Source organism: Lepidothrix coronata, unplaced genomic scaffold, assembly GCF_001604755.1.
Source record: "Lepidothrix coronata isolate B3197 unplaced genomic scaffold, Lepidothrix_coronata-1.0 Scaffold1, whole genome shotgun sequence".
NCBI classification, from domain to species: domain Eukaryota; kingdom Metazoa; phylum Chordata; class Aves; order Passeriformes; family Pipridae; genus Lepidothrix; species Lepidothrix coronata.
Window position 1 is genome coordinate 9,004,857 of NW_016690181.1, and position 72,089 is coordinate 9,076,945.

At 37.3% G+C, this 72,089-nt stretch overlaps 2 protein-coding genes across 8 annotated transcripts; one reads left to right on the forward strand and one right to left on the reverse strand.

The window, feature by feature from the left end:
- Nucleotides 1-1,450: 1,450 nt before the first annotated feature.
- Nucleotides 1,451-38,128, reverse strand: PDHX (pyruvate dehydrogenase complex component X). 6 transcript variants are annotated; one of them, XM_017809539.1, is made up of 11 exons: nucleotides 37,970-38,128; nucleotides 31,126-31,209; nucleotides 26,356-26,456; nucleotides 22,765-22,970; nucleotides 21,247-21,345; nucleotides 16,522-16,690; nucleotides 14,356-14,503; nucleotides 11,475-11,533; nucleotides 7,703-7,861; nucleotides 5,420-5,484; nucleotides 1,451-3,453 (listed from the first exon to the last, which is right to left on the reverse strand). In XM_017809539.1, exons 1-11 carry the CDS (start codon nucleotides 38,103-38,105, stop codon nucleotides 3,189-3,191), a joined length of 1,491 nt encoding a protein of 496 aa, XP_017665028.1. In that variant the 5' UTR covers nucleotides 38,106-38,128; the 3' UTR covers nucleotides 1,451-3,188. The 6 variants fall into 6 exon arrangements, with proteins under 6 accessions (XP_017665028.1, XP_017665018.1, XP_017665054.1 ...); XM_017809529.1 differs by lacking the exon at nucleotides 37,970-38,128 and adding an exon at nucleotides 37,640-37,790; XM_017809565.1 differs by lacking the exon at nucleotides 37,970-38,128 and adding an exon at nucleotides 37,331-37,352.
- On the forward strand, nucleotides 38,027-55,925 carry APIP (APAF1 interacting protein). Of its 2 annotated transcripts, none has more exons than XM_017809577.1 (8): nucleotides 38,027-38,133; nucleotides 43,173-43,273; nucleotides 46,238-46,286; nucleotides 47,621-47,738; nucleotides 48,797-48,932; nucleotides 51,477-51,644; nucleotides 52,166-52,288; nucleotides 53,553-55,925. In XM_017809577.1, exons 1-7 carry the CDS (start codon nucleotides 38,104-38,106, stop codon nucleotides 52,263-52,265), a joined length of 702 nt encoding a protein of 233 aa, XP_017665066.1. In that variant the 5' UTR covers nucleotides 38,027-38,103; the 3' UTR covers nucleotides 52,266-52,288; nucleotides 53,553-55,925. The 2 variants fall into 2 exon arrangements, with proteins under 2 accessions (XP_017665066.1, XP_017665074.1); XM_017809585.1 differs by lacking the exon at nucleotides 38,027-38,133 and adding an exon at nucleotides 38,568-38,692.
- The last annotated feature ends 16,164 nt before the right edge of the window (nucleotides 55,926-72,089 follow it).

Here is a 72,089-nt window from a genome sequence, read left to right on the forward strand (position 1 = left end):
ACAGCATGAATCATTTTCCTTACTACAGGTACTGAACAAACAGAAAAGTCTGTCATTTTCCAGCTCGTTATTTCTCATAATGACACAAATGTTTAACTTGCCAGGTAGGACCACTATTGTGGAGCGAGGGAAGAACAATACAGTCATTGTATCGGAATAATTATCTACTATGATACTTTAAGTTCAAGCAAAATTGACATAAAAGGGAAGGAGTACAAACTGAATTCAAGCAAACAGTGATGGTTTTACACTGACACAGGTTAGGCAGATTTTGTAAAGTAACTGTGCAAAGTAGCCAGTCAAGCTCCCAGTAACTGATTTTCACCCCAGTTTAATCAACACACGTGATTTTACCCAAATCCTAGGTTTCTGTGTTTCTTGGAACACTTACAGATTAGCATGTTTCTACACATCTCTGCCAGGCTACCATGAACATCCTCCTGCTTTACTCAAGCAGGACTACAAAGAAAAAAATCCCCAGAGGTTATAAGTTTAAAACTTACACTTAACTAAGAACATGCTGAAAGGTACTTTCAGCTGATTGGATTTTTTTTTTTTTTTGTTTACTCTCTTATGGACACAATTGCCATACTGACTTAAGAGGAATCTGCTCTCTATGCCTTCAACATTTTAAGGACAAATGGAACAGAACATCATTGAATGAGTCAGCAGTGTGTCCTGGCAGCCAAAAGGGTCAGCTGTATCCTGCAGGATACAGTATCAAGCAGGAAGATAAGTTATAGAAATTTTATTTCATAAGAATATATTGCAGGAAAAAAAAATCCCCAAAAGTCAAATATTCTGACAGTGTAATTAGGGATTAAAGTGTGACACAGAGTTCAAGATTTGTCAGCAACGACAAAATCCAAAATAGCTACCCTTTATTTTTTTCTAATCATGCGTCCTGCAAAGGAAAATGATATAAAGACAGTAAGTACCCTAAAGGCATACATTTCCAGCAGATATTAGTATACTCCTTAGGTTTTTTTCTAAATTACTCAAGAAAGCAGATGTCTTCATCGTATTTTTAGCTTAGCTTAGCCTGACAGGAGACATTTGAAAGAATAAAACATAAAAAGCTATATTTTTCATCTCTGAAATTTTTACTTTGAGGCAAATTTGGTTCAAAAGTAAGCATAACCACCACATATGATTCACTTTCCAGGACATTTTACCCCAAGTCACCAGGAAGATACTGAACGTTTAATTTTCATCTGCATGGGTATATATTTGTTGTCTTACTTCTGTTTAAATGGAAGATGTTATCAAACAGTAATCTTACTCTGAATTAACAAGACCTGACTGCTATCACATGTCTGAATTCCATACATTTCCTTCACAGGCTGATGACTGACGAGTCATATCCATTTCAACTGACAATGCTGGCAAGCAAGCAGGTGTAAAGAAACTGGAATTCAAGCCTGTATTAGCCCTCCTGAGATCTGCCCAGTTCAAAAGTTACAAAGGTTTATTTAACCTGCAGAAGAGGCTGCATTGTCTACAGGGAAAGCACAATGGATGTCTGAGCACCCACACAAATGAGACAGGACACACACGGCACACTTACATACAACAGCGCCTTCCAGTGGCTCCAAAAGCAGAAGTAAAACACTGACTCCCACTATGTGAACACACACATGTAAAACTACAGCTGCAAACATCAGCCACACAGCCCTTAACTGTGGGAGCAGGACATACAGTGCTGGGGAGCACACAGCACCACTAGAGCACCATGTACAAAAATGAAAAGCAGTATATCAGGTTTTAAGTTTGTCTCCAAAATCCCTTGGGCAGAGCAGATTTAGTTATGCAAATAATGAGAGCTTCTTGTACAGTAAGGAAAACATATGAATTGGGGTTTTTTCCCCAAAGTAATATGGGATTGACAAAAAGCTTTGGAAAAATTAACAGTTAATCATTTCAAATTGCAAATTAATCCTCAGCACCCAATCTTTAATATAGTTTATCAGTGATTAACTCCTGGAAATACAGAATGGGTATGTCTGTTTCTGCACAGTAAACTAGATCTGGTAATCAAAATCTCTCCCGACTGTCAGATTAATAATCTATGAAATTTACAATATCAGAACAAGCTAAAGAAAGTAAGCTCATTTAGCAAAAACTCTCAATGCAGTATTAAATACAAATTTTGTCTTGCAATTAGCTTTTTACTTGTTGAGCTGCTGCCATAATTAAGTCCTACAAATCATTAAAAAAAAGTACTTGCACAAACCAGAATAAGACAAACTCCCATAATTCTACTGACAATTTATATTCTCATGAGGTCCTGTAAACACAGTTATTTAATAACAAATACATACAATACGTAGTTCCATATTTACATATAACAAAAATAGCAATTGACTTCTGTTAATTTAAACTTCAGGTCACTGCACTTGAGCCTCTGAGTTACAATTCAATACACACTGATGATGAAACACTTTCTACTTTTATCTATATCCAAAACATGCAAAGAACAGCATTAATCAGCAAATATTCACTGTGCAAAATCTGACCTTTCATACTGGGACCTCCATGAGAACACTGCTGGCACAATTAACTTGTGTTTTTTTCAATAATTAGAGGGGGCTTCTAAGAAAGATGGGAACAAACTTTTAGCAGGACCTGTTACAATAGGACAAAGGGTAATGGTTTTAAACTGAAAAAGGGTAGATTCAAACTAGATATAAGGAAGAACATTTTTGCAATGAGGGTGGTGAAACACGGGTTGTCCAGAGAGGTGGTAGATGCCCTATCCCTGGAAACATTCAAGGTCAGTTGGACAGGGCTCTGAAGATATCTCTGCTCATTGCAGGGGAAGGTGGATTAGATGACCCTTAAAAGTCTCTTCTGACCCAAATTATTCTATTATTTCCTTTTAAATTCCATAAAGTTTTATTGAGTTTTTCTTTACAGACGAGATTGACTTTCCTATGCAAACATGTGCCATTGGTACTAAAAGTTTAAAGAAATGTAGTAAGTTAACTTTAAAGTCTTTTAGCTTTACAGTATAAAACCCGGTCATTACAGAAGACTAAAAGCATGAAACTTAAGTGTTTCACATTAATTCATAATTTAAATATTTTTAACTGTCCATTTCCAGCTATTTACTCCTCTATACAGAAAAACAACCCTAAGTATATAATTGTTATCTATGCTGTCAAAACAGGAAGCAATCTTCACCAAGTTCAACATAAGGCAAGTCGTATTGGATTCTCTATGTTGGCTTTCAAGGTCTCCAGAAACTTGGAAGCCAGTTCATCATCCACCACTCGACCATCACTTGAAAGAGTCACTGTCATGCGCTGATGCTGTTCAAGTTTCTCATTCCCTTCTTCATCTTCCACAATCCTGAGCTCTGGTCTTGCTCGGCCCACAGCTAGGATGCAGGCCTGAGGAGGGTTTATGACTGCAGTGAAACCACTGATGCCAAACATGCCCAGATTGGAGATACTGAATGAAAGAGAAAAGAGTTATCAGTAACATCAGAAATTGCATATTCCCTAGAAGAAATAATCTATATTCAATGAGTACTATGATCTAAATCTCTTCTAAGGCAAAACTCATTAAGTTAAAAATAGATCTGAACTGTTTTCAGTTGAGCACGTTTAGACTCTTCTGAAGAGTTTGGGATTTTTGCAATTAAAAATAATGCACCTTTTTAAAAGTCCTATTTCTTTACAGTGATATATTCTTACACAGCACACACTAAAGGCAGAAAGGCCAGCAAAGCGATGACTTTAAATACACTTTGCCTATCCCCGTTCCAAGTCAAATGTCTTCTAGACTGAATCTCACAACTTCAAGTTAGAATGGCTGCTGATATCGACCAGGTGACACAATTTGGGCATCTAGGTATCACTCAGGCACTGGAAAACATCATTGTGCCTTTCTCCACTGAACATTTCTGTCTGTGTCACCAACTGTGAAATGGTATATAAGGAAAGGCTTGGACTCTTTTGTGACAGATTGTCAGTTGAGAAAGCTGACACACCATTTCCTCCTTTGGGTTATAATTATGGCAAAGAGTGGAAAAACAATTAAACTGTAAAGAATCATAGAATAGTTTGGGTTTGAAGGGACATTTAAAGGTCATCTAGCCCAGCTTCTCCTGCAATGAGCAGGAACATCCTCAACTAGATCAAGTTGCTCAGAGTCCCCTCCAACCTGACCTTGAATGTTTCTAGGATGGGGCATCTATCACCTCTCTGGGCAACCTGTGTGTGACAAGTTGTGACCCTCACGGGACCAGTGCTGTGTAATGTCTTCATCAGTGACACAGATGGCAGGATAGAGTGCACTCTCAGCAAATTTGAAGATGACACCAAGCTGAGTGGTGTGGTTGACAAACCTGAGGGATAGGATGTCATTCAGAGGGACCTGGACAAGCTCAAGAACTGGGCTCATGGGAATCTCATAAGGTTCAACAAGGTCAAGTGCTAAGTGCTGCACCTGACTCATAGTAACCCCTGATATCAATACAGGCTGGGGGGTGAACTGATCAAGAGGAGCCCTGAAGAGATGAACTTGGGAGTGCTGGTGGATAAAAAGCTGGTCATGAGGCAGCAGTGCATGCTCACAGCTCAGGAGGCAAACCGTATCCTGGGCTGCACCAAAAGCACTGTGACCAGCAGGTCAAGGGACGTAATTCTGCCCCTCTGCTCTGGTGAGACCCCACCTGGAATACTGCATCCACTTCTGGAATCACAGAACCAGGTTGGAAAAGACTTTTAGGATCAAGTCCAACCATCAACTGGCAGCACCACCATGCTTGCCACTAAAACATGTCCCTAAGTGCCATATGGACATGCTTTTTGAACACTTCGAGGGATGGTGACTAAACCACTTCCCTGGGTAGCCTGTTCCAACACTTGACAATCCATTTCATGAAGAAACTTTTCCTAATATCCAATATAAATTACTCCTGGTGCAACTTCAGGCCATTTCCTCACTTGAGGCCATTTTCCTCACCCGTCACCTCACTGCAACCTCCTTTCAGGTAATTGTACAGAGTGATAAGGTTCCCCCTGAGCCTTCTTTTCTCCAAGCTGAAGAACCCCAGCTTCTCCAGCTGCTCCTTGCAAGACTTGTGTTTTGGACCTTTCATCAGCATTCTTGCCCTTCTCTGGACTTGCTCCAGCACCTCAGTGTCTTTCTTGGGGGAAGTGGCCAAAATTGAACACAATACTTAAGCTGCAGCATCACCAGCGTCAAGTGCAAATGAAATTAATCCGAACCAAGATAATCGCTTCACCCTGATACAAGACAGTGTATGTTTGGCCCTCAGAATCATCAAATGAACTTTCATCCTACGTGAAGGAAGACTTTAAAAGCAATGCATTAAAACACAGTGGAACAGTGAGGATAAAACAGTTCTGAACCCATGCTGCATGTATTAAATGCTGCTAGAGAGTTTTACCTGAAAGATCCTCCCTGGTACTCTTCTGGTAACAGTTTTCCATCTCTAGCCTTCTTTGCTAGAGCCTAAGGAAAATGAAAGAAGAAAAAGAGGCAGAGAAAAAAAAATAGCATGTTGTAATAGACAAATTCTTTTTACTTCAGTAAGACATTTTAAGTACCATACAGACATTAAAAAGTCATCTGCTTTTGGATTTAGGGAAGCACCTCAGTAACACTGTTGTATCTGTAATAATATGGCAAAGAGACTAGCACACAAAACGTATTTTCCCAACCGTACTGGCTGTTCAATAAAAGCTGTTCTCTCATCTTACAAAAAAAAAATGTCGCTCCAATTTTCAAAATGGAACCACCATTCTCCCTAGTGTTTTCAGATTATCCAGCAAAATACTGATGAGACAAAATCACAATATTCCTCTTAACAGACTTGTTTACAGAAACTGACATGTACCATTTCAGAACTTTCTACCACAATGAAAGAATGTACTTCTTCCAGCTAAGTATTCAACTACCTTTTGAAGGTGCCTTTAAGACCACCCTTTCTGTGATCCCTATTTAATTTGTGAGACTTCTAAATGCAACTGAAGAAATGTTCAAATACAGCCCAAGAAGTTCATACTATGTTCTAAGATAATACCAGAGTTTTACAAAACTTTAAAATTCATAATAAAGGTGTCCAAGTTACAAGGACACATTGCATTATATTTTAGGTTTTTACTCATCTCTGAATAATTAGTGAACCAGAAGACAATAGCCATGGGAATAACATACACACAACACGGTCAATATAAGCGTAATGCATTTGTGCAATTGCATTACTTGAATGATGAAAATATGGTACAAAGATGTACATGAACTGGAAAGAAGTTAAAATTACCATGCAGCAGAAGAGGACATATAAGCAATTACACAAAGGAAGTGACTGCCAAACTGTCAGGGAGACTGACAGAGAAGCAGCTGCAGTTTTAGTTTGTGCCTCCCCCATGTGCATGCCAGCTACGTATTTATTTCACTAATTCAGTGAAGAAGTGAAAAGCAGAACTGTGTTAGTGTGGACATCCACAATCTATGTAGCCCAGTGTCTTTTACAGTGAGTAGTGTGACTTATGTTACACATGTTCCATTTGAAACGGAAGGATAATGCTCATTTTATCATGGCCATATTAAACATGATGCAAGATTGCATTTCCATCATGAGAACTACAGGACACTGTGATTTACGATAGGAGAGGTTTTCAATATTGCACAGTATTACAGGTATTGGGAATGATAAGGAAAACATGACATACTTTACTTCTTATAACGCTTTTCTTATCATTCTATCACTACTCTCAGAACAATCTCAGCCGACTGTCCTCTGCTGGCTATTATATTAGTGTAAGAAATTGTTTTTACAACACATTCAACATAAAGTAAGCAATATGGACTGGAAAAATGTTAAAAACATGCAATTATAAATGTTTTGTGGTATGACACACCTCTTTCTGCTACACACAGACTAATATGATTTCTGTAGTTTTGGTAAGAATTTACACAGCGCAGTGGTGTCTAGTCTGGGGACAGTTTTATGACCTTGCAGCAGTTTTATGCCCATTGCATTCCTCAGATGCTGTAGGCCTTTGATTAGCACTCATTATGTGGCAGAAAAAGGCTTGTGTTGGGGCATTTCATCATTCATTGTACTTTTGCCTGTCACAAAATACTCCTTCTCTGTCTGGCAGCAATGGCCACAGATCACTCTAACTGGCACCTGGCCTAGGCAAAATACTGCTCATTAGTCTGAGGAGTTTAATGTTATCTATAGGATGACATCCTCAACTGAATCGCATATTGAAAAAATGCAGACAGAAATAGGTTCCATAATATAATTGTAAAGAGAGTAACACAGATACAAGCAAATTTCTGGGAAAGGGAGGGGAAAGAAACACCAAAAAACCAAAATTACAAACCCAAAGACCAGAAATACTACTGAAATTAACATTATCTAGCTTTAATGAGGATTATACAAACACAATTACATAAAATTACAAAAGTCTGTACAGGTTTATTTTTCAAGCAGCCTAGCCATCATTCAACTGAATAACATGATGACTAACTTACTGTTAATTAAAAATGGAGTTGCAAAATTAGGAATAAAATTACTTGAAGTATAAGTAATGCTGACACTGCTTTAGACCCACTGCCTTTGCTATTACTGATGTGTATCTGGGTCACGCTACATTTTCTGCTACAAAAAACAGTGTAGCTACTCTATTCCTCAGCCTACTGCACATTTAAGACCTACCTTTGCAGAGGCAGCAATTTCTTGTATTCCCTTGGCAGCAACATCTTTTATGATTGGTGTAATGAGACCTCGGTCTGTTGCCACGGCAATAGATATGTCAATGGACTGCAGCTGCCTGCAGCCTTCTCCATCCCAGGTTACATTCACATCTGGCATTTGCTAAAAGGCAGACAGGGAATAAAAAAAAAAGAGACAGCTTTTCAAAGAACAACGGTGTAATCAGCTGTAAGAAAAAGGGTATTATGGCACACAGTTATGTTCAGGCATTCACCAAATTAATTAGCTTGCCCTTATTTTATTTAAATGTACCTTGTCAAAAAGCACGAATGTATGCTCCAGAAACTGAAAATGGCAGAAATGGCCAGAAATTAACGAAAAAAAATTTAAAAAACCCTACAAATTCCTTCATTGATACCACCCTATGGTTTCCCAGCATGTAAAGCTTCAAAGCAGTGAAATTATACAAAATAAATCAAATTATGTTGAATCAAAAGCATGGAAGTGGCCATCCTACTATACCCAAGTGTTGTTTTCCACTTGTGTCTCAAGCATGACTCTCAACAAAACAAGCTACAGATAGAATATGCTGCAGGTACACGCACTGTTATTCAGATAAGGTTCTCCTAAAATGCATCCAACTTTTTTTTGTGTGGAATCAATTAAAATTAAGATGTTTACTGATAATTTCCATGAGTTCTTTGAGTTTATCATGTAAAGCTGAAACAGCTCAGGGGAAAAAATATCCCAACATATTTGGGATATTACCTGAAGCCTCAGGTAAACTGGTCATAGATACTGTGAAGGAATTATTTCTAATAAATCCAAGATTAGTATTTAATGACCTTAATGAAATTACGAATTTGGAAGTTGACTTCCTAGTGAAGAAGGTATTCCATAAAAAAGTATGAGAGGGACATATTATCAAAAGTAACTCTACTATCTATCTCTATCAAAACTAACTCCACTACCTATCTCTGTTTATCTAAATTAACTGCACTCCTAGAAGAAGCGGTGTGACAGTACCTTCCATTCCTATTCTTCAACACGAGAATGTATAGTTAAAAAAAAAAAAAAGTATTAGTACTACTCTTTGGAAGCTGAATAAACTTCATAAGTCCCACAGTACACACACTTGTAAGATGCCCTCAAGTAGGTGCTGTACAACTATGACTATCTATATAAGGTATTCAAAAGAGATGCTAGGGACAAAGAATTTGTCACTTCAGCAATGGAAGACTTACTTTTAAAAGACAGCTGCTATAGGAGCTGTTATTACTAAGCCCAACCACTTGAGGATATCAGCCTGGAAGCTTTAGCTCCTTCCTCCATCCTTACTTATGCCTCCTTGTTCCAGAAAGACAGAATTACTCTAATGGGTTATCATCTGGTGGGCCCACTGGCACATTTAGAAAATTCTGTTTGTCAAATGGCAAGACCGAGCCAAACCACAGAACTCATAATTGGACTTGTGATCCTACAGGTGTGAGGGAGAAGCTTGCCATGTTAAAGAACTGATGTAAGCAGTATCTTGATGTGTTTGCCAACCAATTATGAACTCTCAAGCCAGCTGCAGTTGGCTCATTAAAGCTAGGAGAGCATATTTTTCATTGTTCAGGAAGAAAATACTAATAAAATATGGATTGAACAGTGCCCAGAAAAGAGTTGATAAAGCTGCCTTGAATTTAAACTTGCAAATGCATTTACACCACCAAATTTCAGGGTAGGGAGGTGCAGATGGAAGTGAGTTTTCTTTTTTTAAACAAGTAGCCCACATCTTTTTCTGAAATGATGACAGAAAATAGCTGAGACATGAGCTTGATCATGAACTTGCTTCCTGATATACTGAGTTAAATCTGTTTGGGTTTTTTAAAGTTATTATTTTAATAGTCAAACAAATGCTAGCATGGATTTGTGACAAAGCAATAGAATAGAAGAATTAATTGATTACTTCCATATCGACACAATATTAATGTCCCCTAAAAAACAATCTAACAACCCACTCAGAAAACAAAACACATAACCTAATATTTCATTCCTCTTGCTCTCTGCCTCCTGTTCCTTTCACCTGTTCTCTGGTGCACAAATCTGTCATCCCATGCTCACACTTAGCAGTTCACAGTAAATTCTGGATGCCACCATTTTCATGTAAGGTTTCACTGGGCCACAAAAAGAAGCTTCTTGCTATGTACACATCTAACAAACAGCACACATTTAGCCCCTCCTTCTGTTTCTGGTGTTGATTAACTTGTGGAGTTTTTTTCTAGGCTAGCTAACGCCCAGAATTTCTCTCAGGCACTTACTTATGAAACTGCCTAGTATTCTGTATATTTTCTGTCCAGATTCCAATTATGCATTAATCTATAGCTCTTACTATTATATATTACTATTTAGAACAGGTTTGACTAGAAATTTGTCAAGTCCATTCAAGTCCAGCACTCTCTCCTAATTCCATACATCCATGAGAACAGGAATAGTTCCCCAACTTAAACGTAAATTCCTCCCTCAGCTTTTAAATAGTTAAAATAGTAGCTTTCGGAAACGGCTGCTCAAATGATGCACTGATATCAGAAAAGTCTAGCTTTTCTAGGCATTTATCATATAGCTAGAAGGTGTCATCACTGTGGATTTAAGAAGGTATAGGAAACAAATCCATGGCAATACCAAACTGCTTCAAAACCTGCATTTCTTCCTTGTAACACATTAGTACGTTGCCCTGATGACAAGCGCAAACTCCACAGGACAGTTTTAAGGATCAAGTGTGTGTCCCCCTTAATTATCTTTCTACATTCCAGCTATTAGTGATGACTAAAAGACACTATTTCCTCCTGAATCTTCCTGGCTTTCAGGCTGGTCAAAGCTCCCCTCTATGACTTAATTTTAAAATAAGTGCAAACTGAATTAAAACTAAACCCCCTTCAAACACCTTCCACACATAAGTGAAACCATAATAGTTCTTTCTTTTCATAAGTTTGGTAATAAGATTAATTTTACATTATGTTTTCTAATTGATTATATTTGAGACAACCTGGACTAACAGGAAGTTGTTCCAAAGCATGGGAGTTCCCCTAAAGAAGTATCTCTGTAACATTTTAGTTTCAAGAAATCTAAGTGGTACTGGGAATTCTTTCCAAGCAGAGCAACAGACACGAACTGGAAGGCAATGTATCCAGGTCTACACAGAGAACACACAAATAGCTTATGGTTACTTAATGCCTCTGTAGCTTGGCATGGATTATGGAGATACTAATGAAATTTAAATTTTAACTTCAGGATGTATAACAATAATTTAATTTTTCCATTGACAAAGGGAACAACGACAAGTCTTGGCAATGAGGAAAGACTGGTTGCCTGAAGAACTTTTATTTCAAAGCAGGTGTCACTGAATATGCCATCAGAATACATCTGAGGTATGCACAAGATTGGCATAAGACTTAGATAAATTTTTTTTTTATAACTGTAAGAGAAATAAGATGCAACAAAGAATAGAAGACTTGACCATTGCTTTAGTCTGCTGACAAAGCAACTACTATTATCTGCAGCTGTTAACTATAGTATGTGGACCCTTACTATGAAGTTCTCATTTTTTTCAGTTGACAGCAAAGACAGTGCAGAGAATTTTATCTGGAGACCTAAAAAACCTGACAATAAGCAATACAGAATTACCAACTTCACTATGATCACATTCATATCTCCACAGAGGCTCACAAAATACTTTTGTCTCCTTGGCAGTTGACTATCAAAAATATATTTTAAAAGTCAATTATTTGCTTACCTTCAGAGTAACTGCAGTTGCCTTGATAATAAAATCATTCACAGATACTTTAATGTCATCTGCAAAAAGAAAAGGAAAAAAAAAAGACAACAATTATTGCTCCTAAGATTTGTTTATCAGTATTTGTGTGATGACAAGATTCCAGCAATTCAGTAGATTTACTTCTTTGAATCACTGCCAGAAAGTCACTCATCTTCAAACTACAATCATAAAAGCAAGAAAACTTTTCTCCCCTTGGGACAAAAAGAGTATCTTCAAGAATGTATTCAGTCTTTAGAACTGATCTTTGGGTTTTTTTAGAAAAAGAAGTATAGCAGATAGATTGGAGAAAAACCACCCCACTGTTTCTTCACTTTATAAAATAATGGGCCTTTAGACTTTTTTTTACCCAAGCCACACACTTAGTACCAGTCTATGAGGTGCATGTCTGCATGTCTCCTTCAGCAAACAGAACTTCACTACTTGCTTATACACCCTAAACATTGTGGAAAATGAGATTTCTGAAGTTAGACTGAATGATGAAAGAAAATTAAATGCACTAAGTGGCAGAGTGTGTGCCTGCAATAGTACCCAAACTTTGTAGGCATTGAGAAGTTCTGTAAACAAATAAATTCTCATTTCACCAGCATAATTAGCTAAACCTATCAAAAGAAAAAGTAATCAATATTTTCCCAATTTGATTTGAAAAGGGACATCTCCTCTAAGAGCATGAAGATTAATTAAAAAAGCTATTCTTAATTAATTCGGCTGCAACTGATAAAGTAGACATCAGCTTATCTCAACTGGTTTCCAGCAGATAAAAGGCAAGAGATTTCATTTTAGGCAGAGGTCAACTCAATAAACAATATTTTTAACCTCTGACACGTGAAGAAAATGATTATTTTTGAAGAATAGTTCACATTTTATAGAAATTTAAGATGAGAAGAATCCCTTGCAGATATTGCAATCATAACACATTATCTTGACTGACTTATCAAGTTCTGCCTTAAAATCAGAGAGATTTCCTGAGAAGGCTGCTCTTCCTGGACAGCTGCAGACAAACTTCATTTCTTAATGTATTAGAATTAGAGCTCCATGAACAAGAAGCAAATTGCAGCCAGGCATTGCCCCCACCTTGTCTCCCTTCCCCTCAGCTACTGCTTCTTATTTTGCAGTTATCACCTCAATTATGTTTGTATTAACTGTTTTACAGGTCTGATGTCAAAACGTATCCATGGATCGGGAGAGCTTAAAATAACTCAAGTTTTGGCATCAGAGGGAATGAAGATACTAGAGAGGCAAAAACAAACAGTGCATTTTTGCAACAGTTTAATCCAGCTTTTCTGTGAAGAAAAATTATCTCCAAAAAAATCTGTAGCCTCTGCAAGTAGTTTAGGAGATAAGCGAAGGTGCGTCACGGTTTAATCCCAGGTGGCAACTAAGCACCAGGCAGCTGCTCGCTCACTTCCCCACGGCGGAAGGCGGGAGAAAATCAGAAGAGTAAAAGGGAGAGCTTTCCTAAAGGGTTTCCACAGGTTTTGGTTTAGTATCTTCAAGAACCATTAAATTAGAGCCACTTCCTGTAGACAGTATTAAATTCAGTATATTGACCAAATATTTTTAAATATAATAAAAATCATTTAAATTCAGAAGATTATGATGTAAAGTAAAGAACTTTCATTCAGGATTTTTACCCAACTAAATACAAGTTCTAAACCAAAAAGACACTAAGGAAAACCCACTTCTGTGATATTTTGCATGCAAATAAAGTAACTGCCCAAAGAGTGTTCTCTTGAAAAATTATTCTCTTTATTTTTTTTAAATTCATGTCATACATACTTTGCTGAACTGAGATTTGGGAAAGAAGATTCTAGTCTGTAAAGTTAATGTTGAAACTATTAAAGCATCCTATTTCATGGTACATGCAATTTTAGTAATTGCTGATTTTAGTAAAAACAAAAACATTTTTAGGCAAAAGAAAGTAATTTTTTTATTTTATCTTGAGCTTTAAGAACTTTCTCTAAGTAGGTCACTTCAGTGAACAGGAGTTGAGATAAAAAGGGAAAATTTAACTTCCTGATCTTACACATAAGCATTTCTGTATAAATAAGACACACTGGACACATGAAAATTGGAATTTACACACACACATATATATTGACATGTACAGTTTTTAATCTAATTCTCAGTGTATATTTAAAATAATTCAGTTTTCTGTGGGACAGATTTCTATTCTAATAGTTTAACATAAGCTTTAAGCATGTATATAAATTTCAGTGAAAGAGATAACTCTGCTTCCTTCACACTAACACCATTACTTTGCCTTCTAGAAGAATTTACCAAGCATTGGTTGGCATGTACTAAAACTCACTTTCTTTGCTCACCATGGATAAAGTCATTCTCACTCATAATTTGAGAAGGATGCATTAGCTTTCCTTTCCCAGTTAGTTCCACAAAGAGGTCAGCAAAACTAAATTTTGTTATTGCACCTAGAAGTACAGAGCATGAACGTATTTTAATTTGAAGCTTCCCTTATTATCTTTCACATGAATAAATTGAGATTTTTAACCATTAAGAAGTAAATATTGCTGGATCTGGATAGAAGGAAACAAAAACCTACTGGACAGTGTTTAGTCCTGTGCCAAACTGCAGATGTCTACAGAGTGTTGTGTTAGTTGGCAAAGTAACACCTCTGTCTTCCTATATCTTATCCTAAAAGTTGTCCAGTTCAATAATCATAGGGAACTACAGCTTGACTCCAACATATAGAACACTGAAAAAAATTATTTGAATGCACAGTCGTCACCTATGCAAAAATCTACACCTCCTGGGGAAGTTTATGCAAACAAAACAAACTATTCATTAGTAGCACATGTTACAGTGAATCAGTTAAACCACTAACCTTTGGCCAATTGTTTTCTTAATTTCAAAACAGCATCAATGTTACAGTCAGCAGCAGCATATGCATGAGGTATCGTAGTTTTAGACTCTGTTAATCTCTTAGCAATAACTCTTCGGATGTTGCTAGCTGGGATTTCTGTGAATGTGCCCTGAAAGAAATCATATGCTGGATATTAATTATCACGAGAGCAAACATACTTCCCCTCTGCTGAAACAGTATCCAGCATTTATGTGTTACCATCAGTGACTCCTGCTCACTTAAAATATCCCCTAAGTATTCAAAAGCAATACATTCCAACTACTGAAATTAATATGATTAAGACCATTGAGTGTTCTAGTCTGTTCCTCCTAAGTGGGATCAACATAACAGATTTTACACAATAGTTTCATTTTACAGTATAGAATGAATCCTCTTTCAAAACAACAAAAAAAAACCAAAAATCCAAATGTTGAGGCATTACTTTTCAACCAGAGTATATAATCACTATTCTATCTGCCCAGAATTGGCATATTGCTCAGTTTCTATTTGGTTTCACTTAAAACATAATAGAATATTTCCTCAGTAAGCTACTGCTGTTTCAGTTCCGTGAGTGGTTCCTTAAGACAGGCTTTACTGTATCTTTTTTGTTATTCTTCTTTCTCTTTCCCGATATATTCAGTAATGTTTCAATAGCCAGCTTCTTCACAGAAGCAAGTCAACTTGCAAGAAATCTCTTGAAATACCAGTGACTACAAAAAGCAAGACAATAAGTGATTCTGTAAAACATTATTTTGTGTACCCAATCTTTAACACATATCACCTGAACATACAAGGAGCCATAGAATCCTAAGTGCATACTGAATAGTACTTAACACACAACAAACTGCAATATGTATGTTCCGGTGCAATCATGGAAATGTTTTATTCTGTACTGGAAAAATATCTAAGTTTGAGCTTCTGTGTTCATTGTTTGGTTCTTTGTACAGTGCAAAAAAAGGCAACATTTTCTGAATATTATGAATTGTAGGTACATTGTAAACTTCAGCCTAAGAAGATACATCAAATCTAGTTCTAGAGCCAGAAAATTTTCACAAAAGCTTTTCCATTTCTACTAATGTCTGTTTCAGCAAGTCCAGAGAAGAGCAACAAGGCTGGTGAAGGGACTTGAGCACAAGTCCTATGAGGAGAGGTTGAGGGAGTTGGGGTTTTTTAGCCTGGAGAAGAGGAGGCTCAGGGGAGACCTCATCACTCTCTACAACTCCCTGACAGGAGGTTGTAGCCTGGTGGGGGTTGGTCTCTTCTCCCAGGCAACTATCAGTAAGACAAGAGGGCACGGTCTTAAGCTCTGCCAGGGGAGGTTTAGGTTAGATATTAGGAAATTCTTTACAGAAAGGGTAATCAGGCATTGGAATGGGCTGCCCAGGGAAGTGGTGGATTCTTCATCCCTGGAGGTTTTCAAGATGAGACTGGATGTGGCACTTAGTGCCATGGTCTAGTAACCACAGTGGTAGTGGATCAAGGGTTGGACTTCATGATCTCAGAGGTCCCTTCCAACACAGCTGATTCTATGATTTATTCCTAAAAATAATTTCTGGTATTTCTAACACTTCAATTTAACATAGAAACTGTATTTAGGTGCTAAAGTTTGCAAAATCACTCTTCAAAGCAATCACTAAGCCCTTTCCTTGCTCACTTCTTGACAACTCATCAATGGGCATTTACATCTTGCAGGAAAGCAAATGAATGAAGTACAGTAAAAATAAATTATGATTCTAGTTTCCCCAAGTTTGGAAATACACATTCACATACTGATCCTGTAGTGATTGAGGGAAAGAGAATATTGTTGATTTCCAAAGTAGTGGCATCTTGTTTGGGGACTGAAATAAAACTGCTGCCTCTCTGACTTTTCCATTTCCAAGGCCTGCAGTGTAAGTTTTTCCATGGCTTCAATTTGCAAGCTACACAAAGCACTATGCAGGCCATAATTTCATGAATTTCACAGTTTGAATTACACTGCTTTAGGATCCCTGAAAATTACTAACAACTGCACATGACTGGGCTTTCTAAGGCCATCTGAGTGGCCTTAGTTTCCTCCCTCTCTTCAGTTCTAGAAATCTCATAGAGTTACTTAAGCAGCCATTGCACTATTCAGCTGTAGGAATGCTGAAATCTTAACAGGAGTGTTACCAGAGCAGCAGGTTGTCCTGGCGTGGAAACTGGTGGAACCGCTGGCCTTGGATAAGCAGCTGGCGAAGCAGAAGGCACTGCAGCAGGTTGGAGAGGAGCTGGAGAAACCATAGGTTTCAGTTCAGTGGGTTTACCCTTCTGCTTCTCTTGCAGAAGTTTGAGAGCATCCCTGGTGATTAAACACAGTGAAATACTGACAACAAAGAAACTATTTAATAAGTCCCTAAGTATTACTATTCCATCACTTATTCTAACTAATTAGCCACTTCTGTACATTTAAATTTCTGTTGCCAAACCAAACATTAAGAAGGTGATTATTATTAAATGATATTCAATTTATGTTATTTTTGTAGTATCTTCTTAGTATATTCTATGAATAAAAGGGTTTGAATATGCAGTAACAGAAAACATTTGTGTTAGAGAAGCACAACAATCATCATTAGTAACTGTGAGCGTACAATGTGATTTGTGAATTGGGCTAACAATTCTTCTAAATAAGATGGTACACTTATTCAGGCTATAAAGTCTCAAGTAAAAGCTGTTTCATCTGTTATATTAGTAATAATATGAATTTAATGTAATTACTTAGTGCTAATTGAAAATTAAGTAATAAATTTAATCAGTCATTTCTCTGTGCCCTTCTGCCATACAGTCAAGTACAGATGGCAAACAGGTCCATACTCTGTAAGCCAAGTGAAAGACAGCACCACACTAGAGAAAAAAGCCAAAACCTGGGTAACATCTAAACAGTCTCAGCCGTGGTTGGACCTTGCCTACTCTATTCTCCCAGGATTTCATAGCTACCACCTCAACATTTCTCTCTTTTGGGCACATTATGACAGACATGAGTAACTCCCATCTTAAACCATGATACTTCATCTACTGCTGGTACACTGTATTTATAAAGCAGCATGCTCCATAAATTGGCAGAGAAAATTAAAAACAAATTAAAAATCAGACTCTTTACAACCCTATCATGGTTTTGAAACACAAGCCACAAATACTAAATAAAGCTGTCTAATTTCAGTGGATCACTGTTTGAGTGAGAGTATTCTTGAGTGACAGCCAAGAGTTTGTTATTAAATTTATTCATTAAATTAAATATAGAAGAACAAAATCTCAGAACATTATGCGTTCTTAGTTCTTCTTAAAAAGTAGCACTCCAGCACCAAGAACCGAAAACCAAAATGCTCTGTATGTTCTGCATACTGCATTTTATCAATTGCTGACTTGCTTCAATTTACTTTTAGCTCAACAAATGATTTTTTGATTCAGCAAACAATATTAAAAATAAAAACTGAGCTCAAGATATAATTTGACATAATTAAAAGTTGTTAGTTGTTTTCCCACATTAACATGCCAGCCAAAATTTGCTTTAAAATTAAGTGTTTAGTATTTAACACCACCTCTATATCAGGGAAAAAAATTATTCTATGGAATCTAAAAATCATTCCCTACCATTATAATTTGAAACAAAAAGAAGTAACTGCGTGACATAATGCAACTTTTTTAGTTAACATATTAGAAGCTACCAAAAATTACTTAAGGGTTTTAACTTGACAGTCATAAGAGAGACCATCTGGTTTTGATGGCTTTTACTGTGTTAACTGAAAAATGTATTGCCAAAATTGAGCTTATTTTTAGAAGATTCACTCAAGACTTTTTGAAACTCTTTTGTGAGCATTACATACAAATATGTACAAAATATACATATATAAAAATCAAAATTCATAAACATTTGTTACACATACATATGAATAGACTTCCCTCCCCCCCAATTCCACACCATTTAACTGATTAGGAAAAACAGGTACAGCAATGTTATGACTGTTATGGTTGCAATACTGCAAGCCTGAATATAAGTTGGAGGAGGCATCAAACAAAATAAAATTAAACAAGTTTTAGTACAAGTCAGGCAAATAGACACTTTATTAGAACTGGAAAAGGAAGGGTTGGTCACATCTTTCCAACAAGTCTATAAACTTCTAACAACACAGGATAGCAAGAGAGAATGATGAGAGAGAGGGGGGTAACAAACATGAAAGAGCAGTCTGCTCCCCAGAAAAGATACCACAGCCTAATAAACATTTATTAAACAAAAATATGCCTTACCAAATTGTTATTATTAGAAGTATGCAGATTCTGACAACTCTGTTACACTTCAGTTTACCACTACTCCAGAAGTGTATTGTCTTTTATAGAGTCACGTTAGCAAAAATCCAAAAAACAGTGACAGTAAACCGAGTATTTTGCATTCCAAATATACTTTGCTTGAAATGGACAATTTTACAGACACCTAAAAATCACTAAGAATCCAAGGTGCAACAAGAGATGTATGGATTGACACAAGCCTCCTCTGGTGGCAGTTACTGTTACTAAACTGTCTCCATCCCCTCTCATACACACATCTCTTTACTCAATTCCTATAAAATATCCTGGAAGAAGGAAAATGGTGAGCCGAGAATGCTACACATCAAACTTTTAGGAATCAGGCTTATTGCCCTATTAGCATTATAGAAAGAGCTCATTCCTCCACAATGGCAGCCAACAAACTGCACACAGCAGAGATCCTGCTGTACCCAACAAATACATATGAACATAATCTCCAGAAAAACAGCACTGCATCTCTGCACTGTGCTTTATTTGCAAGCTGAAAATGTCTGAGCAGAGATCCCAAACCACACTAATTTAACAAGAGCCGGAGGGAAGGCACTGATGGGAGGAACACGGCCTCAGAAAAACACAGTTCTTTGTAACTAACCTCCCCACCTTTTCATGGTTGCATTTATAAATCCCTAGATCACTAAATAGGATGGGAAAGGACAGGAGCGGCCTGTAGCGATCAGTTTTAACATAGCTCCCCCAAACACAGTGTCTGAGCTGATGAGTAGAAGCATGGTACAATCTTTGACAGAATTTGTGAATTACTTGGTACTGACCCACCAGTTTTCTAGTATGTTTTTGAAGAAACCAAAGGATTTTGCTTAGAAATAATAAAAAAAAAGCTGCCACTCCTTTAAAAAAAAACCACAAAAAAACCAACAACAAAACAAGCAAGAGGAAGACAACTGTAAATCAACCTTGCACAGACACATAAGAAAAATATAAATAAATAAAAGCATATAAATAAATAAAGTATCAGCCCACTAAGGAAACAGATTGTGGCAGAGAAAGCTATTAAGTAGAAATTCCTATTGCTATTAAAAATTTTACACTGAGTTGAATTTAAAGATAGAAAGTCAGGGGAAAGACTCTTGCTTACTTATGTAAGTCACTATCTTTCTTTGTTTATTTTAATCTGGTGAGTGTAGCAAAGGAAATACCTCCCTGAATATCTGTAGCAGCTCTCTATAAAAATCTGCACACTTTATTTCAAGTTGAATATAATGGCAGAGTCTGTAGGCATATGAAAGATTAACCCCATTTCAAAAGAATGGTTAAAAAAACCCAGGCATTCTGTACCTTAAAAAGACATTACAAAGTCAAATCTTTTGTATAAAAGAAAGCAGTTTTAAAAAGAAATTATTTTGCTAGATAATTCTCATAGCTACAGAAAAATCTTTGCTACATCTCCATGACAACTAGGAAATGTTAATTTACTAGCTCAAAGTCCTAGAGGGTTTCCACCTGCCATAGTCGTGTTACACACCATAAATTACCGTTACAGTTACATAATTAAGAAGAAATTATCTCTGATGATTTCTGTTACACAGGATATTATATCTATTCAATTCCTTATTTTATCTCAACTCAGGCAAAGATCATAAGAAAAAAAAGTTTTGAAAAAACTGTCTGCTTTTCTGGGTTCAATTCCAAGTTATACTGACTTGGTCCTGGTTGTCTTTGACTGGAACTAAAACAACAGCAGCCTGAAAGGTCTGTGTAAGAGAATTTGTTGAAAGGAATAATTTTACCGAGAACGAAAATATTTATTTCTGCCAAAATCCTCACCTCCAATAACATACATGCTCATGTGAAGATAATGCATCATTTCAAGGCTAAAGGCACTGGATCTACCGTGTTTTTATATACAACTTCCCCACTCAGAGGCTTGACTGCCAATGATTACAAGAGAACACTCAAAAAGTTTAATAAACTACTAGAAGCCTGATCATAACAAACCACAGCTTTGTAAACAAACATTCTTTAAATCGTAGACAGGGAAAAAAGGGAGAAAAACAGAATTCTGGAATTTCTTATCATTACACTTCATTGCTCTCCCCAGTCTACTAAAAATGGGAACAAATGAAATCCTGACAGATTTCATAACTGAACTTCAGTGAAAAAAAGCAAAAGATCTGAAATCCCCAAGAGTTAAAGAAAACACACCACTGGTATTTTATTTTGGCTCTGTATGCATCTTGGAGAAGCAAAGTACTTGAGATACACAACAGTAGCTCACAGTGGTGCTTAAGAGTCAACAGTCATCATTAGCCTGAGCTGCAGGAAATGTGACAGCATTACCACACAGCTAAGGTGGGACATAAAAAATATTAATGTTTGTTTGTTTGTTTTTTAATTAAGGCTTCTTAAAATATTTCCTAATCTATTCTCCCTATCTTTTCATTAGGTTTTTCAGATTTAACTAAGCTAATCCACAGGAAAAAATAGAACAAAGACTAGGTTTTTTGAATATATTGATATTAATCTCATGGTGATTGCTCTAGTTTCAAAGGAAGAAATAAAGAAATATGGGGTTGCAGCTTTACCAAAATATCTACATACTCTTTAGTGAAGATTCCTCGAGGCCCAGTAGGTGTCACATTGCTTGGATCTAGTCCATGTGTTTCCAGAATGTTGCGAGCTGCAGGACTTAAACGAACCCTAAAGACATGAGGGGAAAAAGTAAACTATTTAAATAATAAGATTAACTTATTTCATTTAATGTACATCAAGAGAAACTACATTTCTGTCTGGAAACAGAAATGTGATTAACTACAAAGCAGAGTACATAGCTAGAGTACCCAGTGCACCTCAGCATGACTTGCTTTCTGAAATGAGGAAAAGAGCCAACATGTAGATATTTCAGAATTCTTAGATACAAAAGAAGCAACATATTCATAAAAGAATAAATACTTGGTTTCAAGTCTTTCCACAAAACCTCCAATTCATTATTTCCAAAAGGAGACTGTATTTGCACCTCATTGAATTTTAAGAACTGTCTATTAAGCTCTTACCAAAAAAAGGTATGTCAAAAATGATCACTTGGTTCTGAACATGTGGATACATCTCTAATTAACAGCTGCAGTGAGACATCACTGTCTGATATTCGTTGGTAAGACATAATCCTTTCAAGGATCCTTTCAGTGGATCATCCTCCTACTACAGGTAAGGCTTGGGCAATGACCTCAATTAGTTGTCTTTCACTTGCATGAGAAAAGCCTGAACGCTGCCAGCACTTAGTAAACAGAATAAACCAGACTGAAAAGGTAATGAGGTTGGGGGGGAAAAAAGGAAAAAAAGAAAAATCCCACAAACAAGAGAATAAAAAATTTCAAACTACAAAGTTTACATAACACATGCTACCAAAATTAGTTCCGTATCTTTTCTTTAACAGGCTGTAATATCACAGCTTTTGTGCTATCACAACTCACGGCAAATAAGGAGTGATAAATCCAAACAAGATATATCCTGCAAGATGAAGCAGTGATTTATAGATTATTGTTACCTGACTAACCCTCTGGGGTTGACTCCCCCTCCAGAATGTTTACAATGCTTAGAGCACCTTAACAGATTAAAACAAAACAAAACAAACAAAGACCACATAAACCCACTCTTTTGAGTTTTTCACATTCCACTGGTATGAAAATTAGAAGAATATCAAAAATACAAGCGCTTGGAAGGGTTTTAGAGTGTGCCATTTGTTTGGTTTTTTTAAATCTCCTCGAAATATAAACAGGAAACAAGTTATAGATACACTGAGCATCTGATGCATAAGCATTAGTGTCCACCACATATTAACACAACTTCTTCCTAATTGTAAGCTTAAAATCCTTCATAAAGCAATTGCATGTCAGAATAAAAGTACATTTTATTCTAATAAAATTATGCTGTTTGAACTGACTTCTTGGGCTTACAAGCAAAGAAATATTCTAGGCATGCAAGCCTTATTATCTCACACATACTTAAACGTTCTTAAACTAACAGCCTATTACTTGAGGTAAAAGTATACTTAGTATACTTTTGGTTCATGTATACTAATCTAACAAAGAGTTCCATTTCATAACAAACACAGAAACCTACTGCAGTTTTCCAGGCTGAGGTTCCAATTTAGGAGGAGCTGCAACTGAAGGACTTGCAGGAGCTGAGGGACGTGCAGGTGGCGGTGGAGCCAGGGAAGATGGATCACTGTCAGCAGCTGGTATTTCAACTTGCTTCCAGTCCTGTCCTTCCTCTACCAGCAGACCAATTAGCGAGCCCAAGCGTACATTTTTGCTTCCTTCATCCACCTAAATTTAAGGCGATGAGAACATTAAGTTACATATTGTGCTGCCTACTCTAATATGAATAAAAATGGTAGATGTGAAAGTTTCAGGTGTGTTAATGACAATTCATCAATAAAATATATCCCATTTTATTCCTATTATTAGTAAGATGACTCAAGACTGAAATGAACTATAATTGCTATTATAAGGTTATGAATATTAACCTATGTCCCCAAATTCCATACACCTCAAGTTAGCATTCAGAAATCAAAGTAAGTTTTTAAACACACAGCCTTTGCAGCTCAGAACTAGAACAGACAAACTGTTACAATTTTGCTTAACTTTTCATCACCTGGATTTTTGAGTCACTGCTTCATTTTCACTATTCACAATACCAAAAATCCTCTGCATAAATCTCAGTGAACCCAAGAATCTCTGATGTAGAAAGACCTGAAATAAGTAGGACTTGTGGGCTCCGATGGATGAGAAACTGGACATGAGCCAACAGTGTGCGCTCGCAGCCCAGAAAGCCAAACCCATCCTGAGCTGCATCTAAAGCAGCGTGAGCAGCAGGCTGAGGGAGATGATTCTGCCCCTCTACTGGTTAAACCCCACCTAGAGTGATGTGTCCAGGTCTGCAGTCCTCAACACAGGAAAGACATGGACCTGTTAGAGCAGGCCCAGAGGACGAGCCACATAGATGACCAGAGGGGTGGAGCACCTCTCCTACCAACACAGGCTGAGAGCTGGGATTGTTCAGCCTGGAGAAGGGAAGGCCTTGGAGAGACATTATAGCAGCCTTCACAGTCAGACAGAGACAATGCCCATATCTCCTCCTCATACAATTTAACAAAGTAGTGTCTGCAAATGCAGAATAGGTTGCACAAGTTTTTTGTCTAGGCTATTAAATGCAAAATAATTTTTTGGAAACATTCAAAGCTGAAGAAGACAAAATTAAAAATAGTGAAAGCATTACTAAGCAATTATTTAAATAACTACAGGGAGATTAAAAACAGATTAAAAAATACATCTGATGTGAGACTTCATCCTGGGACTGCAAAATAGATTCTCTGAAGCTTATTATGTTTGTTGCTCCACAGTTGAAAACAAAACCTCAGAAGTTTCAAGGTGTTACAAAAAAATTGAACATCTGGGAAAAAAATACTCTAGCAATGGAATTAAAAGAAGGAAAAGACTTACAGAAATATTACTTGTTAACATAAACTAGTGCTTACATGCAAGTTATCCTGTAGAAATTAAACACTACTGACAATTTCTTGTAAATCCTGATATATTTCACTTGCAGCTGAGTTCCATCTTATACCACCTCTCCTCCCTACCCAGCCCTCCACTTATTTTGATGCTTTGATTTTTGCAAAGGATGCTGCCTTTGCTTATACAAAAAAGGAAGATGCTAAACAGAACATCAGTTCTTAAAAGCTGCTACATGGGATGCTACCCTCCCTTTTCTGTTTTGGCAAAGGGTAACTATGCAAATACATGCTGCTGTAAGAAAATGCAACTGTAGAAGAGATAGGCAACCTAATATACCAGTTCAAAAAGCTTTTGTGATAACAGCACAAACAGGTGTCTCACTGTGCATAGGGTAGAATTTGCTAGGAACTAGTTCATACTCACACCCATTCTGCTGTTTCCTAAGTAGTTGGACTGCAATTAATATCAGTATATCTAATATATATAATTATGCAATCCATACCTCTTGTGTAGCTATTCTCTAGACGAGATCTCCCTGATCAAATTACATAATATTTACTATAAATACACATCTCATTTTTATTTTATTTCAAGTTCTTCCAAATCACCCTATTGTTTAATTATTGCCGAGGGAGAGAGGAAACAGCTGCAATACACCACCAGCATAGAAATGAGACTGTTTAGAAAATTTCAAAGTCAAGAATTTGAGAGAGAAAAGCATAAGAAACAAAGACACAAAATGTTAGTCCTCCCAAGTAAACCTTGAGGATGGAGCCTTGGAGCATAAGGAACAGACTATAATTTACATGTCTTCTTTTCTTTCAAGTGAGGCACAGACTAGCCTTTAAGCACTGGGAATATCTGGAAAACATGTTTTGGAACAAAAAGTAAATTTATTATTTAAAATCATCCACGATTATCTGCACAATTTCTAAAAGGGAAAAAGAAAAGATATCCTTGTTCTTGTTGGAAGTGCTACAGGCTAGTTGACAGTTTAAGCCTTCACAGGACACATGAGGGAACTCCACATATTTGAAAATTGTTTGGAGAAAATTTTAGAAAAGTGGTGAATATTGAAAGGGAGGGTAAATACTTACCCTGCCTTTATACACAATTAACAATACACTTTAATTTCCCTCCCCAGAGATAAGAAACTTGAAAATGTTTCCATTTTACATATTTAATGCACAAGACAAAGTCTCCCTTAATTTTTAAGCATCAAATATGAGCTTTCAAGAAATGTAATATTTACTTCTACATAGCAGCCGCAACAGAATGCTACAGAATTACAGCCCTACCCTTCTTAATTCTGAGGAGAATTAGCATCAGGCCATTTTGAAATAAGAAATATTTTTTAAAAACGTTAGAAAAGAGAAGGAGGAGAAGACAGGAAAAGAGACAGAATTTAACTTGTCTTTTTAGATCACTGTATGTAAAGCACAGCGTAGGACCTGCAAGCAGACCTTAAGCAATCTAGGGTTAGAACCAAGTCCTCCATTCTGATCTCTCTTGTCCAGTTGTTACTGCTTCTGTCTTGGTACAGAACAGGATTTAAAGCCAAACATAAAAAAGGAATCCAAACAAACTCAGCATTATCTCTGTTATATATGCACATAAACATCAATACTTCCAAATTATTTTCAGAGAACTTCACACTCATCCTAGTTCTCGTTCTTTATATTAACCTTAATCAATCTAATTTTAATACAGAAAATTATTAACTCCAAGAATTGTCCTCTGGGTCAGCCCATGTTGTATAATGTTCCACCCTGAATGACTAGCACAAGATAATCTAGCACAGAGACCACATATCCCGGATAAAGTATCACCCAAAATTCCACATTCCAACTAACTGATTGTGACTTGTTTTCTATAACTCAGAGTAAAAGATGTCATGAACTACAATATTGCATGAACATAATTCATAAGGTATAAAACATACAAACCAACATAATTCAATCAGGGTAGCTGAAAATCCATTACATACATACCTAGAATCATGTGTTATGTACCAGTTGTCTGGTACATGTGCAAAACAAATAGAGCAATTAGTTCTCCCTAGAAATGCAAGCAAGTGCATTATTTTCAAAGTTGAGCAGAAATTTAGCTATCTAAACTAATTTTTGAGGAAATATGCTAAACAGCAGTCTAAAGAGAAGTTATATCATCCAATCCAGACACGCAGAATTCCTACCAGTATTTTAGCCAATGTGCCCTCCTCACTCGATTCCATGGTAACCACTGCTTTGTCCGTTTCAATTTCACACAACGCATCTCCAACATTCACTGTTTCACCTGCAAAATATAACAGAACTTAAGGATACTTATCCTAAACTTCTTTTCAGATTATAGAAATAAGAGATCTAGCCATATAATATAGTCATTTTATATTCTTTAATATATTTTAAAGCTAGTTGCTCCCCCATTGTTTTTAATCATATTGCATCTTTTCTTTCCAAATAAAACTGCCAAGATTCAAGAAACACAAACTGCTGTTATGTGTTCAAATACTGATGTTTACAGTAGGTTTTCCAAGAGAAAGTAGACACACAATGAAATTTATTTCCAGAACCACATACTCAGTAACGCTGCCATGAATAAAATACTGACCCTTCCACATTCATTGTCAGCCACCAGCCAGAGCAAGCTATTTCAAACTGTTTAAGACAATGGTCACAGGCGACAACATCTTTAAGTATCACAGTTCTTTAAGTAGTACCTACACTACTAAAGACATTTAAATAAAAACCCCAGGAATTTTATTCTCTTTGGGAAAGCACATCTGAAAGCTTGTTTAATCTCCTATATAGTTAAAAAAGGTCTCTTAGGAACATACTTACTTTGTGAAATAAAAATATGCACAAGTGCTAGAAATTGCTTTTGCTACATTACACAAATCCATGATTAATTCTGAAGCATACTCTTCTGCTGCTTTTGAAGAATATCTGTATCTGCTAGCAGATGATAAAGGTATTAGGAGTCTGGATTATTTCAACAAATCAATACTGACTAGATGGCCAACATTAAAACTCAAATTACATTAAAAATTTTGAGGCAGTTGAACATTTTGACCTCCAACAAAATATAACTTTTTTCTTATAGAGACAATACATACAAGCTTAAAACATGGCTACAATTTTATATGAAGTAAAATTTTAATATTTCCTCATTACCAGAAATGCTGCAACCGCATTACTGATCTAAGCATTTAGTTGAATCCCTGACATCGCTCTATTGTGCTTAAGCATCAAAACAAACCTAGTGCAGGTTACCACCTGTATTTAGGTAAGAGACAAATACTTTTTAAAAAAATATTATTTTCTGTTTTGGGACTACATGAATTAGAAGGGGAAACTTAGATGTTGTATGATCCTTGTGATCTCTGCACTAGGAAACAATGGAAGTATTCAACACTGAGTCACTTACAGTTTTTAAGTCATAAATGTTCATATTATAGAAATTGGCAGAGAAATACATAAGGTAGCACCTGATCTCTTTAATGTAATAATCTAACAGCCACAATGCACTTTGCAATAACTAGAGCATAAACAATTTATACGAGGAAGTCAGAACTCCAGGCTCTACACTAGTGTTTTAATTTCACTGGATCATTAATTCAAGAAGCCCATATATCAGCTCATTAGGCAAGTACTTCTTAGCTGTTAAGAAATCAAATTGTTGGGCAAATTCTGTAATCTACAGAGCTGAGATTGGCAAGTAGAAAGGAGCTTAACTCTCTATCTTAATCTGCAATCAGACTGTAAGTGTTCTGCACCATTAAAAAGAAATCTCCGTGCTAAGAGACCTGCTGCAATACCTCCAGCAGTGTAGAGAGACAAAGGAAATACTTTCATCCATGTGTTTGTCACACATGACATCTCTTACCTTGGGTACCTGAGGTACTTCACAGAAAACTAAGGATTCCCTTGCACAGGGAGGGCAAGAGGAAAAGTCTTCAGATAACCAAATAATCCAGTTTTCCAGTACTTTTTTTGTTTTCCTTTCATTGCTGCAGTCATAAAGTGGTCATAAATTTGGAAGGCAATTTATTAAATGCAATTTTAAGAATAAATCATAGCAGCATTCAAGTCTTATGTGTTTCAATACCCAAGTGCAATAGAAAGGACCATAGTTATTTTCAGTAGAGATTATAAAATTTGCTATAGCTCCTAATCAATGCCCACTTTGATGTCAACTACAAATCAGCTTTCTCAATATCTAGGATTGGAAAAAAATACTTTTACAAAGCATATCTTTGCTCTTACACTTTAAACTGAGAGAGCAGTATTTGCAACAGAAGTTGCCTGAAAAATCTGAGGGGTGGTTGTTTGCCTTTTTTTCATTTTTTTTACCGTAAGTTCTTACAGCTAGGCTGAATGGTCAGGATCTCTACTGAAGCAGAGTTTCCCTCTGGGAGATCACATCCAATGGGCATTCAATAGCCTACATGCTCTGTTCAGCTACTGACAGACAAGTATCCAAGTCACAGGATACAAACTGCATTCCTTAATGTACTCTTTGCAAATCAAATCAGAGTCGACTGAACATAGAGAGTGAACTCCCTGGAGCTGATGTCTCAAAAGGTGGCAAGAGTTACACTGCATATGGAAGCTGCTAGCACTGTTGTACATTCTATTTCCTGCCCACAATAACAAGAGGATTTTGGTCTCCTGGGCTGTCAGTCTATCATCTTTCATCAACATTAAATGCATACATAATAAATACAAGTTTTTAAAAACATATTTTTAATCTCTGTGAGAACGACTTTATTACCCACAGGAATCAATATGAAACTGCATTAACAATGAGAAGGAAAGTAAATCTGTCAATTAAATTTAGTGCTTTTTCTTCTGCAGTACTGAAATCATCTGTCCATCCTTTGAAACTGTAAAATGAAAACATTTGATATTTACAAAAAGAATGGGAAAAATTATCAAAATAGTATTATACTGACCCCTTCTGGTTATACAGTGGGAAAAACATTTCATATGGAAGCAGCTTTCTTCTCTCAATTGATTAAAAAATATTTATTTTCTTGGATATTAGATTATCAAACATTTATATTCAGCAATGCCACTACTTTTAGATGGCCAGTAGTTTTCTGGAGGATTAAGTAGTTAAGAGCATCCCTTACACAGAGGAGGAGTACAAGCATTAAATCACTTTTGCTATTTTCTTCAAAATTTATCTTGAGGGTTTTTTTAATGTTGTCATTATGTTTATTTTCCAGACTATTACAGGAAAAAAAGATATTGATAGGAACTTATTTGGTCACAGATGTAGCCAAATAAGACAACATACTCTATTCAGTTTTGGGGTTTTTTTCTAAATATAAAGTCCAGCAATAAAAATACTAAAATAGTTTTCTCTCAAAGTCCAACCATCAATTAAGATTTTATTTTAATTAACTAAAATAGGTGTGAAGCTTTTTTGCCTTTTGCATTAGGGTAGAAGTGTAGTGGAAAGACTGAGAAAAATCATTGTATGGCTTTTGCATCCTAACACCTTTTTTAAGAGGAAAGTTTATTCATTCATGCTGTAGAGTAAACAGGAATCTACTTCAACTTCTACCGTGCTCTCTTTGCTTTCTTTTGCAATTTTGAATGCTATAATTATTGTCAAACAGGCTGCTGTTGATTTTTAATGTCTTACAATTACTGGAAAGTAATGAATAGAAAAAGGACTTTGGATCATTCCTTTCTCTCATAATCTTGGACTCAATTAACTGAAGCTTCAAGTTTCAAGAACACTGGTACAATTTCTTTTAACAGACATAAACTGCCATATCGTTACTAGTAAATTCTGCAGAAATTCTTACTGGAAGTTTCATGAGCAAAAGGTCACATCCACTACTGGAGCAACAAGCTGCCTTCCAGCCACCTCTCAAAACATATTCAAAATGTGTAAAAGCAAAAGTGCTCTCATAACAGAATGATGGAAGCTGTATCAACCCTTAAAAGGATAAGCCAAAGGAAATGGTTTATCTAGGCACATAGTCAAAACACATTTAGTTATTCAAATTGTATCTGTCAAAGATAACAACCTTTACAAGATTTCATCTCTTTAGCAAATCTAAAAATGTCTGTGAATAAGATATACTCCTACAGTCATCTAAAACTCTGCAATACGTCCTGTAAAAATGGACAACTGCTACCTGGGATCCAAAGTTACTGTCAAAACTCTGTTTTAATATTAAATTGAAGAGAGGAAATGGTAGGAGGAAACAGGAAAAAGGTCTCTTTACAGAACAGGAACCGATGAACAGAAACTGCTGATTCTTCTACAGATCATTTTTCATTTACATTCATCTTGTGAGAAGACAAAACTGACACTTCTTATCCAGTTGCTCCAACATATTTCAACAGGACACAGTTGTCAGAGCACAAAGAACCTAAGATAACGAAGGGTGTTAGGGCTTTTTTTTGGAAGAGTAGTTTGGCTTTTTGTTTGGGTTCTTTTAGGGAAAAATTTCCACATTTGGAAACAGGGTTATGAAAGTAATTTAGATTTTTCTATCAGCTTTAACTGTAGACTATAATTAAGACATTAAACAGGAAACCCCGATAAGCAACTATAAAAATACCATATCTTTCATGGTATTTCATGTCACAGCAGAAAAATGAAACAGAGACTCTCCTCAAAGTCAGTGGCTCTCAGACTTTCAAAGTTACGGATCAGCATGACAAAACTGGGAATTAAAAACAACACACCCACCCACAGCATGGAACATCCTAAGGGAAACTTTTAAAAAATATGATCAATACAACCTTTTGGAAGGCAACTTAAGGAAAAACATTTCAGAAACAATTTCAAAGCAGGTATTGTTCAAGATGACAGCATCCATATAGCAAACATTTTGCTTCAAAATACTCATCCATAACCAGAAAGAATAATCTTATTTTTACAGAATAGATTTACATAGCTAAAAAATTATGAAACATGGCCATAGAAAATGCTGTCTTACCTTCCTTTTTTAACCATTTCACAATGTTTCCTTCTTCCATTGTAGGAGAAAGTGCAGGCATAAGAATTTTAATACCAGGTGTACCTGCAAAACAAGCACATGGTTATCCAGACTAAATACTTTTTCAGTATAATTATTTTCTCAATTAACTGCTTAACACAAATGAAATTAAAATTGCATGAATCTTAAAGACAGAACAAAAGATTCACTATTATGCTCTTTTTTTTAAGCTTACATACAAGCATGCCCTCCAAGGAGCACGAAGGAAAACAAGGCACACTACAAAAAGAAATGGAAATTCAAGAATTCTGAATTCCTAAACCTGAAGTTTTGCTGATTGTATCAAAATCCACCACAAGCACTACATCTTTCTTTCTCCTATCCTCCTCCTCCTCCTTGACCCAGGTTGTGGAATTTTTTCCCGATTAAAGCATATCTTTTAAATTAATAAATCCTTTGTGACCCTAGTACTTCAGGAACTTATGATCTGCCTTCTTCATTGATATTTTCCAATGTTTATTTATACTTTTTACTAGTTAACTATATCTTAGCAGAAATTGCCTAATTTCAAGTTTCAGTGATTTTATCTTATGCATCTGTTAAAAACCTGGAAAAATTTCTCATTAGTGTTTCTTCTCACGGGTGGGTGTCTACGGAGAGAACGGGTAAATTCTTAGACTTTTTTTCCTTTGACAAGCCAAATAAAAAGATCTGAAGAGTCCAATGTATTTAAGCAACACAACAACATAACCTCTTTGGCCCTGCAACACTCTGCACCAGACACAGTCAGCGGGCAGGTCACTGCACTTTGCCAGCTGACTGAGCTGGCTCAGTAAACCCACGCACAGAAACAGCACCGTGTAACAGCAACCTGCCTGCCATGTTAGTGGGATTCTTCCCAGGGCAGAGCTCAGGAATACAGCACATTCCTTGGCTTCGTAGCAAATTACATCTCTTGTCACTTGATCTGCTACACCAAAGCAGTAGTCTGACATTAACACAAGGGATACTACCTTTCTAACTTCCAAGAATAGTTTTGACGCCAAAAGAAAATATCTTTTTAGGTACAACTTTGTAAAAGCAGTTTTCCAGTACCTGGCTCATTTTTGAGGTTCTTTTTTAAACTATTACATCTGAATCTGTATTTAGTTAGAGAACAGAAACAGATACATAGAAAGTACGTTGTATACAACAGCAAGGTTCAACTCTGCTTCATATTCCCTTTTCTCTAATACCTATCAACAAGGGTTATTATCATTAAATAGGAAACAACACCACATTTCTCCCAGTTGCTATATTGCTTAGGTCAAGCAGAAACAGCTAAAAAAACTTCGAAATTAATCCTTTTTAATTTTTTTTTTACTCATTATCTGCTTTACAGTTCAAAATTCTTCTAGTTCTTCGTTGTGCTTTTTCTTCCAGAAGCTGTGCTAAGGTGCATGGAGGACAGGGAGGTGATTTGGGACAGCCAGCACAGCTTCACCAAGGGCAAGTCCTGCCTGACCAACACAATGGCCTTCTGTGATGGAGCGACTACATCAATGGACAAGGGAAAGGCTATGAGTATCATCTCTCTGGACTTCTGTAAGACCTTTGACATAGTCCCCCCCAACATTGTTCTCTCTAAACTGGTGAAATAAGGATATGATGGGTGGACTGTTCTGTGGATGAGGATTTGGTTGGATGGTCACATCCAGAGGGTAGTGGGCAATGTCTCAATGCTCCAATGGACATCAGTGAAAACTACCTCTTGGGGTCCTGGTGGATGAAAAGGTGGTCATGTGGCAGTCTTCTGGCTCACAGCCCAGAAGGCAAACCATATCCTGGGCTGCATCAAAAGCAGCATGCCCAGCAGGTCGAGGGAGGTAATTCTGCCTCTCTGCTCTACTCTGGTGAGATCCCACCTGGTGTACTGCATCCAGCTCTCGAATCCTCAGTACAGAAAAGACATGGATATGTTGGAGGGGGTCCAGAAGAATGCCACAAAAATGATGAGCGAAGGAACACCTCTTCTATGAAGAAACATCAAGAGAGTTGGGGTTGTTCAGTTCGGAGAAGAGAAGGTTCCATGGAGACCTTATTGCAGCCTTTTAATACTTAAAGGGAGCTTCTAAGAAAGATGGAGACAAACCTTCTAATAGGGCCTACAGCAACAGGACAAGGGGTAATGGTTTTAAACTGAAAGAGGGCAGACTTAGACCAGATATAAGGAAGATTTTTGGTGAAACTCAAGAACAGGTTGCTCAGAGAGTTGGCAGATGCCCCAACAGTGGAAATATTCAAGGCCAGGTTGGATGGGGCTCTGAGCAACCTAATCTAGCTGAAGATGTCCCTGCTCACTGCAGGGGGTTGGACTAGATGACTTTTAAAGGTACCTTCCAACGCAAACCCTTCAGTGATTTTTTAAAAAATGTGAAATGGAAACACTGTAGTGAACCCCTAATGACCTAAGCAGCCATCAGTGATCTCAACATTTTAAAATGCACCAAGAGCAGAAAGGGAGTAATTTACCCCCTAGAGCCCTCCCAGACAGCAACACAATCAGGATCATGCTCCCCCAAACACTTGTATTTTGTGGAAATCAGCCCAGTTGCATGGATGATGTTCCCAGAAGACTGCATGAGCAAATATACATATTTTTTGTCTCAGATTTACCATGGTACTTAAATGTTTTTCAGTTTAATATTACTCAAGACTGCAATGTTTAGAAATTTATCCAGACAATGTTCCTTGTAATGCTGACAAGTCCCATATGAATTACCTTCAAGGATTTTCTTTAAAAAGTTTATTCTTGCAACCTCTCATCTTGAACTATTACACAAAAAAATGGACTAACATTAAGTATGTGAATGCCTATCTATGTTCATTTTCCAAATATAGTTTTGTACTATTTGAAAAATGACTGACAAATTACAAGCTAACAGTAGGCTTTACACTATACATATTTATAAAGAGTATTAACAGATAGCAGCAAGCAGAAAAAGAATACATTACAGGATGCAAACAAGTGTTCTCAGTTTCATTGGTCTAACTCAACAAGTCTAACTTTGACAATCAAAACATTATTTTGAAGTCATATCCCACAAATATCTAGGACTACTGAGAACTAGTGGATAGAATTCCCAGAAAAAAAAGTGAAAATAATCGACATTTTTAATGAGGAAAAAATTAATTTTTAAACATGGTGCTTTACATGTTTCACTTCCACGAAGAGCCACTTGATCCATTTCCCAGAACATGCTTCGTACTTTGGCATAAATACAAAACTGAGCAATAAATTTGTGCAACTGCAACATTTTCCCTTCAATGTTATGAGCAACTACCACAAAACATACAATCCATTCTGGTCCTTTGATCAAGTCAGGAGAGAAGATTCAGCAGCAAGTACCCATTAAAAAGTCAAAAAAAAAAAAAAAGGATACAAAGCAGAAGGGGGAATTAAAAAAAAAGTTAAGGCACGTGTCAAGTCTGAAAATGAGAAACTGCCACTTTCTCTACTATTGTGCCCTACAGCAGGACTGGTAACTGTAATGGAGAAGCAGAACTCAAACTGACCTAGAAGGTCTCTGACTACATCTTTAATAGCCAATACAGTAGTTAACAATCTTCCCAGGCACTTAACTACTTATTACTAATAGTCCCACTAAAACAAAATCATGCCACACAGAATAAACCCACTTGACACTACATAAAAACTGCAAAACCTCTACCAAATGGGAATTCAAACAAATAAAATGGTAACTCAAAAAAATTCTTTCCTTCATCCTTCCTCAGCTTTCCACCTTCTCCATGAAGGGATTCAATGCATATTTAGGCTGTATATCAAACAGTGAGAAGAGCAGGGCTTTAAGAGAAGAACAGACCAGTAAACCTCTATCATTTCCTATAAACTACAATCTAAGAATCCCAATGACAGGGAATTTTGTATTTAAACTTACTCAGTGTAACAGTTTTATTACCTCTTCTTGTCCCCTTTTGATATGGAACCAACCACAGCATTCTGATACCAAAAAAGCCTGCAGTGAACTGAAGAGAAAAGCTTTAATGTGCCCCACAGAGCGGTATTTCATAACTTCCTAATTCATACTCTGTAGTCAATAACTGAAACATTTACTTCAACTTAACACCAATTCTAAGACTAAGATACATTAAAAACAAACAAAAAATTGACAGACCTCTGACATAAAGAGGTCATTCTATTTTTTCTATTTCCTATTTTTCTTCCTTCCCTATGACCAACAAACTAGGAATTCCATTTTGAATTAATTGTTTTAATTATGCAAGACAACTTTTCCTCTACCACCACCATAGACAAGGATAGAAACACAGAGAGAAACAAAAAACTAAAGTAACACAACCAAACTAGATCCATATGAGCCAATACTTCAAATGGTGGCATTTTCAGAAATAGAAAAGATAAAAAATAAAACTAATGCTAAAATAAAACTGACTTAACTTTAAATTCTCAAACTAGGAACCAAGAGTGAGTTTTATGTCCAGAAGAGCTGTAGTTTACCAGAGAAAACATGTCTTTGTTTTCATTTTAGAGGCCACAATAAACATTTAAGAAAGACAATGTCACCAAGATATGCACCACCTTGAAAAGCTGTAAGGAATATTAGAAGGGTTCAGAGAGGAAAGACTGAATGAGTTCAAAGAGTGATATATCCACCTTAAAACACAAAAGCTTACTGTAAGGAAGTAAAAAAGGTTTCACTCATTTCCATATCCAAATTTAGAAATTTAACTCCAACTAGATACAAAATACAGTCACCACAAAGATTGCGTGGAAGGACTGTAGACAAGAGGTCTCTAAAGAGTTAAATAACAAGACTAATTTCAAGGTAGGTAATCCTGCATTGGGTAAAAAGACAAACATATTATATGAAGAAAGAAGCAAATTTTTTCTAATAAAATTTGAAAATAAGTAACACTCATTTCAAGAAAGGGACAGACTTCCCTATATCACACACAGCAGGTTTTGCAAAAGGAAAAGATTTTCATACTGCAAAGCTGCAAAAGTAACGAGTGCTGGAAAGAAGGGAATACTGAGATCTAAACCACAGTCATTAAAAAGTCTCTGAACTACTACTGAGTTTTATTACACAAGCTTATTTCTTTAAAAGTGCACTTAAAACCCAAAGAGTTCATGCTCAGCATCACACCAGGACCTCATAACAATGCACCTGGTTATTATTTAAATGTTTTACAACTTGTAACTTACAGATCAAGTAGGGAAAGATTACATTTCATTTCAGCATCCAAAACTCTTCCCACATCTCTCAGAGACAGAGGAAAATATGGAAGGTCAATAGATGATCTGCCTGATAATTCTGCAACAAAACTGCTGAAAAATGCATCTTGAAAAGTTATTGTCATAACCTCACACCTTGATTCCTATGTGGAAGTGTATGCTAGACATGCAATTAATAAATACAAACTCCACTTCTCTGTTAAATAAAAAAATTAAAAAAGGAAAAAAATTACATAAAATACACATTCTATGCCCTTCTCTAATTAGTTGAAACATTACCTGAAGAGTAAGAGGACAGAAGTGTGGTGGAATCTCCAAACATGGACCCAAAAAACCACCAATTAAACCAATTAAAAAGTTTCTTTTTTTCAGTGCTTAGCTATACTTAACACCTAGAAAACACTCCCCTATTTTCCATGAGAACTTTTCTTCTTATCCACAAGAGAACATTTTCATATTTGAAGGCCTAATCTCCCATCACTCCATTTTCCTCTCTACATTCCAACTCCTTCAGGTGTTTTTACCTTTCCTAATTCTCACCTCTCTGCAATTTCTCCTTGCAGCCCATACGCATCCTAATGCACTTGCAGTGCCGCGGGAGACCAAAGCAAAGAGCACCCTGCCAAACAAACCCAGCTCATCCACCTCCCCATCACTGCTGCTCAGTTTCCGCCCAGCACCAGCGGCCTCTCACCCCAACACCCACCGGGCAACACCGGGCATTCATAGCTCCCTGCCCTCGCACAGCCTTCACTTCTTGCCCAGTTCAGGACGACCTGCCTCCCGTGGGAGGGACCCCAGGCTGGAGCAGGGGAACGACTCCGACTCCTCTACCGGAGCAGCGCCAGAACAAACCGGGATGGACTGACCGTAACCCCCATTCCCGTCTTCCTGCACCGCTGGGGGTGGGAGGGAGTGCTAGAAGAAAAGTGTTTTTAAGATTTGCTTTACTTTCCATTATCCTGCTCTGATTTCGACTGGTAATAAATCCAATTACTATCCCCGAGTCGTGTCTGTTCTGCACACGACAGCAGTGGCTGAGTGACCTCCCATTGCCCTTATCTCAACGCATGAACCTTCTCTCATACCCTCTCTCCCCCGTCCAGATGCGGAGGCAGTAACAGCGCGGCTGCGGTGGGTGCCAAACACCCAGCCAAGGTCAATCCACCGCAACAACCCGCCCTCACTCCTCACTCCCCGCCGCAGGTCGCCGCAGGCACATCCGCAGCAGAGCAGCCATCACGGCGGCCTGTCACTCACCCAGCAGCTCCCGGGTGCCGTGCAGGTGCCTCCATCCCGCTCGTCCGGCGACGGGGAGCCCCGCGCCCAGCGCCGCCCGCCCGGCCCGGAGCAGCCTCAGCGCCCGCTCCCCGCTCAGCCGCAGGGACGCCGCCATCTTTCCGCTCCCGCCCCGGGGCTGCCCCTCTCCCTGCCTGAGCAGAAAGAACCCGTCCCGCCCGCGGTGCCGCCGTCTCAGCCCTGCGAAGCAACGGCTTCACCGCCCCCGCCCGCGGCACCGAGTGCCCCTATTGCCCCGGGCACGAGCAAACGCCAACCGCAGGGACATCTGGGTCCCGCCCGCCCCCACACCTCCCCCGGTCACTGCCGCCGCCCGGCCTCTCCATCCCCCCCAGTCCCGGTCGGTGCCTGCGGTCGGGGGATGTCCGGCGATCCACAGGCGCCCCGCGGTGCCCGCAAGAGGCCCCCAGCGAGGACCCCGCGCCATGGCCGCCGCGGCGGGAGACTCGGAGCAGGTACCGGGGCAGGGGGTCCCCCTGTGGTCCGGGGAGCGGAGCGACCGCGGGGGCCGGGGCTGCCCATGGAACCACCGTAATTAGCATGTGCCTTCGTAGTTGCTAATTGTTAGAGAGGACCTGGGAGTGTTGGTGGGTGACAAGCTGACTGTGAGCCGGCAGTGCCCCGGCGGCCAGCGTGCAATGCAGCCGGCAGGAGCTGAGCATGCTCGGCCTCCAGTATTCGAGGAGTAATGGGCATGAAGTAAAACGCAAGAACTTCCACCTCAACATGAGGAAGAACTTCCTGACGTTGAGGGTGGCAGAGCACTGGAACAGGGATGTCGTGGAGTCTCCCTCTCTGGACACATTCCAAAGCCACGTGGACACGTTCCTGTGTCACCTGCTCCAGGTGACTCTGCCTTGGCAGAGGGACTGGACTGGATGACCACTAGAGACCCCTTCCAACCCTAAGAGTTCTGTGATTCTCTGTCAAGATATTAGGAAATTCCCTCCAGTTCCCAAAACGTTGCCAGCTGTCAGTTTGGCTGCAGCTACACGACTTGTGGCCCTTTTTATGGTAACTGATTTTTTTAGGTTTGTTCTGTGATTTTTTTCTGTTTGGGTGATTTTTTTGTTTTTGATTGGGGTTTTATACATCATCACAACCAGAAGGTGAGTTGGCAGTGTTGTGCTTCATCAGACGAAGCAAACACTGTGCTGGAGCACATGAAACATGACCTGGATGGGGCTCAAAGTACCTCTCTGGGTTGCGTGTGGCACTGGTCAAGAGACCAGTATGAACCTCAGCAGGGACACGGGGGTAATCAGCAGATTGGGTATTGTGGCCTGTTAGAAATGAGGGAATGAATCTTCTTGGTCTTAAAATAAAATGAGGGGCAAATGGAGTCGTCTTTATATGTAAAATATTGTTAGAGATATGAGAGGGAAGACCCTTTTTTTATGTATATAACTGTTAGGTAAGAGAGGACAGATTCAAGTCTTGTCAAGCAAGGTTTAGGGTAGGCATTAGGAAAATATTTCTAACCTGGAACAGTTAAATGGGTTGCCTGAGGATCCTGTGACTCGCTATTGTTGGAGGTTGTAAAGATGAGGTTAAAGTAGGACGCTCCAAACCTTGTCAAGATTGCCCCAGGCTGCCATCTCCATTAATTCACCTTCCCTGTCTCCTGCCTCAGAACCACTGCTGTGCTCTTGCACCTGTGCCTCCCCTCATCTCGTTCTGCAAGTCCAACACCAACTGGAACCATTTTCCTCCAGCAGCTGCAACAGTGTGCAGGTGTTCTGTCTGTTCAGAGGGACTGCGTTAGGCAAAGCCTCGGCTTGTTGTGCTTCTGTGGGCCAGGAGACAGTCTTGAGGTGTCACAAAATCCCAGTTCCCCTTTGCTTGATTCTTACAGCCTTTAGACCCTCAAGAATCACTCAGCATTCGGCTTTAGAGTCACTGGGGCATTGGAGTGATGGGGGACAGCAGTGACAGCAGCACTTTTTTCTAAATATTTCAGCAAAGATACTGGTACCAACTAACCAACTGCCTGCCAGTTTTGCTGTGATGCTTTTTCTTTTGCTTTTGTTCCCTCTCTTTTTTGGGTATTGACAAAATACTCCCCTCTAATGTGGATTCTTGCTGCTAAAATAACGTTTGTCTTGGAAACATCCTTTCATGGGCATAAATGACTAAGGTGGGCAGTAGAGCAGCTAATCATTTGTCATTTTAAAAAACTATTAAATCTTCTAGTTACTGCAATAAAAAAATTTGAAAAGGCCATAAATTATCAGTTTCAGTGGGAGGTTCGTAGTTGCTACAAAAACTGACAGTCCAAAGCTTTTAGCAGAGGAGGAATTCTCACCACATTGCTTTCCTGTCTCTTCATTAGAATTATTTTGTTTCTCACCTAAAAATACCCTCCCTTTTGCACTGTGTGGTGCTGAACGTGTTGTAGAAAATAATTTTTTTTGAAGACTCATGACATTATTTTTGCTATTTTGATTTATTTAATCCATTTCTATGCTGAAGACAGATTTTAAACAGATATCTCCCAGCTTATTCGTTGTACTTCTCTCACTTCATGTGTACAGTGTAGCACAGATCTGTTTTACCACATCAGACTTATCACTTCATGGCTATTCAAGGAAACCTCATCATGGTTTACTACCCATCAATATGATGTATCAGTGGTGTGATTTCATCTGTGCAGTCTATGCTTATTTCTGAGGAAAATACGTGATTTCTCAGCAATTTCTGAATGAGGGATACTTAATTCAGGCACTGTTTATTTTTATTTACTACAGTCTGTAAAAATATCCACATTGCAGTTCAGTTTTACACCTTTTGCAAATTATCCCCAAAACCTTTACAAATTTGTTCCACAAGCAGCCTGGGACTGCCTTCATTTTCATTCTATTAGATCCATGTTGTTTTCTGGGGTTTTGGGTTGGGAGAGTGGGTTTGTTTTGCTTTGGTTTTGAAATGATATTAGGTACAGTGATTTGAATAAAATAGGAAAAAAATATTTTTCCTTGAGCAAACACAGGCTTGTAGAACACAATCATTTTTTTAGATTTGTCTGCTGAAAATTTTCAGTGAATACTTCCACTCAGTTTCTGTTCAGAAGTTTACCAGCAAATTTGTTTTCTACATAATATTTAATGGTTTTAAAAATTAGTCACTTCTTTTAGTTCATGGAAGTTCTTGGAGTTTTTCTTCATACCTAACAGCATGTATAAATTTATGCTAAGATGACAACTGCATAGCAACAGAGAACTAAACTGTTCACGTCAGCTGTATCAGAAAACTACTGGGCCAGATTCTGACTGAGAAATAGGAAGGAAGACATAACCAGTGGCACCTGTACTTCAACTTATAAATCAAATTTTAAAGTACTTCCAACTGAGATTTGACAAAGGATAATCCTGTTAAGTTGCCTACTGCTTTCCCATGTGTTCACTCCCAGGCTCATTAGAGCAAGAACCATTTTTGTAGTTATGGAAAGTACTGTCATTTTTATTATCAGTAATTTTAGATATGAAATACAGTAATATTTTTATTTAGATAGTTTATGGTTATCATCAACATCTACCTATCCTGGAAAAATGCTGTTAAATTCTGTGAATTGATTTGTAATCCTGGAAATCTGCAGAAAAATAGTAAAAATTTCTTGATTATGTTTATTCTTGATGAGAGGAATTTCCAAACTTCTAGAAATTCTTTTTAATAAGTGTGAAAAGCACTTATGTTCTTCCATGGATATGAATTTTTCAGTAAATGTCTAGATTCATCAAACAGGGAAAATATGTAACAACTATAGGAGTGTTATAATCTAGGTTTTGTTATGGCTGTGTACATTTAATTACTAATAGCAATATAAACCTGTCAAAAATAGAAGAGACATAATTTTTCTTCGAAGTGAAAAAATACCAGAGTACTGTGTAGGTTACAAATAAAAATGAAATACAGAGGATTTAATTTTGAATAAGAGTCAACACAAGATACTGTGGGACTCAGTTTTGAGACAGGTGAATAGATAAAAATTATGTACAGCCATTAATTCTGTATAAATAAATCAGAACAACAAAACAGGGACTCATAGTTTAGAGATACTATGTGCTTGCTTTATATTTGTAAACATATGACACATGCATTAATGTTTTCAGTTCACTGTACATTTCAGAGTCATTAGTATTTGAAAAATGTTTCCCTAGTCAGAGTAAACTTCATTTGTCTTATTATTTTCAATGACAAAGAGCTGGAAAGTAGTGGTTTCATTTTCAGTTGTTTGAATGGGGAAGATCTCAGGTGGGTTTTTTTCCACTGTTAGTTTAGGTGTTTGCTTATTTGGCCTGGGGTCTTTTTTCCTTCGTATACGCTTTTATCTGCTGTCCTAATTGTTTCAGGTAATGTGAACTGGTGAGAGTTCAGTTCGTGGTTCCTGACTGCTTCATGAGTTTCCAGGATTGCTGGTTAGAGTCTTGTTTCGATTGCTTCAAATGAGTAAAATGATGATTTTTTTAATATATTAAAAGATACTTTCAATAACAGAAAGGAAGTCAGAGGAGGCAGGAATAGCATCTGAACTGAATGCCAGTTCACATGAAACCCATACAAGAAAAAAAGTGGCTGTGTTACTGAGGTAGTGTAGGTGGAAATATTACCCCATCCCTGGGAGATAAATTGACATAAATATACTTTTCTGTTTCTCTACTTCTAATTTCCTGGTTGATGGGTTCAGTCATATCAGGATATTTGTGAAACCAAATATGATTTTTATTTTTACACTGGTAAAGGGGGAAAGATTTTGGCTTTTTATTCTCTCACATAAGCTAAAAGAAATACTCAAGACAATATGTACATGCATAAATTCAAGCACATAGAATGGATTAAAGTAGCATCTCACAGCTTTCTCTGTGATTACTGGTTACATTTCTCATGTAAATGATTCCCATATTCAAAATTTTTTGTTTTTCAGTGTAGTACTCACTTATTAAAGACCACTACCTGTGAAGAACAGCTTTCTTAGCTGTATATGTTCAGTGCAGAATCATGTTTAGGATTTCCAATAAATAGTTTTGGCTTGGTTCTGGTTTAGATTAACTATAAATGAATCTCTGATGCTACAGATACCTTTGGTTAATATATAGATACAGATTTACTCACTGATTTAATAAACAATGGAATATGGAAAAATTAAGAACTTCTTTTTCCTTCTGAAAGAAAGGTTAAAATAATGCAATTTACCTTCTGGCTAAACTGCATGTGAAGTAACCTCATATTGTAAAAATGTAGGAATGTGAAGTTCACAAAATAATTTACCTATATTTTCTATGCTATTTTTGACTGCTGTTTAAAAATGTAAAACAACTAATAAAATCTGTTCTGCTGAAATTTGTAAATCAAGCAAAATAAATTCACAGAAAACATAAATTAGACTGTTGTATGGCAGTACGACAGTACTACTCCTTTAAACTCAGTTTCGGAATTTAAATTCTTAGGTTTGTGGCGTATCTGATGTTTTTTATTTATTTCTTTAATTTATTTTTAGGATAAGTTACATCCAAGGAATCTTATCCCAGAGCTTTGTAGACTGTTTTATGATTTAGGCTGGGTAACAGGAACTGGTGGAGGAATCAGCTTGAAACATGGGTAAGTAATGATGAAAGAGAAACAATGTGATGGTTAGAGAGGGGCTGGCTGTGTTTAGTAGTTGGTGAGGGCATTTCAGCTCCATGAAAAATGAAAGTCAGGAGTGAGCAAGAAAGCAGAGGGGGAAATGAACAGTCTGTCAAATTTAACCATATAGAAGGGAGCTGACTAGTCTGGATTAATCACTGCAATCCCTTCAATGGGGAGAGACAACTTCAGAGAGGGACTTTTCTCTGTCCTTTTCCTATCTTTGTTGAAGGTAGATGAATTGTCTTCAAAGAACAATGCATTCCCTCTTTTTCATTTTGCTGACTATGGAATTTAGAGTGGGTTACACCAGGCACAAGGCTTTCAAATGCCTGTGGTTAAATGAGATCAGTCTCACCCTAGACATTTTGCAGGCAAGTAGTTTCCTTTAAGCAGGAGATTACTATTCTACAGAGGTAATAGCAACAATTTTTGGTGTGTATGTGCTGCTAAGAAGCACTGCTTTGTGTTTTAATTTGCTTGTCTCCCCGCATTCATAATTTCCAAGCTTTTGTGGAGACAGGGCTCCTCTCAGTGGCCACAAAAAAAAGTTCTCATTCTGCAAAATGCCTTACACAGAGCCTAAAATTCTGTCCCCAGTCACAGGGTTGTGATACTAACTTGAGAGTGTCTGACTTCTCATTTTCTTATATACATTTGCATGCATGCATGCACAGCCATTGCTATTCAAATATATATTATATATATATATATTTTTATATACAAGAAAAGATTCTAAATGCAAATATTTGTGCCATTTGGACTTTGTGCAGGTCATTTCACCTCCCTGATTGATTTTTACCAGCAAAGCAAGAGCAGTAATAACAATGTGAGCAATGATAAGAGGGTTATTTTTTGTTTTCAAAGCTGTCTATGGAAGGATCTTTCTAGCACTAATTTGTTATCAGTAGCTAAATGTAGCCTATTTTCTTTGTCATTTCAGTGTGACTCATGTTGGTTGTGGCAAGACAAATGGCATTATCAGAGAATTCACTAACACAGTAGTATAGTTTTCCTCAGCAGTTCTGTTACTTGGTTGCTCAGACTACACCTAAATAAATACATGTTTTAGTTGATATCAATATTGTACATGGTCTAGGAGTAGTTATGTGTGTGTACTATACTGCTTTATATCTACAGTAGCAGTAGCTTTGTTTCAAAATGAGTAGCTACAAGGCAGAGATCAGACTATCTTAGAATTGTTACATAGGAAATAGTGAACAATTACAATTTGATTCAAATACAAGAACTGGTTTTACCAGCTAATCCTAATCAGCATTACTCACTGTGCATATCAACTATTCAGAAAAAAAAAATGCCACTTTGGACGTGGGTTAACATACTAAAAAATGGATCTAAAATTCATTGTCAGATATCTTGTATTTTGAAGGCTGTATTTCATCATTAGAGTTTCCCTTTCTGGTTAAAAAGAAAAAAGTCTGTTTTTAAAAAAAAATTGCATGTCTTTCATTGGTAACTGAATCACCACTTGATTTCCCCATATTTTGCTCTCTCAGTCATCTTGCTCATGCAAGGGACTAAATTAATGCAATGTTGGCAGTGTTAATTCATGAATGTTAAAAATTACAAATATGATAAAGCTACATTTTTATGTACTTCACAGATATTTTACCCCTATGGGTATGCATCATCTTAAGAGTTTTTATTTTTGGAAGAGTTAAAATCACAGAATTGTTTAGGTTGATACAGACTATTAAGATCCTCAAGTCCACATAAACCTGCCACTGCCAAGTTCACCACTAAAACACATCCCCAATTACCATACCTAAAGTGTTTTGAACACTTCCAGAGATGGTGAGCCAACTGCTCCCCTGGGCAGCCTGTTCCAATGCTTGATAACCCTTTCAGTGAAGAAACTTTTCCTAATATGAAATCTAAACCTCCCCTGGTGCAACTTGAGGCCATTTCCAATTTTCCTGTTACTTGTTACCTGGGAGAAGAGTCTGACCCCCACCTGGCTACAACCTCCTTTCAGGTAGTTGTAGAGAGTGATGAGGTCTCCCCTGAACCTGCTTTTCTCCAGTCTAAACAACTCCAGCTCCCTCAGTCTCTCCTCATAAGACTTGTGATCCAGATCCTTCACCAGCTCCATTGCTCTTGTCCAGGAATACAAACTTCTCATGGTCTGTAGGAAATGTATCTGTAACTTGACTAATTATTCACTAGATGTCTCTATGCTCCTGAATTTACTATGTGACTGTTGAATCCAAATAGTGATTACAATTGAGAGAGATAATCTAGTTGGGGGTTTTTTGCTAATAAGGAGAATAATTCAGACACCATCTTAAAATAATTTTAATTTAAATCAATTTTTGTAGTTTTCGTTCATGTAGACCTTGCAAGAAGTGATGCACTTCTACTTGAATTTCATTTAATTTCATTGTATCAGTGTTATCTCTATCAATACAAATAGATATACAGCTGCACAAAAAACCTAAACTGCACGGTTAAAAAGAAAAGTATTTATACTGAAGAATGCTACAGATAATTATTACTGTTTATAGGTAGTCTGTGGATTTTTTAGTAATAGTTTTGTGACTTGCTTCGTCACAGATCAGTATCTGCTTGCAATTTCTCATTTAATTTTTATTCTGAATTCTGGGAATTAGAATTTGAATTATTGAAGGGAGAGGCTTTTTTTTGGGTAGGAAAAATAAGGCTGCACTTCCTACTTCCTCTTACAAAGGTGAAAGTAGGGTTTTGTACCCCTGCAAGTTAAAGATTTTATAGGCCCTTCTACAATTTGGTTCTATTTTGATGACCATCTACTTGTCAATGTATAGAAGGAACAAGAAAGTTCTTAGGGGCTAGATTTGCTATTTCCTTTTCAGGGATCAAGGGCTCTAATGCCTGTGCAGTTGGAAAGTCATTGTTCAGCTGTGTTTACTGATTTTCCCCGTCTGCAACTTTTCATAGGAATGAAATCTACATCGCTCCTTCAGGAGTCCAAAAGGAAAGAATCCAGGTACGTTAAGCTGTACTTTTACCTCAGAGCTCGTTCTGAAATACAGGAAAGTGCCTTTGGTTAGAGTTTGGTTAGAGTTTCATTTTTTCTTATGTAAACTTGGAAACTTGCGCTGTTGAAACAGCTTACTGAAACAACTGCTGATTTCTCCCAGTACTCCACTACCATAGCAAGCCAGTATGTGTTTCAGTGGCCAGTGTATATTAGTCTTGAAGATCTCTTTGCTTTAAATGAGCACAAAACTGTGTGAGATTTGAACTCAAGTGCGGCTTTATTTTTTGTCAAGCTTGAGTATCTTTATAGCTGTCTGGCCACAGTTTCAAGTTACTCTGGCACATACATAAAGAAGCATTAACACCTCGTCACTGTTTATTTTCATTTGAGTGATTACAAATATTTTTCTTGATAGTCTCAGTAAATATTTGGGCTCTCCACATGAAAAGGTGACCTTGTCTATCTGTCTCTTTTCCAAAAAAAACCCCAAAATGTAAGTGAAGGGGAGAATGGTAAATGGTAACTATTTGATGACAGCAGGAACTCCCCCAGAATAGCATAATATGTGGAAAGGATTTATCATTTCATAGATCTGAGGATAAATACCATGAGGAGTAAAAGGAATCCCTTCACTGATAGAAACACAGGGTTTAGCAGCATTGTTTGGGGATGTGAACAAGTAAGGCAGGCAGAGGTACGTAAGATAACCATGATGGTCTCTTCTGTGCTATCAGTAGCAGTGGCTTGAGTGCAGTGAGTGAGGAAATCTCTTGCAACTGTATTTTCTGCTGACTGTTAAAATAACATTAAAAAAGAAAGTTTTATTACTGCCCTGGACAATTCTTTGTACTATTATGAGTATCTAATTGTTGCAAAGGTACCATTCATGTAAAGCTACTAAAAGCAAGGTTTAAAAAGAAATAGTTCTACAAGTTGAATAGATTATTTGTAAGTTTAATTTGTGTCCTTTGTTGGTTCTTTAAGTGGGGAAGGAAAAATACATCTACATTTCTTTTTTTTTTTTAATCAGTTACTACTTTTCCTTTTGATCTGTTTTCTGTTATTTAGGTACAAGCTGTCTCCTTTCTGAGAAAATTGTAGATTTACAAATACCTGCTTAAAATCCCTCATAATAAAAAGAGTACCTAAAATTAATTCCCATTACACAATGTCAGTAAGTACTATTAGCAGCTAGAATAAATGTGGTACATTCCAGCACTTTTATAAAGTTAAAATCACATTCTATATTAAATATACGGTGCATATGTATTTGTTTCCCTAGTAGGAAAACAAAGCTATTCAAGTCATCACAGGTCAAAATAGTTTCTTCATTCTTACAGCCAGAAGATATGTTTGTTTGTGACATGAATGAGCAGGACATCAGTGGTCCTCCACTGCACAAGAAGCTAAAGAAAAGCCAGTGCACACCTCTCTTTATGAACGCCTACACTATGAGAGGTATGTAAATGTTTTTGGTTCATCCATGTCTGAAACACTGTAAATGTACATCCACAAAATTGATATTCAATACCATATTTTTTATACATAGAAGTTACAATGAAATAAACATGAAACTGTAAAATAAATTGATTTGCGCAGATATATATACAATGGAAGAGAATCCATAGTAACATCCTGTCAGTGTCATTTACAATTTGCAATTTTATCTTTTTGTGTAGCTATTCCTATGATCATCATCACTAATTTTTAGTGCAGTATATTGGTAGGTTGTGGGGGGATTTATAGCAGCTTTAAACCAGTAGTTTTGCCTATCCAGCAACTATGGTTTAGATCCCATTGCATCCATTGGCTGAGATTAACAATTATGAATTATGATAGATGAAAAAGGTATGAAACTTTTCTCTTGCAAGTGGACAGTAATAGTGAGCTTTTGATGTTGTGTAAGATTTACATCTGTTGTTTTAGAAAGGATTTAGGAAGTCTCTTCAGGTCTTCCTGCACAAGAAGCTTACATGTGTACCTGAGGAATGGCAACATTGCAACTTTATAAGTAGATTATAATTATTGTCTGCCCATTTTTCCATCATGACACAGTAAGGTAATGAGAAATGTTTTTTCAGAGAGTCAGTAGATAATTGAAGACATAAAAACAAAGTAAAAGTCTCTAAACTTTCATTTCACAAATAAGTTTGGGAATTCTTTAAAATCTCAGAACTCTGATAAAATAAATAGTGTGTTTCAGTCATTGCAGTATGTAAAGAAATGTACAAGTAGTGTTTCTCCTTGAATTTGTACAAGTAGTTTGTCTCCTGGAATTTGTCACTAACTAAAAGTTAACACTAGTGTCCTAAGACAATCTATAATTATCCTTTATAGGTGAGTAATGATCTCATATTTTCATTTAGGTTGCTGTATATTTTTTCCTCTAATGCAGTAGATCACCGTTTGCTAAGAGACCCAATCAAAGGAAATTAATCAAGTATGTGAATAAATTTTTTCTAATAGATACATTTTAAAATTAATTCTAAATTTTTTTCTTCTTTTTGTGTTCTTAGGGGCAGGTGCGGTGATCCATACTCATTCCAAGGCTGCTGTTATGGCTACCCTTCTTTACCCAGGGACTGAGTTCCGTATTACCCATCAGGAGATGATAAAAGGAATCCAGAAGTGTACTTCAGGAGGCTATTACAGGTACTTCTCTATATTTAAGAAAAGAGGCATGATATTTGATCATTTGTTTTCAACAATACAAATAGATGATGAGTTATTCAAGTTATGTGCATTTAAGTGTGTAATATGTTAGGAATAAGAAGTAAAAAGACCTCTGGAATAAATGAGTCATTGGCTTTCTGTAAGGTCACAAGCCTGTGGAAGAGATCTGAGATAAAATATTGTAATGTCAAGGCTACTGTGGTCTGTTGAGCTACAGCAACAAACCAAATAAAGAGCTACATCCTGAGATGCTGACACATCTATACAGTGTTAAGCTGAAACTGGAGCCAACCAACATTAGGTTGCATTGATAGCATGTGAAAACTACATTTGGGTGGACTTCACATATCACTGCCTGTGCTAGTTTAGGGCATGTTAAGAGAGTAGAGGATTTCAGATTTTACTTGACAGAGTTTGAAAGAGAATTCAGAATAAACAGCTCATTAAAGATAATGTTATTACTTTTCAAGGATGAGCTCTGAGGTAAGTGCTGAGTTATTCCAAATTATGTGTGATGGCTTGTTTTGAGGTCTCCACCCACAGAGTGTTGAATTGGGATCTGCAAACAACATTTATATAACATGTGACAAGTAGATGAGAAATTGAAATGTTAAATTCTTTCCACTTTTTGATGTTAATTTTTGTATCTAACTATTGCCCTTTGGCAAGGGAGCAAGCCGTATGTGATTTTATGCCCAAGCATATTTTGTTCCATTTTGGTTAACTTGCCAACCTTTACCTTCTTGTCAGCATTAGCATGTGCATTTTTAATGTGGCAAAATACAATCCCTTGTATTGAATTTTCTAACAACACTAATTTTAAAAACATCCACATCAATTTTCTATTTTGGATATGCATTTTGAACTCTCAAATATTGCTAAATATTAGTCAGGAGACATAGTATTTTAGTCAGGAGACATAATATTTATCGGGTTCCATATCTCCAAGTTGTGTGGTATCACCCTGTTAATTTACCAGAAAAACTGAAGAAATCAAAGCTTCAGATTATATGGTTCATAAGCACATATTTATCCATACTAGAGCGATTCCACTGTCTTGCCTCACAGAAGGGTCCCCATTGAATTCCAAAGAAATTTGATAGTAGAAAATGGAACCTTTCAAGAAAGGGATTGAAAGTGTGTTGTTTCTAATTGGAAGCTATCCACGAAAACGCTACAGATATGATAATCAGAAGTATTTTTTTGCCTAAATACAGCTCCAGTGATGCCAGAGTAATTTTCCTTTCAACTTCTGTAGAAGGAGAATTAGATCAGTAGTAAACAGCTTTGAAAATCCAGACTATGACAAGGTATTTTAAATTAAGTTTTGACTAAATGTAGGCTGCTTATATTTCCATAAAACTAAAGACATATCAAGTATTTAGCTCATTCAGAGTCTTCTTGACATTTTGTAGATACTAGTTTTTGATAAAAAGCTTATGGTTATCATTAGGGATCAGTTGTATTATTTATACCCACATCCAAGCTCACGTAGAAAGCAGAACCTAGGAAGCCAATTCATTAGCTCATTTGGCCTCAAATGTAGTTTTGGTGATCAGTATATATGAGTCAAACTGCAAATGCCACTTAATTTTTTTCATTCACTATTTTTATAGCTTCCTTGAGAAAGTATCAGCATTGAAAACTGTAAGGGATGAGACTTTAATTTTCTGAATATTTGATTTGAAGTACAAGCTGTTGCTTTGGGGTTTTTTACCATTGCTTTCTTTCTGTGTTTTATAAAAGTAAGTACTACTAGCATCCACTCATGAAATATCTAAGTGATCTCAATGATAAACCTGAACCTGAAGTGGGGACTTATTAAAACTATTTAAACAAGTTTCTGCCAGTGTTAATTAAGGTTCAAACAATGCCAAATATCCCAGTCCTCCTTCAGAAGAACTCTTAGGCAAGTTCCACTGAGTAACATGCATAATCTTGTCTTTGGAACTGGGGTTCTGAGGCTCTCTTAAGATCACATGTAGCCCACCAATGACTCCATCACAGAGAATTTATTTTTCATGTGTTGACTCTACTTTCTATTTATATGCCTTAGAAGGACAATCTTCCAGGGGCTTTTTGGACTACCTGAATTAATTTTTTTCTGCTCTCCAGCAAACAGCTTCATTTCCTTCTTCATGATATGATTCTTTTAAATAATTTAATCTGAGGTAAAGCTTGTAGATGATGCCAATACAGGATGGAGAGTTTGAAAAAGTTGTAAAGAGACCCAACTACAAAGTGATATGTGAATAAACAGCTACACCTAATAGATTAAAGTGTTATTTTCTTTTTGTGCCTCAAGTGTAGCTCAGGTATTGCCAGCATAGTATGTGTTTGGGAGTGAGAGATGTTCCTGAGAATTCTTATGTTACAGCATGACTCACAAGAGAAGATATCATTAGTGCTGAAAATTTATTAACATCTTTACACAGTCAAAGGAGAATCTCTTTCTTAGGGAAAAGCTTCATAGATCCAAGCACAGGGTTTTTTTAAATACATGAACATTCATTTTTCTTTCAGATATGATGATACACTGGTGGTTCCCATTATTGAAAATACACCAGAAGAGAAGGATCTCAAGGAAAGAATGGCACGTGCAATGGAAAAATACCCAGACTCTTGTGCTGTATTGGTCAGACGTCATGGTGTTTACGTGTGGGGAGGAACATGGGAAAAAGCCAAAACGATGTGAGTACAATTTAGCAACGTGCTGTCTTTTGCTGCTATACCTCAAAACCTTAGTGAACTTAATGTCATGTGTGTTTTCAACCCATTGACAATGATTCAGAACATTAAGGCCGCACTGCATCTATGGGGAGCTTTTGGGAGTGGGTTCATCCATAATTCCAATGCTTGCTTTTTCTTTCATATCATTGTTGGCTAATAAGGTTGCCAACATTTTCCTTTCATATGGACAAGTCCTTCCTCATATGAAACCTGCAGACAATCCCTGCTTTTATATGACACCTGCCAATACTGTTTGTGTAGTCTTCCCTAGTACCAGTTTTGGAATTTACTTCATCTGCTGATAGAAATGCAACAAAAATGCTGGGCACTTTCCATACCACAGTGTTGGAAGTAACAGAGCTGTCCATTCAGACTATTGCATTGGTGATATAAAGCTTAAGGAAGGAAAATACTAGTTTTCATAAAACATGGTAAGACTTGAGCCTTACTAACATTTCACTTTTTTTCCTTATTAATTTTAGGTGTGAGTGTTATGATTACCTGTTTGATATCGCAGTGCAGATGAAGCAGCATGGGCTGGATCCTTCAAAACATCCAGCCGGAGAAAACGGGATCTTGTAAATGTCAACAACATTTATATTCAGGTGTGAATTTATCTGTAAAGGTGATCTGTTTGGAGGGAGGGACTACAGATGACACCATCACTTCAGTCTTCTTTCCCACTCAGGAAACTTCAGTATTGCTCATCTTCCCCCAATCTGCTTTGTTACCACTTCAATTATATCTATGCCTGAAATAACGCTCCTTTTCCATACAATACAAAAAAAAAAATATGTATTAATAGTCGAGTATGTTCTGTCCATATTTAGCACCTATTTACAGCATGGAGTGCAATTGCTTTTTAAAACAAAACAGTTCAAGCATTACCACTAAGAGCAGTGGACTAAGAATACCCCAGCCTAAATAATAAAAAATATAGTAAAAAAAAAATATAGTAAAATAATCTATACAGAGACGTCTGAACACCCACAGTTGTTCTTCATCTTGCAGGATCAGGTTTGGTATCAGTCCATCCCTGGTGTTACTTGTATGGTGGATTGGTTGGGGGGTTTTGTGGATTTGGTTTTTTCCTTCAGCGGACTTGGCTGGTTGCAGTTAGAGTTTCACTGGTTACTGTCACCTGTTTACCTCATGCAGCGAATTACCTTGGCTTTCTGTTTTCTAGTGTAGCAATGATCGGTTTTGAAAGTTTTCATAAGAAATTGTTCAAAGTAAAAGCACACAGATAACACAGATAACATGAAGGATCCCTGAAACAGTTCTCACAAAAGCAATGTACAGCTTGGTATGGCAAAACACAGTGGTAGCATAACACTTCAGAGTTTGAGACACCTCTTCCTGAAAACGTAAGCAAGTTAAAAGATTCCAGTACAGAGATTATAAAAGGACTTCTTGGCCAAAGTGGTGGCGTAATTAAAGAGGATAGGCTAACTTGTTGCAGAGTTGTGCTATCAGATAATCCACTGCACCCACCAGGTTTTCATCAGAAGAAATGACACATGGTTGCTTAGGCTGCGTGAGCCCGGAACAGACGGGGACTTGGATCATTAGCCTTTATGCCCACACTGGAGGACGAAGCAGCTGGACAGGAGGCTTCCTGTCAGTGAGTCTCTGTGTTAGCAGACATTTGGAGTGCTGCCAGTGCATACAGTGATAAAGACATATTGGCTGCCACACCTGCACAGAACTACCTCATGGCCCATGAGAACCATTCTAAAATTACACCTCAGCCCCTACAGTTGAATAGGTTGGGCTAATGTAGTGGCATTAATATTCCTTTGCCTATTTATTATGACTGAATGCCTAGTTTTAGAATATTTTCGCTCTTACCTTGTTTCTCCTGTACAGGTTTCTTACATGGTGATGGGAGTTCCAGATTTCAGCTCATGCTGTTGAAGCCAGAAGGGGGTGCTGTTATACTCAGAGGATTGACAGATGCCAGCAGGCGGTTTTGACTGTTCAACGCATCCAAGAAGAAAAGGAGACTTCAAAACAACTGAATTGCTATTTATGAATCCTGTCAAGTGCTACAGTAGGAGGAATGAAAATTGAGATGCAAAAAAAAGATTTTGAACAACTATGGAGAACTAGCATGACATTTTGTTTGTGTGCCTTAAAAATGGATATTTCAACAATCTGCATTGGCTGATCCTACTGTAATTCTACATCATTTAAGTTGTTATAACTCTCTATTTCTGAAAGTTATAGTAGCTTTTATTCTTCAGGAAAAAAGTGAGGACAACCCCTTAATTAGAAGTTAATAAAGTTTAAAGCATTGTTTGAACTGTGATTCCTTCATGCCATGTTCATAGGGTTGTTTTTTTTTTTAATTAAGCCTGTAGCATATGTATTTTTAAATTCTCTTAATTGTCATTATAATGAGTAGGAAACACATAATTTTATAGTGTATATTTTGTAGTTATTACTGAAAGATTGCTCTGGGTCTTGTCTGGTTTTTACATCTTTACATTCTTTCACTTTGAGTAAGATTTTGTTTATTGCAACTTTAAGACAGCTTTTTATGACCTCTGCTTAGCCCCCCTAAGGTAGATTTAATCAAAGTGCTCATTAAAACATCGTATCGCATATTTATGACACAGTGTCTTTCAGGATCTTCTGCAGTGGCTTCCCAGTGGCCTTGAGTGTAAGCCTTGAGTGACCAGTTTTCTGACTGAGCGTTGAGGCTTTATTCCCAAGGGGGAATTGAGACGGGGTAAGCACTGACTGACCGTGTTCTCTGCTAGGGGCCTTGCATTCCTGCCACTTTCCCCTACATCATCTCTGGCACTTTTTTGAGCTTCCATGAGGTTAATTAACTCTTCAACCTAAAAGGAAACTACTGTGGGAGTGGGGGAAAGAAAATTACTGAATTGTTTCCTAATAAGGCACTGGTAAAATGTTGAATCAAGTCAAAGGTGGGTTCAAAGAGATCCAGAGCCAGGGCAAAAGATGAGATGGCTGATACTGGAGATGGCAGACAACACTTTCCCCTTTTCATGGAGATGACAGTTAAGTTCAATGTCTTGGAAATGTTGGACATGTTTGTCTTTCCCTACTATACAGTGCTGCAGTGTGCAATCTTCAAGCATTATGGGGGGGGTGACCTTGGTTATTGTGAAATAGTGGTTATCACTACCTTATTGCAGGTTGTATGTTTATCAATACATTTTTTCAGTATTAGACACTTGTTTGTCAGTGGTAAATATTTGAACTGCCTGATTTCTGCAAAAAGTAAATTCCTGTGGTATTCTGATGATGCTTTCAGAATAGATCATATTTGTATAATTCCATAATACTAATGTTCTGTAAGTATAAAGAATGTATAAAGCAGTATATTTACACTTAGTATTGGTTTATTTTGCATGTATAATGACAAACTATAAAAGAACATTCATGAGGAAAGGTTTTTTTGCCAAATATATTCCTCTAGGGTCATGTTAATTACAAATATTCACTTTCTCATCCAGCTCCAATTTGCCACTCTGTAGCCTTTCTAAAATTTGTGTAAAACATCCAATTTCTATAGTAGTCAAGAAGTTTTGTCATATAGGATTCCAAGATGTTTGGAGTCCCATTCAGTGATACAGAACTGAGCTAAATGCACTCTTCTCATGCAAACTCTCATCAAAGAAATTAGTACCTTTACAGCTTTGGTGGCTTATAAACTTGTGAAATGATTACTGTTTTCTGGAGTGTTCAGAAAGCTCCTCCAGTTCAGATCCAATTATGTAGAACAAAAATAGGAAAATTGATCAGGTGATTTAAAACTTCTAAGCTCACATAATTTTTAAGTGTATATCATTTTCTGATGTGAATTGTGGGCTAATAAGCCAGCTAGATATTTTTGTACGTTTGCAGGAAAAGCTTGATCTCCATTGAGCCGATTATCTAGGTTTAGTATCACCAGATAGGCTTATGTCAAAATGACATAATTCCCATTTCAAGTGGCTCATCCAAAAAGCTAAGTTCCAACATTTCTCAATAAAAGTAACTTCCTCCCAAACATCCTGTTTGCTTTCCAAGAAGGAAGTAAAACTGCAGAATACAGCATCTTGAAACATTAAGAGATAGAACTCATAACTTAGAGTAAGCAGTTATGATGCCAATATATATTCTGTAGTGAAAGCTGTAGTGCCTGAACAACTGGCATCCTATTTGCTTTATCTCTGAAATTGTAATTTAAAAATTAACATTAAAAAAGCTCACTGTCTAATGGAACAATACAAATTCATTAGTAGCCTTCTTCTAGGTTGTTTTTTGCCATGCTTTTTGGGCAAATAGGTTTGCAACAATTTCTTGCTGTTTTACAGGAGATGGCAAATTGGCAAAAAAATCCCTGGAGCACGTTAAATGGATTACTATTGTATCAAGCAGCAGAAAAAAATACCCAGTTCGATATTAATCCTTCCTAATTTCAAAACTGTTAAAAAAGCTCTGAGCAGATACAAGTTTAGGCATTCCTACGGAAGAGAGTTATCTCTAGAGATTTGTAAGCAATAAGGAAATTAGGAGAATGCTTCATTTTTCAAGTTGCTTTGGACTTTCATTTAGGTTTTGTTCTAAGGAGAGGTGAACCCTTGCAGGCTTTGTTTTTGTTTTCTTTGCCTACTTGTTAAGTGAAATTTAAATTGTGCCTTACAGACCCAGAGCCCTCTGAGCTGAGAGACTTTTGTAGCAGAGTGTGTGGAGGTGCCTGTGACTGCGCTTTGCTACCAGCTCTTTAAAGCTTTCATAGAAGTCGGTGGATCTGTATATTTGGCTTAATTTCAAGCCAGCTTCATGTTAAAAGCTGTTACTCCAGAAGAATACTACCCAACATGATTTTTAAAAGAGCAGATTTTTAAGTCCCTGAATCTGGAAAAGAGCTGTCAGGCATTTATCCTGGTACTACCCAAGGTTTTACTATGTAAATCAGATGATAAATAAAATCTCACTATTTTTTGGTTGACATCATTAGCACAGGGTCATGTTTCTGTTAAATTTGAGTGCTAGGGGTTCAGCATACTGAGTGCACCATTGCAAAATTATTTTGGAGGTGAAACCTCGAGTGTAACCACAACCATTGTCTGTTTCTTAGGATTTTAATCTATTGAAATCAAAAGCATTTCCATATATTAAATTTTTAATCTTTTCTATAGTCTTAAGACTTAATCTAGCATCTACTAGATTTTGCTAGAACAGTCAGAAGAAAACTAGTGACTGGCTAGTGCTCAGTACAGAAAATGGACTGAGCAGGTTTGTCTAGATGGGATTTAATGGGGAATCGTGGAAATTCACGTCGTCTGAATAACATTTACAAACATTCTCTCTATATATACTTGCATATGTGTTGGGTTTTTTTACTTTTAAGATACTGTGCTATTGTACTAGCAAGTTTCTCTCATCTATGACAGATAAAATTACAGGTTTAATCTCCAGAAACCAGATCAACAAGAATTTTTTTAAATAGTTAAACATAAATTCTTGCTCTTTAATGAGCCTCACATTAGCTCCGATTTCTCTGATGGTAATTTCTGGTAATTACAAACAGAATACACTGGATATAGAAGAAAGAATAGGTCTTACGTTTAAAACAAAGAGCTGGAAGTCTAGATTTTGTGGCTGATCCAAGTGTTACCTTAAGGTCATGCCTTGAACAGTTCACTTTGATGGGAATTTCAAAAGAGCTTGAATGAATCAGATACTACCCTAAATCCCATTGGAAAGTTAGGTGCTTAATTTCATTAGGCTCCCCAAGGATTTAGCTGTCTTTGTTTCAATCAAGGAAAAAAAAAAAGGTCGGTGGGGATCACCTTGAGTACATATCACTAGTGTATACCAGTTTGTCCTCAAATGCTTAACTGCTATTTCTTTCCATACTAGAACCCTGTAGTTTTAAGAAAAAAGGTTACACAAACTAATTTCACCTAGAAGAAATTTAAAAAAGCAAGAAATCAGGAACTAAGCTCTCCTGCTTACTCAGATACATATTAATATTACCACAAGTAACACAGCACAATTTTTATGACTTCAGTTCCTCACCTCCCAAAGGATACCAGCTAGCTGTCTTTCCAGATGAAACATCTCTTTTAAGATGTCATTTTTAAATTTCTGTTCTCCAGACAAAGCAGGTTACCCTCACAGTCCCCATTTCAGTGCAGTTCCTGAAAACAACATCACTGCAATATGTCAGTAGATTACCTGGGCTCTGCAGGTTGCTGTGCATGTAACACAAATGATTACATTTCTTTTGTCTTTATGCTTCCTCTCATTTCCATGTTTTATTCAGTTTCAGTCCTGCTTTTCTGTAAGATTTTCCCCCCTCCCCTGATTTCCTTACAGTCTTTGAAACTAAATGTGAACTTAGTACCATTTGCATTCTGATTGAACTTTCAAACCCAAGAGTATTTTTGTGTTAGGAAACATCTCTTTCCTGATTCATCTGCTATATCCCTGACATATCCAGGCATGTCCTGTTATTGTATGTTTGCAAAATTTTGGTACTTAAAACAGTTAATGTGCCTTTTGTATCTCAGACACACTAGGATTTTGCAAGCGTCTGTTGACTGCAAGAGCATAAGAGCATATGAGCAAGTATGAGACTGATTTCCTGTTAAGGAGTCACTACATTAAAAGGATATTTGCATAATCATAGACTAAGATAATGTAGGGAAAACCCCTGAGATCATTCTGATGCCAGGATTAAGCCAAGCCCAACATGTAATTTATTTGAATATATGAAAGCTGCTTCTTATCGTTCACCTCTATCTCAAGTCTCTAAGCACTTTAGTTGGCAGCAGCAGGCTCTAACTCCTCCTGGGTAATTCATTATCCTCAACAACTGTTAAAAGGGTTATTTTAAGTTTAACTTAACAGTCCCTGCAACTTAATTAATACAATAAAAAAATTATTCCTTTTATGATTTTTGTCATGTGTTCAAAATCAAGCTACCGCATCTTCTTGGGTCATCATTTTATTTGATGCCCTCGCCTTCAGGTTATGATAACTTCGGAAATACTGCATGCACCACAAAAACAAGGGTTCAGGACTACACCTATAGAAAACATAGCAAGTGGGTTTTTTAACTTGTATATAAATGAAGAACTGTCCACATAGGAGTTTGGCAGAAGGACCTCAAGAGAAAGTACATTAGCAATTAAAAATCAAGGCACACAACAGTGCTGTTTCTGAGCATCTTAATACTTAGGCCTGGAGGTCTCTGACTTCCGTTTTAAATTCAGTTGCATGCTTTAAGTTTTTGTTTGGAGAATTTGTCACACTTGTCACCTGGTACTTCCTTCAGTTAACATGCTTAGAGGCTTATGTCTAGGGGGCTGTAGTGGTGTCTGAAAGGTTTGGATTTTTTTCACTCATCTTGGATGAGTAAGTTATTTGAACCCAAAAGTCCAGTTACCAGGAAAAAAAGAAAGCAAAAAATCCCAAGGCTGCTGTCATGCTCGCTTGCCACAGTTTAAACAAATGGGGATGCAAAGAGATGTGGAGGTGTAGCAAGAGAGCAGCTGCTGTTTCTGAAAAGCAACTGAAGGAGGAGAACCCATTGAATAGCATTTCAGTGATAGCTCAGTCTATCAAGCCTCAAGCCATAGCACAAGAGGAGAGTAACATTTTAAGTGAGTGAAGAGCAAACATTATGATTCTTTAATTGTAGGAAAGGCAAGAAGAGAGAATACAATTAGGGTCTCAGACACCTAAATAAGAAAGCATCTAGTAGCAGTGGTGGCAACATTAGTAGATAAGCACAGTTAAGCATGTAGGATGATGATCTCCATCTACTGCAGTTTAAGCACTAACACAACACTTCCACTGTACTAGAAAATTGTACCGTATTTCACCATACTTTAACTATGATTAAAACAGCACAGTTCTAGTAGCCTGAATAGTTAGTTCAATATTATTAATAATATATACATGGACAAACATTGTCCTGTTTGAAACTTCTAGTCATCAGTGAAGTCCAGACATTTTAAGTAGATTCCTACTAGATTTTGGGAATGCTAAAAGCAAAACTATTGTATACTGAAAACTAGGAACTAATTCTATTCAGACCAGAAGAGAACAATGTCTGATCAAGTAGACAATAGTGTAACCTGAGTATAACCCTTAGTGTAACCCAAAACTCATATTGCACAAAATTAATCACCAAATAAAATTAAATGACAATACATTGCAACCTCTTCCCATGAGGAGACAATGGACTGAAGACAGTCATCCCACCTATATTTAATTTCTCTCCCTACTATATAGTCTATGTTTAACCCTAACTTGATAAAGATTCCCAAGCTGCAACACTGAGACCAAAATTGTGGCATTATGCCATATAACAGCATTATGCAAGTCATGAGCTCTCCCTAATCATGTTTCTGTGTATGTGGAAATCTATGCAGAAATCTATATGAAGAAATTTATCAGAAGGCTTAATCTCTGGGGGGAAAAAAAATCCTGAAACTACTTTGTTTAATTCCTTTATTATTAATGATAGGCCATTCACAGCTTAACTTCCAGAAATCCTCTGAGCTCTGTAATGTTCCAATCTGCCTTACCTCTCTTTACAGGTCTCTGATTTTTTTCCCTCATACCATATTCAGAATTGATCCTTACAGTGCAGGGGATAGTTTTACAAAGATTTATTCATGGAAGAAGTGTCCACACATGAGAACTGCTTCAGGATGAAAGAAGGAATACAGAATATTCATATGCGATAAAAAACTTCCATTGTGAGCACAAGGAATGAGCACAGGATTCCTGAACAGGGGAATACAGTGCAGATGAACAGGAAGGGGCATGCTAAAAAGCCATGAAGAATAAGTGTTAAAACCCCAAAATCAAAGTAATACAGCAGGGATCACTAAAATGCTGCTAGCCAGGAGAGGTTAAAATCAGCATAGTTTCATGGGTTGCATTTTTACACCTTGTCAGCTATGCACTGAAATTGTGCTTTTTAATGCTACTAATTAATTAGATGAACTAATTCCAGCTATAGACAAAATTCTCATTATTTTCTGTGCTTTTTAGTCTTAGTTTTACAAGATTAAAATGTCAAAAAGGCTAAGATGGGGCCAGAGATAATTTCACCAGGACAAATAATGTAAGTAACTGAATCATTCCTTGCAGAATTCTTGTGGGATACGTCTTTAATCAGTTGGGGTCAGCTGTCCCGACTGTGTCCCCTCCTAACTTCTTGTGTACCCCCAAACTCATCACTGATGGGGTAGGAGGAGGTGGCCTCCATTTTATCTAAGCACTGCTGAGCAATAACAAAAAACATCCCTGTATTATCAACACTATTTCCAGCACAAATCTAAAATACAGACCCATACTAAGTACTATGAAGAAAATTAACTCTATCCCAGCTGAAACCAGCCCAAAGATTAAGGTGTGATTTCCCAGTAGAGTGTAAATCAACTCCCATTCGGAGAAGTAATATCAGGTCTTTGACTCATCTGATCTGCCTAAGCTCTGTAAAGGTTTTGTACTTCCCTATTCGTCTTTGGAGCACTTATAGTTTGAAAGTGCTATCCAAAAAAAGAGGAGGTAGGTTTCTGATGTTTGTAATGAACTGCCTTGTAAAAATTTTGTATTCAAAGGTACAGAAAGATTTATATTTTTAAAATGCAAGCTGTATGTGAAGTAGAATAAGGAACCAGTAGCACATAATATGAGCAGTAGGTCTTTAATCTTGAGCCATATTTGAGTGTTAGACGGAATAGAGCAGATAGCAGCCTCCTCCTATTTGAGAAATCTCAACCTAAATCCATTCCTAAGTACTGTCTTTGAAAAAAATGTAACCAGGGATTATTAATTTTTTTCCTGAGGAGAAGGAAGTACCAGCTCCATCAAATTGTATCCAAGGCAGTTATTCAGAATTATGAAAACCCGGTACCTTTTGTTATGAGGAGGTGCAACCAAGTTTCTCCCATCTCAAGAAGAGAGTTAAAAATTCAGTTATTCTAACTTTGGAGGGAGTACTCTCATTCCTTTTTGCTGAAAATGCTGTGAAACTATTCACTGGCTTGGAAAGAAGTAGCAGTGGGACCTATGAATCCTCAAGCAACCAATAGATCATTTACATGGGAAAGGGGAGTCTTGAATTCTAATCGGTGTTTAATTTATAGATAAAATCTTGAATATATGTCACAATTTTTTTTTAGCTTGAGCTAGAGTAAGATGAGTCAGCAGAAGGAAGTTAAAGTACTCTCACTCAGCGAAGCTTTCGTCATGGGAGATGCAGATATGAAGACCCTACAGCAGAAGAAGGAATTAAAATGTACTGGAGATTTTTGACTGAGTGTGATTTATATAACATGGAATAAAAAAAACTACTGTTCTGTGTCACTTTGTTGAGAGAAATGTTTTATTCAGGGTCTGCCCCAGATGTCCTCACACCCTCCAAAGACATGTCAAGATTTTTGTTCATGGAAGGGTTTAGGTTTGATGTCCATGCTTGGCTATTCAAGGCTTTTGGTGACTCTAGGAAAAATTTAGATGACAAGGGAAAAACCTATGGATTAGACATCTCTAATAGAATTACTTGAGATGCTTGAGAAGAGTCCTTGATGCTTGAAATGGAGGTTTGAATAGGCACTTTAGAATAAATCTAAAGAAATTAGCAATTACAGCTTCCAAACTTCCCTTTTAACAAAAACTTCTTTTGCTTTCCATGATTCTTATAATCTTCTTTCCATCCAATCATTCATCTCAGCAAATTTTTCATTTTTCAAATTAGTAATCTTTAATAAACACACCCCTCTAATTTGCATTGATAATCCTTTTCCCTAGAAGAGTGGGTGTTGCTGCAGGAACATGTCCAGAAGTTGCTCTCCAACCAGTTACTACTCAAAAAAACACCATGCCAGTAGCTATTATGACTCAATAATAGATTGCAATCTCTTGTTATGTGTTAATATGGGATAACAACTCCCTTAGAATTTCCATTAATAATGAAGCACCTTAACAAAATACAGACAGAAAAACAGCTGCTGTGAACTTCCAGTAGATACTATTTCTGCAAGAGATCTCTTTATTACATTAGCACTCAAGACACTGAATCCCAATCTTCCAGACACCCAGGAAAAATGATAACAGACCCAATTCAATTGCTGACATATGTAAAAATGAGTAAATGCATTTTTATTTTTATACAGTAACACAGATAAATCATGCCTTTGTGAATATGCTTTAAATACTACGTTGTTCTTACTAGAAAGGGGTTAAGCTCAACTAAAATAAAAGCAGAAAAAGCCTTTGATTGTGTTGTATCAAAGGAAGGGAGTTTGTTGTACCCATGTAACAGTGTCATTGGTGGAGCCCTCTAGTCTAAAAGAAGTGGCTTAATACTGATAAGTTTTTATCTTGGAAGAGGAGTATCCACTTTAGGATTTGAATAAACAACCTCTTATTCATATGCTGCTTTATTTTGATAGTGTTCCTTATGTAGACCAAACATGGTTCTTTTTGTTGACATGCAAGCATAAGTGCTAGAATCCACTGGGAAAACCTATTGATTCAAAACTGCTTTTAAGAGAATCGACCAAAAAATAGCTTTCTCTTTAATTTTTAGAAAGTCTAAAAGATCAAATTTTCTCTTTTATCAACCAAATATTCATTTCCACATTAGAAACTTAGAATCTAACTATTAGATGTGTTGGTAATTTAATTTCCATTCCCATTAACTGAAGTTGATTCTGTCTTGATCTCAGAACTAGAAGTTTAGGTTTGGAGAGTTAGTCACTCAAAGTGACACGACAGCAGTCCTTTTGCTTTGTAAATGAGATAGAGCATATGTTTCACCATGTAACTCAAATAACCTGCCCTTATCCAAATCATTTGCCACACAGGAGGACCACAAAACCAAAAAGACTATTTGATCTTCATTTATACATGTCAATCAAGTAAGTCTTTTCTTCCTCCTTCTCTGCCAGTTGCGCATCTTTCCCCATTGCCCTGCAGCAGAACATGGGTAAAAATAAATAAGGGCACTTACTTGATTTTTTCCATTTATTTTTTAATAAGTTATGATAACAGTTGTCAGTAATGTTTAGAGAGGTAGCAGGAGCGACATTTTCTTGCTGTGTTAGCTTGGGATTTTACGTGCAAACTTTCTTCCAAAATATCATTTTGTTTAAATACCAGTCAATTACATGATTACTGGAAAATAACAAGTGCTGAACATGTTATCTTGAGTTAAACAAGCAAGTTACTGCCATTGCTGATAGAGTCACCAAATAATTAATTTTAGCGGGGATTTGTTTTCCACAGTAACTATGCAATTAACTTGTGTGTTTAGTGTTATTTCAAGATGGGTGTACTGTTCAACTTGCTTGAGTTATGCAATACAGGAGTTCTGTAGTTGATGAAATGTCCTGTAACCTGAGATCATTGTTACTGAATGGGTGGAAAGGTATCCACTCAGCAAAGTGGCCAGGGGTTAGTAACCAGAGAGAATGAACTGTTCGCTCTGGAAAAGTATGAAAAAAAAACAGAAAAGAAAGAGTACACGGAGGGAAAGGGTGTGTTAAAACCAAAACCAAACCAAACCAACAAAAACCCAAACAAAACAGAAAACCAAACACCCCCCCCACCAAACAAACACCACCCTCCCCAACACAACTGATAGCCTTGTATCAGCGTGACTCATGAAAATTCTGGGGTTTTTCTGGATTTTACTAAGGCTTTTATGCTGTCCCTCATACTATCCTTTTGAACAAGTTGTCCAGCCATGATGTGAGTAGGTTCATGGTGCACTGGGTCAAGAACTGGCTGAAGGGCAGGGCTCAAAGGGTTGTAGTCAATGGGGCTCATCTGGCTGGCAACCGTTCAGCAGCAGCATTCCTCAGGGTCCAATTTTAGGGCCAGTCCTGTTCAATATAGTTATCAGTGGTCTGGATGCAGGATTTGAATGCACCATTAGCAGGTGTGCTGACTATACTAAACTAAAGTAAACAACAGTGCTGTTAACTGTCTTAAAGGAGAAGAGGCCTTACAGAGGGATCTAGGTAGATAGGAGCTTCAGGCTATGATTAATGGGATGAAATTTATCAAGTCCAAATGCTGAATTCTGCACCTGGGATGGAGTGCAAGTGTGAACTGGTAGAGAAGTGGCTGGAGAGCAGCCCTGCAGAAGGGGACTGGGGTGCTGGCTGACAGCTGGCTCAGTAGGAGTCTGAAGTGTGCCCCAGCAACCCAGAGGGCAAACCCCACCCTGGGGTGTATCAAACAGCATCACCAGCCAGTCAAAAGCTGAATACAGCATCACCCTGCTTTATTCATCATTGGTGCAGACTCATTTTGCATGTTATGTGCAGTTTTCAGCCCCACAATTCAAGGATGTGAAGGTACTCATGTATCCAGAGAAGGGAAACAAAGCTGGTGAAAGAGCTTGAAGTAATATCCTATAAGAAGGGGGCTAAGGACTTTGGCTTTGTCTAATTTGGAGAAAATGAGACTGAAGGGTGGCCTCATTAGTCTCTACAGCTTCTTAAGAAGGGGAAGTGGAGAGGCAGGACCTGATCTATTCTCCTCAGTGTCGAGTAATAGGATGCATGAAACTGGTTCAAATCTGTGTCAGGGGAGATAAATCCTGACTTGATATTATGAAGCATTTCTTTACAAAGAGGGTGGTCAAACACTAGAACAGGCACTCTAGGGAGATGGTCAATGCCCCAGAATTTTAAGTATTTCAGAGGCATTTGGACACTGCCCTTAATAACAGCCTTTAAATTCTGGTCAGCCCTGAAGTGGTCAGGCAGTTGGAGTAGGACTAGATGATCGTTGTAGGTCCCTTTCAGTTGAAACATTCTATTCCTATTCCTATCCTATCCTATCCTATCCTATCCTATCCTATCCTAAATGATCTCAAGCCTGAAAATATCTGGCTTTCTTACATGGATTAGGTCAAGACACTGACTGGTCAGAGCCACATTTTCCTTATCTGTGAAAAGGGGATAAAATTCCTTTCTGCTATGCTTTGTAGATTATGACCAACATAATATGTATGACCTCATGGTCAACTGAGACTGCTTAAGTACTGTTAATAAATAAATATAATACTGGGGGGAAAGGAGAGGAATATGAAGGAGAGAATAAAGGAAAGAAAAGAAATGAAGAAGGTAAAAGCAAAGTCAAACATGACAAAGACTTTAAGATGTCAAGGGGACATTAAGAAACACACACAAGAAGAAAACATTAAGAAAAACATGGGGTGAAGGACTTAAAACAAGAGTATCTAAAGGGCAGAAAAATAGTAGAGCTTAGAAAAACATTTACTTAATAAATATAGTTGATAACAGAAAAAACAGTGGTTGTGCCATGAAACAATGAATACTCTGTGGCAGACCATCAGTTTTCCCCATGATGAAAAAACAAGTTTCCTTCCTCTGTAATTGCTTGCATTTGTCTCTGATGTAGCCAAGCATCCTGGACACTTCTGAAATGAGAGCTCCGCAGTGCAGAAATTCCCAAAGAGCAGAGTAGGTGAACCAAAGTACTTGCAGAGAAGGGCTACTAAAGAAAGTTGCCTTGAGGGCTACTAAATTTAGTACTAATTAAAGTGGCTGTTTAGCAGCTCTGTGGTTCCAGTCTTCCAAAGGATGGCCAGAGATGACTTTTACAGTTTGTTTCTGTGTATGTAGTGCAGCTAGCACATCACTCCTGATCCCCTGGAGCAAAGGTATTTACTTTTCTTCCTTTTCTCTCCCTGTGGAAACTTCCAGAGTTACCAGTTCAATGGAGTTTAGGCTTTTGTTGGTTTCTCTTATTCACCTGTACTGGCCCAGATACTGAAAACAAACATCAGCCAGCCATGATTGAAGTGATTAGGTTTGACTTTCATTCTTAACCTTTGTGTTGATGTTGACTCAGCTCATTCATCCTCCCTCGAGCATGATAAAATTAATGCCATGCTAAAAATAAGCACAGGGAGATGGTCCCAGAGGTTCTTGAGGTAGGGAATGGCCAGGGACTTCAAGCTCAAAATATTGGTGTGAGCTGTAGAAAGAGAGATCAAAGATGGGAGAAAAGGCAGCAGTTTTGAGGAGCAATGTGCTGGAAGAAGTCTTTCATGCCTGGCTGGGAATTAATTACAATTTTGGCATTGAATTATCTTGATCTCAACGGGATCCTGTTGTTTTTGCTAGAAACCTGATGGCTATCCCAGGAAGTCAGACTCAGAAGTTTTTAGAGGATTGTATTTTTGGTTTTTAATTTGGGGAGGGGGAGAAGCTTGGGGTTTTGTTTGGTTTTTTTGGATGTGGGGAGGGGAGACAATTAAATAAAAAGAAGAATCCTACTTTGCAAAAGGATTAGCAAAACAGTAGAGTATTTGCTAGCATTCCCCCCTCCCCAGGATACTGCATTGTTATGAAAACATTACACTAATGTTTTCTAAAGTGACTTCTGCTTTTATTTGTCTGTGTATCATTCCACAAGTCCAGTACCTCTGTTAATTCACACAAACTCCTTGGTGGATGAGCTACGCATGTGAGACACCTACAAAAGCTACACATATGTTTTGGTTCAAAAAAGTGATCCAGTGAGGTAGTGTCTGTAACAGATTTCTTGAAGGCAGAACGTCAGCTTCAGTCAGCTGAGTAAAAAGGTTCAGCAAAAATAACTTTGTTTTATTCCCAGGGTTGGCTAATCAACAGCCTGGGAGCAAAGTCTGGTCCCCAACTTTTTAACAAGTCTTACAAGTCTGTGAAATGGAGTAATCAGGCCAGCTAATTTAAAAATACTGATATGTGGAGTGGGGAAGGGTGAAGACTGGGTCTTGAAATTTTTACATAGTTACTGCTGCACTGTGCAGATGCATCTGTGTCTTGCTCCCTTAGGTCAGTCTAAGAAGAAAAACAACACCCAAGCATCACGAAAGTCACTATCCTCAATTTGTGCAAACAACTAATAGAAACAGCCCTATATACTGGGATATTCATATACAGCATGCATGTATTTTTCATACAGGGCAAATATATAAAGGAATTATTCCTTACTTGACCTAGGGAAACACCACACCCATTCTGCACACAATTACATCTTTTATGTTCTGCATGAAAGAATATACTGCAAATGAATCTTAGTGCAAAGTTTAAATAAAGAATTACCAAGTAATAATTAACTCAGTCTGTCATTTATTATGATGAGGCACTAAGGTAAGGTCAGTTTCCTTTAATGCTTTTCAAAGAATGTACTCATTTTAGAACAGGTATGACAAGTTACACAGAGTTCTCAAAAGACATAGTGTTCTTTTGGCTTAGTGATGCCCTGTGTATTCATTCTTATTGCCAGTCTTGACCTAATTATTAATATCACAGCCATGGTGACATGCTAAAAGCTCAGTCACACTGAAGTTATGACCCAGAACTTTCACCTGTAACCTCGTCTGTAAAGTTAAACTACTGATCTCATCACTTCTGCAATGAAATGCTTTTCATTGCAGGACAAAATATATTAAACTGGTTCAAACATGAGGACTCTCGGGTTACATTTTATTCTTAAGCTCCATTAATGTGGGAGACTTTTTGGGCACAGGTGGTCAACCAGAAAACTAATGAAACAGACCTAAGTATGGACAAAATATTTTGCTGTATACTAAAGAACATCCTACAATGGAAATATTTTTTTGTTCTAACTTCCTAGTCTGGATGGTGTTTTGAGAGCAAGCTGTATAGACTTACACATGCACAGTTCCACAAATCTATTAGTATTCTTCCATATTACTGGGCAGGATTTACCTGGTGCTGAGATTCTGTTGTGGTACCCTAGTGCACTGCAAATCACCTACTAATGTAGTCTTATTTTGAGATTTTTGGGTTAGAGATAATGATAATCTTACAAAGTTACTATTTACTATTTATATTATAGTTGCACCTAGAAACCCCAAATGAAAGGATTTAGTTTAATTAGGTGTTTTGCAAACAATAATAAGAAAGAGTTCCTGCATCAGAGATCTAACAGGGTTCTTATCGGACAGGATAAAAGTGATGGTTGAAAGAGATAAACAAGGTGGGAGTGGATTGGAAAGACTGCTTTACAGTTGTAAAGCAAACAGACTTCACTACAGCTCACTACTTGCCTAACTGATGGGAGTGGTTCACGAGCATCACAGCAGAAAAAGGTTTTGAGAAGGGATTTAGAGGAGGATAAGGCATCAGCTTTATGGATTTTGGCAAGGACTGGTTTCTGCTGTTAGGTGCTGTAGCAGAGAAAATACTTAAGACTTCTGCCTGTCACTGAAAGAAGCACAACTGCTCGAGAAGTTACACTGGGTGACCATCCCTCACTTTAAAATTAATTGACTGCTATAACCTACAGTGAAAGATGACTTTTCTGATTGACTCAAGCCCATTTAACATCTATAAACCAGAAAATAGTTTTAATTTTCATCTCCTGTGAGTACACATAATTATATCCACTCTTTGTTGTTTATCCTGAAGTTAATCATGTTTCAGTAGGGCTCAAGTCCACAAAGCATAACTGTATGTTGAAATGCAAATTGCACAATAACCATCATCATAGAATTACAGGGAATATTATGAGATTTGTTATAATATCATATGGCTTTACAGGACATTTTAAACAAACAAAAACAAAAATTATTTTGTGAAATAGAATATATGACCTCATTTCACAGAAATCTCAAGCCTTTTCCATTGTGAGTTGAACAAGATTGTTTCTTTCCCACTTACTTTTATGCTTTCATTGGTGACAATTGCAGTCAGTGTTAAAAACAGTTATTTGGGAGTAAATAATAACGTATTATTATTAATGTTATCTGATTTATGTTGCGTTAAAATAAGTATCTAAATTTAAATCAAATTAAACTCAAGAATATAATAAGCCACCTGTCCTAAAACTGATATGTGTGCTACTGTCAGCTTCTTGCCCTCTGTGCCCCATTCCCACTGACTCTCCAGGGTCTCTTGATGCTACTCTAGGTTTGACTGTTCATCCATTAGTTCCTCATCCCTGGCAGGAGCTTCACTCTGCTGCCAGTCAGGAACTTTTACTCATCTAATTGCCTTTAACCACAAACTTAAATTAAGACCAGATTTGTTGCTTAGGTTCTATGTCCTGATGTAGCACAGTAAGTAATGAATGAAGTGTGATGCTGGTCAAGATTTCAAGCAGGTGAGTCAAAAAATTTGTATGCAAATCTGTTCTCCCCTGTTCTTTAATTACACCTAATCTGTTCCTTTTACATTTTGCCCTGTATTCCCTACTGCTTGGCTTCTGTCATCAATCTGCCATGCATTTTTTCATTGATTAGTGATTTATCCATACAATATGCACCCATGCTAACTCCAACCACTGTCTGCACCATGGGCTCATGCTTTAAGTTTGGTTCTTTCCCAGCTTTCATGTTCTTATTAAAAGACAAATACAGACTCTTTGATGGACTATAAATAACCTGCTAAATCATTTCTAAATCACCCCTAGCTACCAAGTCAACCTCGCAAGCACCCCATTACTTCAGTTGCACAGTTCCAATAATAAAGTCTCCTATTTGTTTCTAGGCCTCAATTACATTGTTTTCACTGACACCTATGAAGTCTTATTTCAGGAAACAGGAAAATTAACCACAATCTCTATTTACTTACATCTACATAGAATAAATCCTAGCTAGAATTGTTAAAGCACCTGGCACAGATTTAGAAACATAATTACAATATCACAGAATCAGTCAAAACACCAGCTGCTCTTTCTCTCCTGTATCTCTTCCATCAGGTACATATCATTCATTATTTAGTGAGAAGATTCAGTACAGATTAAAACTCATCCTAAACCATATCTATTATTCAATCATATCTTTACCTTGCTGCTATAGTTAAGCATCTCTTGGATAATCTTTGAAAAGAGGCTATGGGGAATAAGCAAACAAATAACTTTTAAAAAAACCCCATTAATGTTGTTTTCCATCATGTAGCTCAGATTTCTGCATCCATGGCACAGTTCTGCCACTCGTACTGCTCAGGAACTACTTTAATGTAATTTTGAGAAATGTACTCAAGAAGTCTTCCTTTCTCACCACGTTGAAAAACAAAGAATTAATCATCCAAGTAAGATCTACTGCAGTAAACTCCTACTGTATACAATTATCTGATAGGTAGCAAAAATATTTTCAAAGGTCAATAGAGATGTGGAATGCAGAATTAAATACTGATTAATCAGGATAGGACTCGTAGTTGATACAAGAGCAAGTTAACAAGTGCTGTAAATAATTACTACTCTTATAAATTTAACATCCATGAGTACAATAAGAGAGGCATATGTTTAAAAAAATGGTACATTTTAATATACATGGATTAAAAAGAATTCAACAGTGTTCTTCCAGGCAGTCTGTCAGGTGTTGACTACTGCTCACATAACAATTGGGACTCCAGCAGGTAGCCTCACAGTTTCACCTAGGACACCTAGGACACTTTCAGGCCAGTCAAGATATTCTTGCTGATCTGATCTGGACTTGCACCACATTGCATTTTGACTGTTATAGGTCCAGATATGCAGGAAGGAAGCAACAAGATTTTAATTGTCAGTTAAATATGGAAGGAGGTTTCCAGGAATGTGTATTCTGTACATTCACTTTAGATGCTCTTCAGAGGGTGGGAGGCTGGAAAAGAATGCCCAGGTTAACATTTGCACTAGCAGGATGAAAAATAGGAATAATGTATTGTGTCAAAATGCATATCTGAAAAACATGAATGTAATCCAGAAACCTTAGTAAATGTCTGCTACACTAAACTAGATTAATACAGCCATTGTATGTGATCTTTTAAAATTAGCTTTTTGTGAACTATTGGATACATCCAAGGATACATGTTCTTACTGTTTCTTTTATTAGGAAAAACTTTTTCTGCAGTGGGATTAGTTATATTACTTACTTGTAATTTCCAAACTGTCTAATCATTCTCTGCATCAGCAAAAAAGGATGTACTTTCTTACCATTTGGTAGTGTAAAAGTATATGCAAACCTTTCTTAGTAACATTAATAAAACACTGAAATCTTGGTGTAACTAAATACTGAAGTGTGAGAAACACTCTCCAGGCCTGCAGCTGGACTGTGTGCTACAGATCATCTCAAGGGACTGAGACATTTGTTTGATTGCTTCTCTGGCTGTTTGACTTTCCCTCTAAAGTTGAGCGACATCTCTGCAAAATCCAGGATTCCCTACCGCTCTTATTTTTTTAAAGTCAGCTAAAAGCTGATAAATATCTGTCAACAAGCAAATAGCAATGTGAAGCTTTGGTATATCAAAGGGTGAGAGATCATAGAACAGGCATTTGTCTAAAATGTAGCCAGATTTTCCGAAGTGCTCAAGGATAATTTTTTCAAGTGCTCGGCATCCACCTCTATAGGCAAATTTTCAGAAGTGCTCAAAGCCATGCATGCTAAAA

Excerpts from the sequence above, each read along its gene's own strand:
- APIP (XM_017809577.1), top strand. The coding sequence starts at position 38,104 with ATGGCCGCCGCGGCGGGAGACTCGGAGCAG. Across the intron at positions 38,134-43,172 it reads CGGCGGGAGACTCGGAGCAG|GATAAGTTACATCCAAGGAA; the intron begins GTACCGGGGCAG and ends ATTTATTTTTAG. Across the intron at positions 43,274-46,237 it reads GGAATCAGCTTGAAACATGG|GAATGAAATCTACATCGCTC; the intron begins GTAAGTAATGAT and ends AACTTTTCATAG.
- PDHX (XM_017809539.1), bottom strand. The coding sequence starts at position 38,105 with ATGGCGCGGGGTCCTCGCTGGGGGCCTCTTGCGGGCACCGCGGGGCGC. Across the intron at positions 31,210-37,969 it reads GGCGGCAGTGACCGGGGGAG|GTACACCTGGTATTAAAATT; the intron begins GTGTGGGGGCGG and ends CTTGTTTTGCAG. Across the intron at positions 22,971-26,355 it reads GCACATTGGCTAAAATACTG|GTGGATGAAGGAAGCAAAAA; the intron begins GTAGGAATTCTG and ends CCTTAAATTTAG.